The sequence below is a fragment of the Bufo gargarizans genome, chromosome 6 (assembly GCF_014858855.1).
Source record: "Bufo gargarizans isolate SCDJY-AF-19 chromosome 6, ASM1485885v1, whole genome shotgun sequence".
In the NCBI taxonomy this organism is placed as follows: domain Eukaryota; kingdom Metazoa; phylum Chordata; class Amphibia; order Anura; family Bufonidae; genus Bufo; species Bufo gargarizans.
This window is the reverse complement of record NC_058085.1, coordinates 366,789,209-366,861,297: the sequence shown is the minus strand read 5'-3', so window position 1 is coordinate 366,861,297 and position 72,089 is coordinate 366,789,209. Positions and strand designations below refer to the sequence as shown.

The window sequence follows — 72,089 nt, the reverse complement described above, 5'->3', positions numbered from 1 at the left end:
CAGGTCACCTTGTCACCCTCACTAAGAGGGTGGAGACCCTCAATGTGACTGTACAACATCTCCAGCTAGAAAACCAGGCACTACGGCAACTTGTCACTCAGGGGCCAGGACACCACCGTGATGGACCTGAACCCAAAGTAAGCCCACCTGAGTTATTCTCGGGTGACCGAAGACAGTTCAGGGATTTCCTGAACGCATGCAAATTAATGTTTGAGATGCAGCCCCGGACATACCCAACTGACAGATCAAAAGTACTTACCATGATCTCTTACCTCAGGGGGGAGCCCAGAGCATGGGCCAATACTTATTTAGAAAAAGAAGACCCAGTCCTGGAATCCTTTCCTCTGTTCCTTGAAAAAATGGCCCTTCTCTACGAGGACCATAGTAAACAGCTGACCGCTGAGACCGCTATACGCAGCCTTAAACAAGGGAAACGACCTGTAGAAGACTTTATTGCGGAATACACTCGCTGGGCCCGGGAGACTGAATGGAATGATATGACTCTCAGGAATCAATTCCGCCTAGGTCTTTCTGAGGCCCTGAAGGACGAATTAGCCCGAGGAGAATTACCACTTACACTTAATGCCTTGATGCAGAAGGCCACCACCATTGACAGACGGCTGAGGGAACGCAGAGCCGAGAGAGTCTCAGGCTTCACTCCCAACCCAAGACCGTTCTGCCAGGGTCCTGCTTTAGAGATGATGGAGATTGGGGCGATCCGAGGACCTCTGACCGAGAGAGAGAAAGCCCGGAGACGTAACCTCAAGCTCTGTCTATACTGTGCGTCTGCTGACCATACCGTTGACGGATGTCCCGCGATACGTAAGAAGTTCGAAGGTAAGAGCGGCACGTCTTGTACCATAGGCAGTACAAAAAATAGTACTGGTGGTTACATTTACACGTCTCTCACCTTTCAGTGGGACCAAAACCGGATTACCGTTGAAGCCATGGTGGACACTGGAGCTTCGGGGAATTTTATCGACACGCATCTGGTCGAGCGAAATAAAATTCCCCACATGAGAAAAAACGTTCCGATATCCGTGAGTTTCATTGACGGTACCACTTCTAGTTCTATCCACAGTCAGACTCAACCCCTCATGGTGACATGTGAAAATAACCACACAGAATTCTTATCCCTTGATATCATACACTCTCCATTGTTTCCCGTGATTCTTGGGTTGCCATGGTTGCAAATACACCAGCCAACCCTCCTATGGAAACAGGGGAGAGTTCAGTTCACGTCACCTTATTGTATGGAGACCTGTTTTCCCCTTAAATCTCTCATGCACGTGGGAGTGAACCAGGTCCCCAGCCAATACGCAGACTTTGCTGAGGTGTTCAGCGCAAAGAAGGCGGAATCTCTTCCGCCCCATAGATCTTACAATTGCCCCATAGACTTGCTGCCGGGTAGTGAGATACCCACGGGTAGAATTTATCCATTGGCACAACCAGAACTTGTTCACCTCAAACAGTACCTAGAAGAGAACTTACGAAAAGGTTAAATTGAAGACAGGTGCTAAGCAGGCTGTTCCACTAATGGAGTGCGCACCCTGCTAGCTCCATGGTATCTGAAGACTCTGTCCACATATCCAAACCTGGATGCCTAACTACATCGTGAAGGACTGTCTACCTTCTTGCCGCTGGCTTTCTAGCCAGGACCAACTAACCGCAAGTATATGCCTGTTACCTGCTCTGATTAATGTCCTGGAACTCAGTCTGAACCTACTGCATAGTATATACCAAACTGTGGACATGCTATACAAACTCTGAACCTACTGCATAGTATATACCAAACTGTGGACATGCTATACTAACTCTGAACCTACTGCATAGTATATACCAAACTGTGGACATGCTATACAAACTCTGAACCTACTGCATAGTATATATCAAACTGTGGACATGCTATACTAACTCTGAACCTACTGCATAGTATATATCAAATTGTGGACATGCTATACTAACTCTGAACCTACTGCATAGTAGATATCAAACTGTGGACATGCTATACTAACTCTGAACCTACTGCATAGTATATATCAAACTGTGGACATGCTATACAAACTCTGAACCTACTGCATAGTGTATACTAAACTATGGACATGCTATACTAACTCTGAACCTATGGCATACTATATACTAAACTGAGGACATGCTATATACTAACCTTGAACCTATGGCATACTATATACTAAACTGAGGACATGCTATATACTAACTCTGAAGCTATTGCATACTAGATGCTAACTCTGAACGTTGCACAAGCTTATACTAACTCGTGACTCCTGTAATTCTGAGAGTCCCTCCTTACCATCAGTAAAACTAATTAGATGGATAGCGGTAAATGATTTTGTTACCCCAAACTCTCCGCCTAAGACTGAGAGTGACGCCTGGGGTACATACTGAGTAACTGCGAATCCCACAGCCAAACACAAGGGGGGTGGGATAATAGTGGATGTCCATTGCTTCCGCAGTTGAGATCCTAACTGATCAACTAGGTGCGTTACAATAACGCGCAGGTAACGGGAAAGGCAGCCTAACATGAAGTCAGCCACGTGTGCCAGAGTACCAAAAGGCAAGACTTTGCTGTCGTCATCAGAAGGATGACTCTCAATCACCTCATCCTCTTCCTCCTCTTATGCCCACCCACGCAGAACAGATGGAATTAAACTTCCATGGGTAGTACCCTCTGTAGCGGAGGCAACCGTCTCTTGCTCCTACTCCTCCTCCTCTTCATCGTCCAATTCACGCTGAGAAGACGAACTGAGGGTGGTCTGGCTATCACCGTGTGTAATGTCTTCCCCTATTTCTACCTCTTCCACATGCAAAGCGTCGTCCTTAATTGTGAGTGTTTGAGTAGATACAGAAGTGGGATGGTTACGCTGATAATAGCGTTATCGACGCTCACCATCTATGTTGATTCCTCAAAGTTTCGTAAAACCTCACATAGGTCAGACATCCATACCCATTCCTCGCTTGTGAATAGCGGAAGCTGACTGGAAAGGCGACGACCATGTTGCAGCTGGTATTCCACTACTGCCCTCTGTTGCACACAAAGCCTGGCCAACATGTGGAATGTCGAGTTCCAGCGCGTGCTAACGTCTCACAACAGTCGGTGAGCTGGCAATTTCAAGCGCTGCTGCAGCGTTGACAGACCAGTTGAAGCTGTCGATGACTTGCTGAAATGGGCACACACGCAGTGCACCTTCACCAGTAGCTCAGGCAAATTGGGGTAGGTTTTGAAAAACCACTGAACAACTAAGTTTAAGATGTGGGCTAGGCATGGGATGTGTGTGAGCTTGCCGAGCTCCAAAGCCGCCACCAAGTTACGGCCATTATCAGACACAACCATGCCTGGCTCTCGGTTGAGTGGCGAGAGCCACAGCTCAGTCTGGTCTCTTATACCCTGCCACAGCACTGCGGCAGTGTGCTGTTTGTCCCCTAAGCATATCAGCTTCAGCATTGCCTGTTGCCACTTCCCCACTGCAGTGATACACTGCTTCCAGCTACTGACTGATGGCTGACTGGTGCTGCACGCGGATAATTCGGAGTCGGAAGTGGAGGAGGAGGAGAAGTGGGGGTTGGAGCCAGTAACATTGGTGCTGGCAGAAAAACTGATTGACGTAGGGCCCGCGTCGGTAGCACCTGTGCCATCCCAGGGTACGACTCGCTCCCGGCCTCCACATCGTTCACCCAGTGTGCCATCAGGGAAATGTAGCATCCCTGGCTAAATGCACTTGTCCATGTGTCCATGGTTAAGTGGACCTTCCCAGTAACTGCATTGGTCAGGGCACGTGTGATGTTATAGGACACATGCTGGTGTATGGCGGGGACAGCACATCTTGAAAAATAGTGGCGGCTGGGGACTGCGTATCGCGGGCTGCCGACATCAGGCTGCGGAAGGCCCCAGTGTCCACAAGCCTAAATGGCAACATTTCCAGTGCCAGTAATTTGGAAAGTTGCGCATTTAGTGCTATGGCCTGTGGCTGGGTATTTGCGCTTGCGTTAGGACATTTATATGCTGTGGGGTAAGGACATTTATATGCTGTGCTGGGACACGGAAGTGGATGTGGTCGCTGATGGTGCTTGCGAAGGTCCAGGTGCAGGGCGGGAGGCAGTCAGGGCCTATGCCTTCGACAGGGGATTGGCCAGCACGAAACACAGGGGAAGAGGAGGCAGCGGTGTGACCCAGGCATTCATCCCACTTATTATGGTGCTTGGATGCCATGTGGCGGATCATACTGGTGGTGGTGAGGTTGCTAGTGTTCACGCCCCAGCTCATTTTGGTACGGCACAGGTTGCAAAGTACTATTCTTTTGTCGTCTTCACTTTCCTCAAAAAAGCGCCAGACTGCGGAACACCTACCCCTTGGCAAGGGAGAGTTCCGGAAAGGGGTGCTCCGTGGAACAGTTGCGGGCCTGTTTGGTGTGGGCCGCCTTCTCCCTTCTGCCACCCCACTGCCTTTTTCAGTTTGTTGCGGTGCAGTAGACCCCCCCCCTCCGTACTGCTGTCCTCGCTCTGCTTTCCACCTTCCCAGGTTGGGTCAGTGACTTCATCGTCCACCACCTCCTCTTCTACTTCCTCACTCTGATTATCCTCCTGACTTGTTGACCTAACCACAACCTCAGTGATTGACAACTGTGTTCATCCTCTTCATCAATTTCTTGAGACAGTAATTGCCATTGACTTATTGGCAACTGTGTCTCATCATCATCCACCTCATTAAACAATAATTCCAGTTCCCCACCGTCATGTTCTTGTGACTGTGGATGCTCAAGAGTTTGGGAATCAAGGCACAAGATCTGTCCCCCTTCAAGCGTGCTTAGCGAGAGGACCAAATCAAAGAGTGGCGCTGAAAAGAGCTCCTTGGAATATCCGAGTGTGGGATTACTTTTTTGCCCAGACTCTCCATGGTGGTAGGAAGGAGTATCAGGGTGAGGATTGTGTTGAGCACACTCTTGGCTACTGAGACTGGACTTGGTGAAAGACAGGGTGGTGCTTAACCGATTGGAAGCATTATCTGCTGCAATCCAACTGACCACCTGGTCGCACTGGTCTGACATCGAGAGCGTTGTCCTGTACCGCCCTGCAAACTGGGACATGAATCTAGGTATTGTGGATGATTGTTTTTCTTGTGCTCTGGCAGCAGGCACACAACAATAGTCCTTGAAAGGACTTTTGGGTCTCTGAAAAATTATTCCTATATCACTCCCTACAATGCCTGTCCCTTTCTCAGCACAGCTCTTCCTGACTAACACGCGTCATCGGGTGCCATATAGCAGCCTTCCGGCCAGCCAATCACTGTAATGCCAGTAACTAACATGGCTACGGCATTAAAGTGAGGGCAGTACTCACCCGCACATTTATTGGCTGTGTAGCAGCCAAGAAACTTGCGGGGAGGAGACTCAGCCGAATACCGCCATGTGCTGAGAATCGAGTTACTCGAGCCAAACTGGTGTTCGGCCGAGCATCCTCGATCAACAATAGAGAAGACCATGTAGCAGCCCTGCACACTTGATCCAATCCCTTTTTTTTCTTCCTCTTTTCTCTGCCCAAACGACTAAGTGGATTGAGTTGAGTGTGCTGTAACTCCACCTGGTAACTTCTCTATAAACAGCTGGTCAGCCGACCTGAAGGACCCTGGTTCTCCAATGACCAGTAGATGAAGCTTGTCTTGTTCATCTGATTGGGGATTCTGATAGATTAAAGGGAACCTGTCATCAACTTTATGCTGACCTCACTGAGGGCAGCATAAAATAGTTACAGAAATGCTGATTTCAGCGGTGTGTCCCTCATGAGCTAAAATTAAGTGGTTGCCGAGAACCAGCATCATAAACATTGCAGCCCAGGCCTTGAAAAGAGTCAAATCTACCTGAGAAGAGTCCTGGTTATTCATAATCTACTGCTCTCCCGCCCATCTGCCGATGACTGGCAGTTCTCTCCTAGAGAGGAAAGGGAGAAAACTAGGTAGAAGACTGTCAATCATCAGCAGGTGGGCAGGAGAGCAGGAATTCATGAGTAACCAGGATTCTTCTCAGGTGTCCGGGACTCTTTTCCAGGCCCAGTCTGCAATGATTGTGATGTTGGTTCTCCGCAACCATTTACTTTTAAATGACAGACCTCTGAAATCAACTCACCTGTCTCTTCTTTATGCTGCCGTCAGTATGGGCAGCATAAAGTTGATGACAGGTTCACTTAAATTTCTTAACTAACAACTTGCAGGATAACAGGCCAAACTGGATAGACAAATGTCTTTTTTCTGCCTTATGTACTATGTTACTACTATGTTAGGGCATCAACCTTAAAAAGTCTTCTTGATGTACTTTCAGATATGGCCCTTTACATTAAAGAGCTTGCAAAGTATGACACCTTCTTGGCTGATGCCATTGCCAACAGAAATAAAACCTTCCAAGATACCAACCTTATTGGTGCTTCTGTAAGAGGCTGAGGAGAACAGCCTGATCCCAGGCTGGAATAGGAGGCTTAACCAATAAATTTAAATTGAAAAAAAAACGTAAAAAAATGCATGAATGCACGAAGGCTCCATCTATGCAAGCAGTGGCAGCCGTGAAATGCACTCTAAGCCTCATGCACACGAACAATGTTTTGGTCTGCATCCGAGCCGCAGTTGTTGCGGCTTGGATGCGGACCTATTCACTTCAATGGGGCCACAAAAGATGCGGACAGCACTCCGTATGCTGGCCGAATTCGTTCCTCCGTTCCGTGGTCCGCAAAAAAATAAAATAACCTTTGCTATTCTTGTCCGTTTTGCAGACAAAAATAGGCAGTTATATTAATGACTGTCCGTGCCGTTCCACAAATTGCAGAACGCACACGGACGCCATCCCTGTTTTGCGGATCCGTAATTTGCGGAGCGCAAAACACACAACGGTCGCGTGCATGTAGCCCTACAGTGTTAGATTTTAACCCAAACTGGAAACCTTCCTGTAAAAAAATTTAAGACTTCAGACCGATCAGGATTCTCCAAAGTTTCCACCACATCGTACAAGCCCTTCAGTCCTGAACCGTCAGATTCCAGGCTGTAAGATGAAACATCTCGAGCTTGGGTGTTGTAGGCCTGCTTGAACTAGAAGATTCGGCTGGACTGTATATCCCAAAATTTCCCTTGGAAATTTGTAGCCAGTGAGGGATCATGCCCCCCTTGCCAGATGAGCACTATGGCTATGGCTGAGACTCTCGTCTCATTTTCCTGAGCACTCAGGATATGAGGGGAAATGGAGGAAAATCTGGATGAAAAATTATTTCCCAACTGAAAGACAGGCCAACTATTCTTTCTGGTGGATCTGCTGGATTCAGGGAGCAGAACTTCTTGAGCTTTGTATTGAAGGCTGTCCCCATTGCATCTAAATAGGGGGACCCCATCTGCACACAATCTGTTGAAAATACAGTCGCTGAGACTTCAACTTCACTGGCTGTCTACAGTTTGACATTTCACTGCCCAAGTCATAATTTGACTGTATTGACTGTTCCATGGTTTAGATCGAGTCCTGTGCCAATTGTTGATATAGCACATGGTGGAGATATTATTTGTTTGCTCGACCACTGACTGGAGGCTGCACTAAACGAAGAGCTAGATATATTGCTCCCAGGTCTCTTATATTGGATATAGAAACATCTCTTGAGAAGACAATCTCCCTTGAAATCAAAGAATGTGGAAGTGTACTTCCTGACCAGAGTTATTGGAATGGCCAGAAAAATCTACCTTGTTCAGTATTTCTCGGATGAAGCCATCAATACAGGTCTTGCCAAGTTTCTGGCTTGATTACCACAAGACGAACCAGACTTGAAAAATATTGTTCTCTTCCTGAAACAATACTGGTTTGCAATGTACACTAATGCCCATGTTACGGCTTCAAAGAGGAAAGTGTATATTTGTAGACAGAGCGGCTGCCTAGCAATCTTGACTAGTGACAGGGGTGGCGGTTGCATGGTGGGGGAGGTGAAGGTACTTGCACAGAAGTTGGTGGGGGGGAGCCCTGTTCAAATATTTGCTGTGGGCCCCAGTTATGTCTAGTTACTAAACCGCGTCCTGACTGTCACTTGGTGATGGGACCTTAGATCTCACATCCACCTTGATTTCTGGATCTGCTCCTGTGAGAGCTTAAGCAACCAGTTTGTGGAGTCTAACTGGAAGCTAAGGGCTAGGTTAGTGCCACTAACTTAGTAAAAATACCAGGTGATAATGAGAAACCAAAGGCCAGTGAATTGACGATGAGAAACCCTGGTGAGTGATGGCCATAAAATTGTCCTGCTGGCGAATGTTGATAACAAAACAGAAATTCACACCATGAATTTCTTCCGGGAGATATTTGTTTAGACACGCAAGACCTAGCCTCCATCTTACCTGTGGCTTTGGTACTGCATCCACTCTTGAAAAGACCCCAGAAATTTCCTGGAAAAGAAGTCAAGATTTTCCTGTGAAGTTCTGAAACAACCACCATATGAGGCTTTGTGAAGGGTCGACTTATTTGCCCTGGGGGAAGGGGGGGGATTTCCTTAACCTGAGGGAGTAACCTGGATACCAGATTCTATCCAGGTGTCTGACGTAATCCTTGCACAATTTGAGAAAAGGTTTTGTAATCTTGCTCCCACTGGAAGCCTGGTGTCATAAATTTGATGTTTCCCTGTTGCAAATTTCTACTTCCTTGTGCTTGGAGAGCCTGGACACTTAGAACTTACTCTTCCCTTTCGTCCTAACCAGCAGCACAAGTGGGGTATTCGCCCCTGTGAAGCTGGTCAGGACAGGCGGAATTTTTGCTGAATAAAATTCTGCATCCTTAGTAATTAATTAGTTAATTAACTCCCCCCTCCTTATATAGGCCTCCCTCCATAGGGCTAGTTACTTTTTTTTTGTCCTGTGTGTTGGTCTGACAGGCATGACTCTACCCAGAGTCTCTCCCCCTGTAGTTTGGGGAGAAATTGCTAATTTCTGCATTGTTATATTTACTCTTATGTTTATAATCTTCTCTTACAGGTTCAGGCAGAGGACGGCTGTCTCCTGCCTGTCAGCGAGCGTAAGTATGAGAACATCCTGGCTGTAGGTAGCCGGTAAGTTAGACAGGGAAGTGCACAAAAAGCGGAGCTGTGGAGCTCCCTTCCCCTCTCCGCTCCTGTCCACCCGCCCCCCCCCTCACCTCCCTCTGTAGTCTTCGGTCTGGCCCTGAGATCGCGTCTCAGCTCTGGTGAGTCGGACGCGAAACCGGAAGTGCGTCACTGACACTTCCGGTCCGCAACTTAATTCAGGGCCGCGACAAAATACAGTTGATAATCTGTATTATTCTTGTGGGGGGAGGGGGAGGAGGGAAAAGATTTAAGTCTTAGTGGGAACTTTCTATATTTCATAAGTTAGTCCCACAGTGGGGAACCTGGGGATTGTTGGAAGAGGAGCTGTTGCTCCCTCCTCCCCCCTTCCTCCCCTTCCTGCTATATAAGGCCAGGCTGCTGGCTGGGTCAGTGTTGCACTCAGTTTCTGTGTGCAGCTGACCTTGACTGTTGGCTGATCCAGTGTTCGTCTCCTTACTCTGATCAGAAGGCTCAAGGTTGTGCTCAAAATTCTTAAAGTCATGATGTCACCTTCTCACGGTAAGATTGACGTCTGGGCTAGACCCTTTCTTTTTTTTGGGGCGTTGGAACCATTTAATAGTGCTTACTTCTTTTCTTAGGAAAAGCCGCCCACAAGCAGAAGCACCTGTCTTGTTCCAGTTGTGGCACCCCGTTACCTGATGCCTACGAGTTCCATCGCTGTCCAGGCTGTCGCCCTAGGCCGGCCAATCCTGAGCCTATGGTCGTAGAAATGTTCTCTTGGATGAAAGAGTTCTTGGACACCTCCGTCGCGGAGATCAAGGGTGCGGTCTCCAACAAGAGACCTAGGCAGGCCTCGCCTGGGCCTGTTCCAATGTCTGAAGACGTGATCTCGCTTGGCGAGAATTCTTCCTCTGAGGAAGAGGAGTCGGTCTTTTCCTTTCCAGCCGAGAAGACACAGAGATTACTGCGCTCCATCAGGTCAAGGGACCAGGATGTTGAGCATGGGGAAGCTCCACACTCCACCGCTAGGGGGCCAAGGGCCTTCAAAGTGGACAAGTCGCTTAAAAAATTAATGGTGACAGAATGGAAACATCCAGAGAAAGGAGCGGTCTTAACCAAGAGGTTCAAACTTATGTTCCCCCTACAGGACGGGGACTCCCTGGATTGGGTCCCACCACCTAAGGTGGATATGGCAATAGCCAAGCTTTCCAGAAGAACCTTGGTGCCTTCCGATGACGGGAGTAACCTGAAGGATCCCCTGGATAGACGCGCAGAATGTTCGCTTAGGCGTAATTATGCAGCGGCGTCCGCCTCTGCCTCTGTGGCCATAGCCGGTACCGAGGTGTCTGATTTCATTCTCACCCGCACGCTGAAGATCCAAGCAGACATAGATTCGGGAGTCGCCAGAGATGCCATCTTGGATCAATTTAAAACCCTCTTATTAGGCATAGATTTTATGGCGGATGCGTCTCAGCAGCAGCTAAAGCTTGCTGCCAAGTCAATGGCTTTGTCTGCTGCCAGCAGACGGCCTTTATGGCTGAAGCCCTGGGTAGCGGACAATATATCCAAATTGTTACTAGCCTGGCAGGTTGTTCGGCTCCGAGCTAGACCGCCTCATGGAAAACCTAGCAGACAAGAAGGGAAAATCTCTCCCTCAGCAATCCTTTTGAGGACGTGGGAGAGGCAGAGGTGGAAGATTCCAGGGAAGAGAGGGGAACCAGAGACGTTCCGAAGGTAACAGGAGAGGTAGAGGTCGTGGTCGCGGGAACCGCAGGGCTGATCAATGACTCTCGGCAGCCCACCACCTCCCCATCTTCACCCCCCACGCTTTCACACGAATCTCCCTGCCTGAATCCTCCAGTAGGAGGTCGTTTATTTTTGTTCAAAGATTTTTGGAAGCAAATAATTCCAGATCCTTGGGTGCTGCAGGTCATCAGCACCTGTTACAGGATCGATTTCAGTTCCCAACCTCAAGAGAGGTTCGTCCTTACAGGACGTCTAACACCCAGCAGACAACTGATCCTGGAGGACTCTGTACTCCAGTTCATTGTCAAAGGGGCCTTAGAGGAGGTTCCTCCTCGAGAGCTCGGTCAGGGAGTGTATTCTCCCATCTTTCTTGTTCCAAAGCCGTCAGGAGACTGGCGCATGATTATCGATCTGCGTTACCTAAATCGGTTCATCAGAAAGAAGCGTTTCCGGATGGAAACCATTCGCTCAGTCCTAAACATCCTGAACCCGGCAGACGTGATGGTGACGATAGATCTGAAGGATGCTTACCTTCATGTTCCTATCTGTCCGGCCCACAGGAAATATCTCAGAGTTGCTGTCTTGATAAAAGAGGTAGTGAAGCACTACCAGTTTGCTGTGTTGCCCTTTGGCATCTCCTCTGCGCCACACACCTTCACAAAGGTTGTGGCTCCTGTGGTCGCCCACTTAAGGCTCCTCGGCTTAGAAGTCGTCCCTTATTTAGACGACTGGCTTTTAAAAGCCGTATCCGCAGACATCTTACAAGTCCAGCTTCAACAAGCTCTCCACACTCTGCATAACCTGGGATGGCTCGTGAATTGGGACAAATCAGAGTTGGTCCCCTCTACCACAAGGCGGTTTCTGGGGTTTGTGATAGATTCACAACTAATGACCCTATATCTATCTCCACAGAAGAGAGACAAAGTAATAAAAGCTGCAGAGTTTCTCCTACCCCCCAGACGGGTGTCTATTCGGGTTCTCATGAGGATGTTAGGCCACATGTCAGCGTCTGCAGAGGCAGTACCTTGGGCCTTGTGGCATCTTCGGCCACTACAAGAGGAAGTCTTAGCGGTTTGGAATCGCAAACCCAGAGACCTAGATCGGAATCACTCCCTGTCTGTAGAAGTCTGTTCCTCCCTTAGGTGGTGGAAGAACCTAGTGGATGGAATGCCTCTATCCCAACCTACTTGGGTGATCCTGACCACGGACGCCTCCCTACTAGGCTGGGGAGCCCATCTGGGACACAATACAGTTCAGAATACCTGGAATCCTCAGGAGAGACTCCTATCATCCAATCTGAGGGAGCTGAGGGCGGTGAGATTAGCCCTCAATCACTTCTCACCTCTCATCCAAGGTCAAGCCGTGAGAGTACGGACCGACAACACGACTGTGGTTGCTTATCTAAACAGACAGGAAGGAACGAGATCCCGGACCCTCCTGAGGGAGGTGGGATTAATTTTATATTGGGCAGAGAGCAATCTATCTCATCTAGTGGCAGTCCACATCAGAGGGGATCTCAATATAGTAGCAGATCGTCTAAGTCGGGGCCTTCCGGTACCAGGAGAATGGTCCCTGAACGACAACATCTTCTCCAGGATAGTCCAACGCTGGGGGACTCCCAAGATCGATTTGATGGCAACTCGTCTGAACGCCAAAGTAAGCTAATTCTGCTCCTTGTACAAGGAGGACAATCCGGTAGCGAAAGATGCTCTGTCCATAACATGGAGGTTCAGGCTGGCCTATGTATTCCCTCCAATTTCCATGATACCAAGGGTATTGATGAAGATCAAGCAAGACCAGACCTCAGTGATAGCCATCATTCCATTCTGGCCGAAGAGGTCTTGGTTCACCCAGTTAATGCAGATGAGTCAGGGCAATTATTGGAGACTTCCCCTAATACAGAACCTAGTGTACCAGAACACAGGTCCCTGTCTAGATCTGAGGAGGCTCAGTCTGACAGCCTGGAGACTGACCGGTCCCTTCTAGAAGCTAGAGGGCTTTCGGTGGAGGTCCTGAGAACAATCTCTCACTCCAGAGCAGATTCTACGAATCAGAAATATTCCCGCATATTCAAAATATTTAAGCGATGGTGCACGGATAGAGAGGTAGTTTCCTCAGATCCTCCTCTCTCTGATATTCTTCAATTCCTGCAAGATGGTCTAGACAAGGGTCTAAGCCCATCTACATTGAGAGCTCATGTTGCTGCCTTGTCGGCATGCCTTGGTAAACCAATTTCTCAGGACCCCTAATCAAGAGGTTCCTTAAAGGTGCTCAGAGGCTTAGGCCCAGCATCCAGAGACCAGTCCCTGAGTGGGAGCTGCCAGTGATCCTAAGGGGGTTGTGCTCCCCCCCCCTTCGAGCCTTTGGAACAGGTAGACTTAAAATACCTTTCCCTCAAAGTTGCCTTTCTCTTGGCCATAACCTCAGCCAAGAGAGTTGGGGAACTCCAGGCTCTGGGGGCAGCGGAACCATATTTAAGGTTTCTGCAGGACAAGGTCCTGTTAAGATTTCTGCCTAACTTTCTACCAAAGGTTCCTTTGTTTGTGAATACCAACCAGACAATAACACTGCCGGTGTTTTCTCCTACTTCTAACACTCTTGAGGAGGAGAGATTACTTTCCTTGGACATCCCAAGGGTCCTCAGAATATACTTGAACAGAACTGAAGAGTTCAGGAGATCAGAAAATCTGCTGATCTCTTATTCAGGGAACAACAGAGGGCTCAAAGTTTCCAAGCCCACCTTGAGCAGATGGATTAAAGAGGCTATTAAGCTGGCGTTTACGTCCCAAGACTTACCACTGCCATCCTTCTTATCTGCCCAGTCTACAAGGGCAGTTTCTACATCATATGCGGAAAGGAAACTAATCCCTTTAGAGCAAATTTGTGCTGCTGCCTCGTGGAGTACGCAAAACACCTTTATTTCCCATTACCGCCTGGAGAATAGGCGTTCTGAGGGAACAGCCTTTGGACGGTCCGTGTTAGATGCTGCTCGTCCATAGGTCAGCTCTCTAACTCCTGTGGGATAATTCAACTACTTAGTAGTAGTCCTTTAGCCCTCCCAAGATTTGTGCTACTTCCTTGCTACTTCCCCACTTGTGCTGCTGGTTAGGACGAAAGGGAAGCGTCAATTTTGACGTAAATTTGTTTTCCCTTAGTCCTAACAGCAGCACAAGTGGGGTATTCGCCCCTGTGAAGCTGGTCAGGACAGGCGGAATTTTTGCTGAATACAATTCTGCATCCTTAGTAATTAATTAGTTAATTAACTCCCCCCTCCTTATATAGGCCGCCCTCCATAGGGCTAGTTGATTTTTTAACAAGTAATCATAACAGAATAGAGGGAGGGATATTTGTGTGCTGCTGTTAGGACTAAGGGAAAACAAATTTACGTCAAAATTGATGCTTCTCTATATGTCCCTTCTGAGCCCCTCTTCGGTGATCTTTGGAATGAAAATGACAAGAATGAAACAAGACCTAGAGGTATATTGTTGAAAGGAGACCCCTCTGTAACAACGACGGATTCTAAATAGAATTAATTTGATGAGGAAAATGGCACTAACAGAATGTCCCTCTGCACAGTGTCTATGGGGATCACATTCACGGCCCATTCACATAAAAGTATTTTTTATTTCCGACACTTTACGCAATTTGCAGATCTCATGCGGAACCATTACTACAACGGACTGAGCGACACGGACAGGACAGAGGGTGCCGTTCACATCCGCACATCCATTCTGCAGCCCCAAAAAGAGATAGAAAATGCCCCAACTTTGTCCGTATTGCGGACAAGAATGAGCATTACCATCATAGGGCAGGATGTTCTGAACTGCACCCAGCGGCATCCGTGTCCTATGTATCCTTAGTGACTAAGCGAGACTTTATGGGGAAGCAATCCCTATGTCACTAGGAAACTGAAGCCAAAGATGCTTTGCCCTCTGCCAGAGACCAGAAATGACTATGTTTCAGCAGGGAAACAATCTTTCTGACCATAGGGTCCCTACCAGAAAAAAAGTCTTCCTGGGACCACACTCCTGCCATACATCCCTTTAATATAGGATCATCAGGAAATACCCTACAGTTTGCAGAGATCTGTAACGTATTACTTCGCTCACATATACATACAAGCTACATACAGTATGACCCATTCCAGAACACAGGATCCTTAATTCTGCTGCTGCAGTAAGATCTCACACTGTGCAGAGTCACGACTCTGATAACACAAGGCACAGAGTTATCTGCTACCATCTTGTGACAAAACATTGAAATACATTAAGAGAGTTAGTTAACCTCTTGTGCCATTTTATACCTAACATGTTACCCATCAAGTTTAGCTCAGCTGCACCTGTATACTTCTACTCCAAAATGGCTCCCGAGATGGAGACACTGCCTGCAGGCCTGAAGGTAATAACAGCTGAAACACCACTTCTCATAGGGACCCGCCCTGAAACATACATGGATAGTCTGCAGGGAACACCCGCTGCATATGAGAAACTCACCAGGAACACTCCAGGATAAATCTCAGCTCGACCCTCCCATGGACCACCCAATGGGGAAAATAAACTCTGGAAACCACTTCCAGCCCAGAAATGTCATGCAGTTAATTCTGGAGAACACCTCCAGCTCTATAACATGCAGATAACTCTGGACACTTCCAGCACCTCATATGATACATAAGACTCTGGAAAGCACTTCCAGCTCTATAATATCAGGCTTAGCAGCCATACTGGGCATCACAGCAGCAGGAGCCTCTGTATGTGTGAGCTTCAGTGTCCTAGACAGAAGAAAGAAACATCTACCTAGTGGCTGTGCCCTCCTTTATAGGGGGGTTAATTAGTCTAATTTACTAATGATTTATCTTCTGTCCTAGACGGGAGGAGCAAGACATTAACCCTTTGTGTGTGCTGCCTGAATGACGATACGGAAAGATAGATAGATAGATATAGATGAGATAGATAGAAGCTAGATAGATATGAAAGATTGAAGAAATTGAACTGCCTGCATTAAACCAATGAAAACATAGTGAGAACTTTGTTTAGGAGGACTTTTCCATTACATAAATCTGCTCTAAGAAATCTAAGAAAGATTACGGGATGCAGAGGTCCCCAGCATGCCACTGCCACCACTGTGGTCATTTCCCAAAGTGCAGCACAATATACTCTGCTAGCAGAATCTAATACCAGCAGAATATAATGCTTTGCTAGGAGAGGAGGTCAAAGATGAAGTGCTTGCTTCCTGCACTTTCCTATATAGATCAGATAAGGCCACCACTTTTGGCTGACCCGTCAACCTACCTGTCATCGGTGACCTCCCAGTCAGATTCCCATGCAGGTTAAACAGCTGCAATGCATACAGATGTAATAAAATAAGGACGTTGGGAAGGGGGCCCATCAGAGAAGCAACTGACCAGATGAGGATACCCAATACAGAAGGGGTAAAAACAACAACTGGTTCCCAGAAACGGGGGATAAGTAGTATGCTGCCCCTGTCCCCTTGGTCAGCATTGAAATGAACATCCTGAGAAGAGATCCCTGCCTCACCACTGGTCGCCATAAGCGATGTCCTGCCGGATCCTGGCCAGAAGACTTCAGGCCTAGACTGCATTGCTATAAGACATTGCGGGAACAGGGGCTGCTCACTGCTATTTATTGGGCAGATATTTGGCAGTTAGGCTGCCAACAGAATACAGAGGGCAATATTTGAGACACAATTGTCAGTGGACACATGGCAGTAATATTTTTATGGGGGCATTTTTTTTAGGGTGCACAGTCTGTGGTGACTTTTTTGGGGGTACACAGGAGGAATCTGATTCTGCTCAATCTTCCTGTTGTCCTGCTGCCATGCGATAGAATAGAACAATGACTTGTGATATTGTGTCATGAGATGTCTATCCTATAGCTCTCTATGTGCAGCCACCCAGTGGTTGTCCTGTGATTTGAGTCCTGTAAAGGGTTTTGCTTGCATGTTGTGTCACTTCAGGAGCTGGTTCTTTAATGTAAGAGCTGTAAATCTAAGTAATAGTCACCTTAGGAGCTGGTTCTTTACTGTAAGAGCTGTACATTTGTGGAATATGCTGCCTCAGGAGCTGGATCTTTTCTGTGAGAACTGTGAATTTGTGGAATAGTCACCTCAGGAGCTGGTTCTTTAGGGTAAGAGCTGTGAATCCACGGAATAGTCACCTCAGGAGCTGGTTCTTTAGGGTAAGAGCTGTGAATACACGGAATAGTCACCTCAGGAGCTGGTTCTTTAGGGTAAGAGCTGTGAATCCACGGAATAGTCACCTCAGGAGCTGGTTCTTTAGGGTAAGAGCTGTGAATCCACGGAATAGTCACCTCAGGAGCTGGTTCTTTGCTGTAAATCTTTTATGTAGTCACCTCAAGAGCTGGTTCTTTGCTGTAAGAGCTGTGAATCTATAACATAGTCACCCCAGGAGCAGGCTCTTTGGTGTAGGAACTAAAGATTTGTGAAATAGTCAACTCAAGAGCTGGTTCTTTACAGTATGACTTTCGAATCTGTGAAATTAGCTACCTGATGAGCTGGTTTTGAATATTTATTCCATATGATTGCCTCTTCAGATCAGGAGGGGATTTATTTCCTTCTTAGGGCAGATTGGCTTCTGTCTTTTTATGTTCCTCCAGTCAATAGGGCGATACAAAATTATACATTTTACCTATGATCCTTCCCTTCATCCACATTTTCTCCTATCTCCTCATTGAACTTGATGATGAACATACAGATAAACATTAAAAGTGTTGTCCCACAAATGTTTTCTACATTCTTCAAACCAGCACCTGGGTCTGAATACTGATTGCATGTAATTACAATTTTATTATAGCTACTGAGTTATTAAATGAAATCTGTCTGTATAGCGCCACCTGCTGTTTTCTCTTTTTCTCATTTCTCTGTCCTGCTCATTGAGATGGAAGCACACGCTCAGTTCCATCCTTCAACGGCCTCCAGCTGCAGCAGAAAGTACATACTCCTGAGGAAGGGCACGTCCTCTAAGCTGACAGCTTGAAAGAAATATAGCCGAACAATTGGAGCAATGAATGTGGAGATCCCTGGATCCATGTGAGCTACAGGGCTGGTTCTAGCTTTGTTAGAAAGAGATTGTCATTTACTGTATCATGTCTGATTTTCCATTTTATACATTATTCACGGGATAACCCCTTGATCTTGACACTTAAAAAATTCAAGTTAAAGTTCACCCCACTGTCTATTGTATTTCTTACACCTGCATGTCCTCTTTTAACCGTCGTGTTAATGTTTGTCACATCTGTATGTCCTCTTTTAACTGTACTAACTATGCAACTGGGAGACATACTGTACCTTATTTACACATTTCTAACTATGGCATGCAGTAAATAGATCAGAGAGTAAGATCAAATAAGTAGATGAAAGTTCAGAGCGCATTGAGTTCTTTATGGCGCATAAAATAGATAAAAATGCAATATCAAAAACATATGGTCATGTCCAAAACTATTAAAATTTTTGTGGAAGAAATATTGAATAACTTGAATTTGATATTTAAGCCTAACTTTACTTTTTGATTAAGTTCTATATTTAGGGAGCTTACTGTATGGTGTACCTCCAAGATATGTCCTAACCATAAAAAAATATAATTTTTGGTTGCAAAATGTTACATTTTAAAGAAAGAATTACCAAAAATTGTTATATTAAAAATATATATATATCTTTATAAAAATGGAAAGATAGTGTTGCTTATATAATCTTTTTAATTGTGGCTATTCACCATGGATGGAATTGTACTGGTTATAGGGATAGTATAGGTGTGCTACCAGGCCATGTACTTTTGTCTCATTTCCTTTTAATCATTTCATGAACTCGACTTTTTTTATTTCTTAGATTTTTCCAACCTATTTACTATTGGCAGTAGGGTGGAAAAAAAAAAAGCAAACTAACATAGTAATATAGTTTATAAGGCTGAAAAAAGACATGTGTCCATCCAGTTCAGCCTGTTATCCTGCTAGTTGAGAAAATCCTGCAAGAATAGAGAAAATTTGAAATGTACTGGTAGTGTTGGCGGCTTCTAAGTTTTATGATTACTTAATTTTTCAGGATATTTTTTCCATTATTAAAAACTGAATAACATACCTATATTTGCTGCTGTTTTTTTTTATCTTTTTTTTCCCTGTACATTGTTATGGTGGTAGCTCTGTTGCCTGAACTGCTGTTGATAGCATTTAAAGATTTGCTTTACAGCAGCCACATGGACCATGGAAACCTATAGTCTGCTGATATTTATTGACATCTATGGAAAAGTTTTGTGGGCACATGCATTTCCTCCAGCTCTTAAAGGGGCAAAGCACACCCAATCTTCACCAGCCAATGGCTGGCAACTGTATAGTGGATTCTGATGCTCCTCTGCCTAACTTGACCTGTGTCTGACTTCCAGATTGACCATTCGCTTCCTGCCCTGACCTGGGACAGTTTACCGTACAGCTCGTACTCTGCCATTCCTGAGCTCAGCCTGTCCTTGACTATTAATTTGCCTGATCCCTCAGTATCTCTTAAAAGGCCAGCATTCAATCCCTAATTTAACCCCAGCCTATGGTTGGCTGTCCTTGGGTATTTAGGGTATTGTCTTCTGTGGGAGGGTGCCTGAGTAATAAGTGTAACATTAACTTGTCTGTCTGTGTATTGACTTCTGCCTGACTTCTGGATTGGATCCTTTACTTCCTGACCTGATGTCTGCATGGTCTCCATGCAGACCATGAGCTGCTTGCCGTGATCTTGGTTTGCTTATTAGATTGCATGTACTCTGCCTGCCCTGACCTCGGTCTGTCCTTGACTACAGCTTTGCCTGATCCCTTGGTGCTCTGCACTGGTGTCTCTTGTCCCCTGTGGGTCAACAGTCTACTGAACAGAGACTACTCCAAGAAGTAGTGGCCTGGTCTTTCCCCATGCACTGGAGTTAAGATTCCTGTACAGGGGTTAAAGGGTAAACACTAAAGGGGCCACTTAGATAAGTCTTTAAGGAGTAACTCCAAGACAAATCTGGTAAGTAGACATAGAGGATGCACATCTTCTCCGTAACAGTGATAATATACAATAAAGTGCTGCCACCACCAGACAGTGCTTGAAAAATACCAACAAGCAGTGATCAAATAACAGCTCTATAACTCATGTAATAGTCCTATACAATTTACAGACGTGGACAAAATTGTTGGTACCCTTTGGTCAATGAAAGAAAAAGTCACAATGGTCACAGAAATAACTTTAATCTGACAAAAGTAATAATAAATTAAAATTCTATAAATGTTAACCAATGAAAGTCAGACATTGTTTTTCAACCATGCTTCAACAGAATTATGTAAAAAAATAAACTCATGAAACAGGCATGGACAAAAATGATGGTACCCCTAACTTAATATTTTGTTGCGCAACCTTTTGAGGCAATCACTGCAATCAAACGCTTCCTGTAACTGTCAATGAGACATCTGCACCTCTCAGCAGGTATTTTGGCCCACTCCTCATGAGCAAACTGCTCCAGTTGTGTCCGGTTTGAAGGGTGCCTTTTCCAGACTGCATGTTTCAGCTCCTTCCAAAGATGCTCAATAGGATTGAGGTCAGGGCTCATAGAAGGCCACTTTAGAATAGTCCAATTTTTTCCTCTTAGCCATTCTTGGGTGTTTTTAGCGGTGTGTTTTGGGTCATTGTCCTGTTGCAAGACCCATGACCTGCGACTGAGACCAAGCTTTCTGACACTGGCTAGTACATTTCTCTCTAGAATTCCTTGATAGTCTTGAGATTTCATTGTACCCTGCACAGATTCAAGACACCCTGTGCCAGACGCAGCAAAGCAGCCCCAGAACATAACAGAGCCTCCTCCATGTTTCACAGTAGGGACAGTGTTCTTTTCTTGATATGCTTCATTTTTTCGTCTGTGAACATACAGCTGATGTGCCTTGGCAAAAACTTCGATTTTTGTCTCATCTGTCCACAGGACATTCTCCCAGAAGCTTTGTGGCTTGTCAACATGTAGTTTGGCATATTCCAGTCTTGCTTTTTTATGATTCGTTTTCAACAATGGTGTCCTCCTTGGTCGTCTCCCATGTAGTCCACTTTGGCTCAAACAACGACGGATGGTGCGATCTGACACTGATGTTCCTTGAGCATGAAGTTCACCTTGAATCTCTTTAGAAGTCTTTCTAGGCTCTTTTGTTACCATTCGGATTATCCGTCTCTTAGATTTGTCATCAATTTTCCTCCTGCGGCCACGTCCAGGGAGGTTGGCTACAGTCCCATGGATCTTAAACTTATGAATAATATGTGCAACTGTACTCACAGGAACATCTAGTTGCTTGGAGATGGTCTTATAGCCTTTACCTTTAACATGCTTGTCTATAATTTTCTTTCTGATCTCTTGAGACAGCTCTTTCCTTTGCTTCCTCTGGTCCATGTCGAGTGTGGTACACACCATATCACCAAACAACACAGTGATTACCTGGAGCCATATATATAGGCCCAATGGCTGATTACAAGGTTGTAGACACCTGTGATGCTAATTAGTGGACACACCTTGAATTAACATGTCCCTTTGGTCACATTATGTTCTGTGTTTTCTAGGGGTACCATCATTTTTGTCCATGCCTGTTTCATGAGTTTATTTTTTTACATAATTCTGTTGAAGCATGGTTGAAAAACAATGTCTGACTTTCATTGGTTAACATTTATAGAATTTTAATTTATTATTACTTTTGTCAGATTAAAGTTATTTCTGTGACCATTGTGACTTTTTCTTTCATTGACCAAAGGGTACCAACAATTTTGTCCACGTCTGTATATTCAAGGGAGTCTGTCAAGAAAGCATACTGCCATATAGGGTCGGTGCCCCGAAACATAATCATAACTTTATTGTGAAAATACGGTCCTCTAAGTCTGAGAAATTGTTATTTTGAACCCAATTATGGAGATGACAAACTCCCTTTACCCTTCATGATTGCACATCTCGAGTGCCAGGCTGTCTACGGCACCACCTTCTGCAGGAGTGTACAGCCTTGCTTATGGTTAGGTTGCTTTCACACTGCCGGCAGGCTGTTCCAGCAAAGAATGCCAGGAAATTGATGGATAAAAACCACTGCATGCGGTGGTATTTGTCCGGCCGATTCTCTGCATATTTGCTAGATCGCGCCTGGATCACTGCGGGGCCCCATTATAGTTAATAATACCGGATGGCATTCCGGTAGCGTCTAGCCATGCCGGATCCGGCAGGCTGCTCCTGACTCGAACAGCCTGCTGGATCGGCACATGCAAATGTGAAACAAGCCTTAGAAAACAATCAACTAATTTCTTAGCCATAACTACAACTCCTTGTCGATGGCTGAATGCAGGGAAGCAAATGGTGGTTGGAAGATTTCTGGTAATTGATTGCAATTTATGGGTTAAGTTGTTGCACAGAATACAAGTTTTTGTGTTAAATACAGCAGAGTTTACACCTCTGACAGCCCTCCAGCAATAAGCAGCCACAGAAAATTCTTCAGCCGACCAGACCGGCGGAGAGGGTCAGTCAGGACATTGGGGTAGATTTATCTGAACTTGTGTAAAGCAAAATTATCTTAGTTAACAATAGCAACCAATCAGATTCCACCTTTCATTTTTGCAAAGCTCCTTTGGAAAATGAAAGGTGTAATCTGATTAGTTGTTATGGGCGACTAAACCAGTTTTCTTTGACACCAGTTTGATAACTCTCTCCCATTGTCTCTGGCTTGTGGTTAGTCCGGTCTGACAGTCAGCTATCCCTCTATCTTCATCGAACTGCGGAGAAAAAGTTGTCAGGTGGCTTCATTCCAGGATAGTTATTTAACCTGCTACCAACCAGGCTGCGGAAAGTAAATACCCTAATGTATAGCAGGCTAAAGGTCGTTGTTTTTTTATGATTTTGAGATAGTTACACAAAGTATTTGGCCCATATCATGAAGGTGCAAATATCATACCTATGAAAACTATGTGCATGCAAGTATCAGTTCAGTTCAAGACATGGAGTGTAAAATGCTGACGAGCTTACAATGACTACTGTGTTTTACAGCGTGACACAATCATTTGTGATCGAAATCATTCATTTCAATGCTTTAGTCGTCCCATTTTAGCCACTACATAGGTATCGTTTTAAGAGGCAAACCTCTTAAAAAATTTGGCATTTCAGTGGCCGTCCTGCTCCCCACAAAGTGAAATCTATGGCGGCTTTAATTCACACCAATTTTTGTTGTAAATTGTAGTTAATGATTCGAGCTGGGGACACCCATACCCCTTCCCACCATGTTGGAACAACTTTTCAGTAAATTAGCAAGAGGGTGGTGAAAAAGGATAAAAAGCTACATACTTTTGCTAAATCTTCAACTTTTTTAAGTCGGACAGGCCGTTCCTAAATTACCTCCATACACTTTTCAACTGTAGTGTAGGGGATATTTTCAAATGGTTTGTTACTTAAAGGAGCACTCCCACAACATTTTTTATCCTATGACCTGTTAGAAAGGTGCATGATGTAATCTGTAGTGAAGGCAATCTTCTCATCAGTGACTGTATTAGTTAGTTATAACCTCGTTTCTGATCCTCAGCTGTGTCCGGTGACCAGCACTCTGATCTCCAACTGATACAGGACAGGAAGTCAGTTACATCTCTATTCATTCCTATGAGACTGAGAGTGAGGCTCCCATAGAGATACATATGGATACTTCCTGTCCTGTTGTTGGTCACATGACACAGCTGAGCATCAGAAGGGAGGGGATAGCTCATGAATACAGACACAGGTAAGAAGATTACATTAATCACAGATTACATCATGTACCCTTCTAGCAGGTCAGAGAATAAACATTTTTGCGGGCGTTATTCTGTAAATGTTATCTAATTCATTGCTATATCATATCGTGTATTGAACCTAGTATAGTGTATATGGATGGCAAACCCATGGGTAACAAACCCTGGCTCAGCCCCTGTAGAAGGATAGATGTGGGCTGACCTCATCCCTAACCTTTAGGTGAGTCTAGTCTGGAGTTTCAGAGAGGAAGGAAGAAAAATCCATGTGCTCCTTCTTCTCGGACCCAAGAAAACTTCAGAGACTAACTGATCTCTGTATGTATTACTGCAAGAACTACAGAAAGAAAGAGATAGAATTGGAGAACTGAAATGTGCATGGTCAAGCATAGGAGTCAGTAAGGTAATCTAAGACTACAGAACTTTCTGCAAATGAGGGACACTGTTAAGACTTCACACTTGGCCATATCCTGGCTTGACGTGCCACCTAGACCCTGTTTCCCACAGTGGACCCTACAAAACAATTTCTAGAGTACTATTGTTTGCCATAGATTCTACTGAGAGACTTTATTAAGATAAAGAGGAAAGAGGGCCATAATTCCCATTCTTGCCTAAATCCATACACTGCTATATGGCAGAGAATTGTTCTGTGTACAGTTGGAGCTGTGTTATGCTATAGTTGGATGTACAGTACTACTACTTCTATGTTGCACTACAGTAAAAAGAGACATTTATTCTTCTAACTCTGGCCTGGTTTCCTGACTCCTACACCATACGCTGGCCATTAAACTTTACATGCCTTGCATTGCACCCATTCAAACACCTATTATCAAGGGCACCCCAACTACCTTCAAATAGGAGCCAGCCCCAGAATAAGGGTATTCCCTGAGGAAAGAAAGGGTGCCCCCTTCACCTCCTCTGCATGGCCCTATGGAGCAACAGTGTATAGACAGCCATCGTAATTGACTAGAAAAGCTAGAGCAGTTACCATTCTCAACCCCTGCTTTGGATCCTCACTGGTCGCTGCACAAGCAGGAATAATATAAAAAAAGCACTGTGTTTACCTTGGATATATGATGACATACATTTCTCAACATTGAAATTGCAACACCTGGAAGGAATAGTCGTGGAATTACAGAAATATTTTCCAATGATAAAAATTTATTAAGATATTCGAAACATCTCAATTTATGAAGTATTGAGTATGAGAGCCATGAGCAGTGAGGTTATTAATGGTTGTCAGAGGAATTTTCTGCCATGCTGAACACACTTGGGCACAAAAATCATCAAGATCCACTGCTCGCAGCTACCTTTGCATTTGTCTACCAATGATGTGTCAGATATCCTCGATGGGAGACAAGTCCAAAGACGCTGCAGGTCATGGTGACATGTTTAGGCCATGAAGATATCTCATAGTACCAAGAGCAACATGCGACCCGGCATTGTCCTGTTGAAAAACGGCTTTTGGGACGCTTTGGAGAAATGGCTATGCCACTAGTTCCACAACCAAATCAATGTAATGCCGAGCTATTTGTTTACATGAAATGAAGACAAGAGGGGTCCAGCTACAGTACATTAGGCCACCCCACACTATAATTCTGGGAATAGAAGCGGTATGACATTCCTTTGTAAAAGCTTCTTCATGGCTTTGCCCATGTTATCTCCAGACTAATCTCTAGCTATCATTGTGTCTGAGAAACAAAAGCAGGAATCATTCTTGAAAAGGATAAACCTCCATTCCAGCCTTCATCGCCGTCTTGATGTGCGCCATGATAGCTTTTGATAACAGTGGTGTGAGGTCAATGGAACATCTAATGTTGTGCCAACACCATCTATTGGTTTGTGTAGACACTGTTTGCTGCCTTAGGCTTCGTACGTGACTTCCAGTTTCATTTGCAGTACAGAATGGATCACTACGTGCCATTCTCCTAAACAGTTTGTCATTATTCTTTCAACCCCTGGGACACTCAAGCTAGCTGACATATTAATAAACCAAGGTCTCTAAAGGATGTATTACACTGGCAGATAGTCTGCCAGATCATCGCTTACAAGCGTTCTTAGTAACGCTTCTTAGCGATGATCTGACAGTGTAATACTGCTGCCAATTGCCCGATGAACGAGCACATTCATTGAGCAATCCAGATCTGGTTTAAAAATCATTGTTTGCCGGCAACAGATTGTGCTGTCTAATTACCATCTGCTGCCGGCAAACAACTAGTCAGTATGGGGATGAGCGATGGCACTAGTGATAGTTACTCCCCGTACTATGGAGGAGATCAATGCATGTAAATACTGCAGTATCCAACGCTGCCAACGATTGTCAAGAAGGAACGCCTCCCACCCGACAATCGCCTACATGATCACACAGTCTAATACAGCCTTAAAAGGGTTCTCCGGGAATTAAAAAAAATGAAAATACTTACATATTACTTTATTATAAATATAATACCAAATACATTACATTAGTTATGATGGCTCATTTTGTTTGGGGAGCAATTATCAGGGGCAATAAAATGGCCACCGTCCTATTAGTACAGACAAAACCTGTCCTAATCACACAGGAGGACAAGTTACTTCACAACACTGAGGTAAAGAACTCCCTCATCCTCCTTTCTGCTTGTCAGGGATTATGATCCTGAATACAGCTGATAAGATCTTCAGCTGAATCTCCGTAGGAATGAAGTTCATGAGGGGACATGAAGTACAGAGAGGATGGACAGGATAGACTGGGGTAATGGAGACTGCATACAAGTGCTGCTGCTCATTACACCCACCCTCCTCTCTGTACTTCATCTCTCCTCTGATGAACTCCATTCCTACAGAGATTCAGCTGAAGATCTTATTAAGGCCGAATGCACACGGCCGTGTTCCACGGCCAAGAGCGGTCCGTGGTATGCCGGGCTGGATTCCTGTTCAGAGCAGGAGCGCACGGCGTCATAGCAACCAATGGTCCTATTTAGCCCCTGTGCTACCGGTTCATCCACCTAAGTTATCAAGAGGCACCGGCCTCTCCATAATTTAGGAGCATCCAGCCGCAGTTCTAAATGTAAGATAGCTTCCGAACTGTCTTGCATTTATACAATTTTCTATGCCTAAAACAGGAGTAGAAAATGACAAATGAGACGGACCTGCGGGCCCGACCCCTTCCCCGCCACACCCACAATTTTAGAACTGGCTTGAGCAAGGCGAAGGTCACAGATAGCAGCACAACTAACCGCTGATCCGCCATCTGTGCCTGAAATATGTCTAATTTAGGCGTATTCCAGAATAGTAAATGATCCCCATAGTGCTCACTATCTACTTAAGACCCTCATTGGTCCCGATAATAAATTGGCAACACTACTTATCAACACTGCAGTCTCAGATCTATTCCCTGCGCAGTTAGTGCTCTGTTATGCCGAGTATGTACTATAGGAAACGACAGCACTGACCCATTCGCTGTGGCTGATTCCCAGGATCAGCGGAGGCACTGACAGTCAGACCCCCACCAATCATGAAGACATATTTTGGCAATATGCCATCACTTCAACAAGAACTTTCAAAGTCCTCAGCCCCCAGACTCTCTACCCTTTCTTGATATTGTCCATACACATTAAAGGAAGTCAGCCAATCTCTTCGATTTTGGCAGATCGGGCCACTGTCTTATGAAGGTTTCCCAAATGGATCTCTATTCTCTACATGTAATTCCCTCTCCACATTGAAAACACATGAAAGTTAGCGTGCATGTGTGTGGGTGGAGTGGGCCGGTGGAGAATGGGAGAAGTAGGTGTCGGCTGGCAGCTATGCGGGGTGTTTTGGGAGCTTTACATGTCATTCTGTAAATGTCAACAAAGTGACCTGCGCTGGAGCAAATCTGAAGAACATAATGCAGTAGCAATTTGCAGGTGCTAAGATATATGCAGACCTTGAAAATATGAATACTTTTATCTAGTATATTAAGCTAAGTGTATCAGCTCTCTAGCCAGTACCGTTCCTGAGATATTCCCAAAAAATGCATTACCCAATAGAAGCTTGCAGGCCCTTAGTCTCCACATACACATAGTTTTACACCAGGTTTCTATAACAACCGAGCCATTTTTCTTCACTGCTGTAGGTCAGCTTTAAAGGGGCAGGGCGCTGTGGATGACAATGTTAAAGGGGTTATCCCATCATAATGATCACTGTTAAATCTGTTAATGATTTGACAGTGATCATTTTTGTAAATATACTTTATTAACAAATCCCCACCGTTTAGGATAAAATTCATACCCACTTACCTGATTGTTGTGACTCGGTCTCCCCTGGTTACGACCATTGTTCTTCTCCAAAAGCCGGAAGGTCGCGCTTGCCCAGAAGACGACTCCTTTTCACCCGGCCGGTCCGCTCGCTGTTCTGAACGCGCACGCTGCCGCGCATGCGCGACAGTGACTTCTTCCCAACCAGAATAGTACAGAGCTGCGAACGCGCACGCCAGCTCTGTAGGAATAAGTCACCATTGCGCATGCGCGGCGGCGTGCGCATTCAGTCCAGCGCGCGGCACGGCCGGGAGAAGACTTCAATCAAGATGAAGCCCGTCCCCAGCCAGAATCCAGGAAGTGAACGCGCGGTGGCAGCAGGTAAGTATGAAAACGCTTAGTGGGATAACCCCTTTAAGGAGGTGGAGTGCTGTGGAGGTCACAGTTCAGGGGCAGGTAGTGTGGCCCTCAAAAGACTGACTTAAAAACTCTGTCCCCACTCCCGCTAAACCACACCACTGACCCGGTTAGGCCACTCCGCAACTGGCAGGGATTGAAAAAAAGAAGGTAAAAATCAACTTCTGTCAGCTGCAGGGGCGGAAGGGAGGGTGACATTCTCCCTGAAGCTCACGCTCAGACAGCACAGTGCTGCTGTCTGAGAGTGAGCTGGTCAAAAGGACATCCCCGTGTCCATCTAGGCCCTGCGCCGGAAGGAGGAAAGGGAGTCTGAAAGCTGGACTGTTCTGCCCAGCAGAGTTGAGAGTCATTACAGATCACATCTGCCTCAGTTTTGGTATTTCTGTAGTGATTAGTGTAGTTATAGCACCATCTAACGGTGTTAAGTTGTATTACACTTTGTTTTTCCTATTACAAAGACTGCTGCATTGTGGGTGGTGCAAAGCATCCTGGGAAAGAGAAATCTCCAGTCACTAGGACACATCAGCAGAGCTGTCCTTCTGCATATCTCCTTCTTAAACTCCACCATCCTTGTAAAAGCATATCTGTTTTAACGCACACTTGTACAATCTCTCACTCACGTGCATCGCGCAAAGAGTACAACCTGTTGACCAATAAACAAGTTAGACTACAAAGAACAGTCCTCTTATTTGGAAGACAGGAATGGTTTATGTTGAATGTCAGACTGCACACTGTGTGAACATGTAAGAAGACAGAACACGGACTGTCTGCCCTAAAACCGGACCTCTGGCCACCCTAGGGTGCTCTGGAGGTCACAGTTTAGGGGACGGACCACTATGGAGGTCAGTGTTAAGGGGCAGTTTGCTGTAGAGGCCACTGTTAAGGGGCGGGGTGTTGTGGAAATCACTGTTAAGGAGACGGGGTACTGTGAAGGCCACTAATAAAGGGACGGCTGCTGTGGAGATCACTTATAAAGGGGCAGGCTGCGGTGGAGGTCACTGTTAAGGGAATGGTCCGCTATGGAAGTCAGTGTTAAGGGGCGGGGTGCTGTAGAGGTCACTGTTAAGGGGATGGTCCGCTATGGATGTCAGTGTTAAGGGGCGGGGTGCTGTAGAGGTCACTGTTAAAGGGGTGGGGTGTTGTGGAGGTCACATTTTAAGGGAACGAAGCTCTGTGGAGGTCACTGTTAAGGGGGCAGGTTATTGTGGAAATCACTGTTAAGGAGACGGGGTGCTGTGGAGGTCACTAATAAAGGGGTGTCCGCTGTGGAGGTCACTCTTAAGGGAGGAGGGGACTGTGGATGCCACTATTAAAGGGGCAGCGGGGTACAGTGAGGTCAATGTTAAGGGAGCGGGGTACAGTGGGGGTCACTGTTAAAGGGGAAGTCGTTGTGGAGGTCTCTGTTAAGGGGACTATAACCTATGGTCAGTGTTAAGGAGCGGGTGTTGTAGAGGTCACTGTTAAGGGGGCAGGCCCCTGTGGAGGTCACTGTCAAGGGGGTGGGGTGCTGTGGAACTCACTGTTAAAGGAGCATGCTGCCGTGAAGGTCAAAGTTAATGGGGTGGGCTGCTGTGGAGGTCCCATTTTAAGGCGACGGGTCACTGTGGGGGGGGGGGGTGGTCAGTGTTAAGGGGTGGGGGCTGTGGAGGTCACTGTTAAGGGGGCGGAGTACTGTAGATGTCACTGTTATAGTGGATACTGTCGATATCTTTTAACAACACACAAACATTAAATGAAATAGATGAAATATACCCGTGCAAAGCCGAGTCCTTCAGCTAGTATTATAATATAATTGCTGCCATTAATGGCATTTTAAAGAGCATCTGTCAGTGGGATCAACCCTATTAAAACAGCACTTCTAGGAGAGGGGAACAGAGGATAGAAGGAGTGGTAGTTGTTATGTTGGTGGCAGTAGTACCCACAGTTCACAGTAGCAATCCTCAAACTGGATCTCCCTGGGGCTGTGCAGCGACTGGAAGGCTCACCCTTTCTTTTCTTGAGACACACCCTGGTATTGGAGCTCCTGCCTGATGGTAGTTGAGGTGCCCTTGATGTTAGGTGTTTGGCAGGATGCAAAGCATGAGTGTGGATGCAGCAGCTCATGTAAAGTGGAGTCAGTGGCCAGGTCAGTTGGTATCAATAAATGAGTCTCTCTTTACTAAAGTGCAGAATAAGGGTAGTAGTCAATCCGGCAATAACAAGGCTCAGTTCCAAGGCATATAACAGTGAAATACATCCCTAAGGCGTCATGCACATGACCGTTGTTCTGGTCCGCATCCGAGCCACAGTTTTTGCGGCTCTGGTGCAGACCCATTCACTTCAATGGGGGAGCAAAAGATGCAGACAGCACTCCGTGTGCTGTCCGCATCCGTTGCTCCGTTCCGTGGCCCCGCAAAACAAATATATCATGTCCTATTTAGGTCCGTTTTGCGGACAAGAATAGGCATTTCTACAATGGGCCGCCTGCTCCGTTCCGCAGGCGGCTTTTGTGTTTTGCGGATCTGCAATTTACAGACCGCAAAAAACGGAACGGTTGTGTGCATGAGGCCTAATAGGAATGTAAAGACAACAGCAATGATGTGACAACAGCAATGATGGGGCAGTACTGCTTCTTCTCTCTGTCTCTCTAAAGTCTTTCTGCAAAACCTAAGGCTTGCAATGAGCATCTTGTTAAATGCTTCTACTAATTCCCATGCTGAGGGATGCAGATTTAAGATACAGCTGACCAAACCATCTCAAAGCATGGAAAGGTGCGCTGGCAACGTTCCTTCTCACAACAGTAAGGTTTCTCTGCCATAAACTTGCACAATACAGGCTAACATGAGAAATGAGCAATTGAGCTATTACTATGCTTCTGTATAGAACATGGTAATATTGAGGGGAAAAAAAAAATAATGAGCCTCAAACATTGGCTACAAAAACATTTAAAAAAGTAAGAAAAAAATATAAAGAATACAAAAATTAAAATCAACCCCTTTCCATATAATAAAATAATAAATACATAAATAACAAAAAATATAAACATCATGTGCATCACTGCATCCAAAAATGCCCGTACTATTAAAATATAAAAATATTTTTCCAATATTGCAAATGGTGCAGTGGAAAAAAGTATAAAAATTGACGATTTGCAATTTTTTCATCGTTTCTCTTAACCAAACAATTTAAGAAAATGTTATAAAAAAGTTACAAACACTCCAAAATGGTATCAATAAAAACTACTGATCATCCCGCAAAAAATTTGCCCCCACACAGCTCAGTAGACAAAACTATAAAAAATTATGAGGGTCAGAATATGGTGATGTAAAAATGTCACCGCCAGTTCTGTGAGAAGGTCTGACAGACTTTCTTCTCTACCTCTTGTATGACGTTCTTTGTTTTGGTTTCACTTTGTCATCTCCTTTCCTTCTGCCAGGTGTCACTTATTTAGACTAATTGTCTTCCTTTATATTCCCTCCCATACTGCCTTACTTTGCAATTTATACTAGTTCCTGGATGAAGTGTTCACTGCTGGAGTCTGCTGCTGCTGTTTGCTCAGATAAGTCTTTTCCTTTATTGTGTTTCCTTGCTGGCTTGATTCAAGGTGACCCTGACTCCGTCCGTATTAAGTGCAGGGAGCCGGTGGTCGTGTCCCCTCACTAATATAGGGTTTTCAGGTGTCACACAGTCTTAGGTACGTGGGCATGCAATCGTCTACCATTGAGACCCTTGTATGTGCATAGCAGTCAGGGAGAGCTCTTAGGGTTTTAAAGGGCTCACCTATATGCTCCTTAGTTTGGGATCAAGCGAGTCAGTCGTTTATTTATAAGTTCCAGCTATCTGCAACTTCACCCGTGACCCCAATTTTTTTTTTCAATTATTCATTTTTACACTATTTTGACATACAAAAACTATACATATATGATATTGTTGCAATCATACTGACCCAGAGAATAAAGGGCACAGGTCAGTTTTGCTGCAAAGGGACAATAGTAATTGCATTAATTTTTTCAATTCCACCCCATTTGGATTTTTTTTCTCTTCTTCCCACTACATTGTATGCCATATTAAATGATGGCATTCAAAAGTACAACTTGTCCCACAAAAAACATGCCCTCATATGGATATATGAACGGAAAAATAAAAAAGTTATGGCTCCAGGAATATAGGGTAGATAAATGAAAACGCAAAAAAATGAAAAAACCTGCGGTATCCAAGAGGTTGACAGTATAATGTTATATTAGTTAACCCTTAGCAGTGAAATTTTGGGGTACTGCATCAACCAGGCATAATGCCCAATATTGTTGTTCCTGATGAATAAATCCATACCTCAGCTACTGAATGTATATCTGTTGCGCTGTTCCTGAGTAAATTCACTTTTTATTAATATGTAACTTATGTTGGTGTTGGCAGGCCTAAGCCCCTTGGTTCAACAACGCTCCCCCTTGCCTTGATTGCCTGAGCTACAACTTATACTATCTGTGCAAGCGCTTTAAATCAGCTTCTGCTTCCCAGCAGTGCAGATGACTACTGTGAATGCACTGATGCTGTCATCCTCCAACTGAACAAAGCAGTGAGTTTCCTCTTCCTGGTGGTAGATGACCTCATTGGTGCATGTGCAGTCATCATCTGCACTTCTGGGGAAGCAGAGGCAGATGAATATTGTTTGGTCTCCCTAATAATTAAGAGCATCACAAAGAGTACTCCAGGACAAAGGCCAGTTAGCTAAGCAAGGCAATTTTCTCTTGGGACATTTTGGTTCTTTTGTCTGTCTGGAAGGAGAGCCAGCCTGCATGTCTCATTGAGAGAAGTGTAATCCTGGGTGGGATATTCTAATTGTTTTCTATAGAAATTACGTTAAATGTCTGACTTTTAGTTAAATATTTAGCAATTATTTTCAGACAAATAGACATTTGCACATGAGAAATATGTGTAATTCAGCTTTCTTTCCAAGAGGATTTAAAAAAGGTGAATGTTTAACAACTACATCATACACTTCCAGTTATTGCTCAACCTTTTAAACATAGCAAAAGTAGAAAAATGGCTAAGCCAGCCTCACTTCTACAACTAGCCATTTTAGGACAAAAGCCCTTTATCAGACCAAATCAGATAGACTCATCTTTTCTAGTTTAAAGGCTCTGGGAGGACCTGTGGGTGGGCACTATTTTTTATAGACCATTTAATATACGTGAGGACTATTGTAGGCTAGGCAACGTTCCTCTGGGTTTCTGGGAAAAATATATGTTGCAAAAAAAAAATAAAAATAATAATAATAATAATAATAATAATAATAACAACTATTTCACTATTATTTAACACAATTTTATTACACTTCTTTCAGTCTACTGAAACCTCATAGTTTTAGTTGTGTTTTATTGGTCATAACCTAGATCTGCAGATGACAGGGAGAACGGACAAGCCATCATGCCTCTCTGAGAAAAAAATTTGGAGGGAAGCACTAGTTCTCATAAAACTTCCTCCGCAAGATCTCACTTTCTTTCCGACAGTAGAAGAGAGGCAGCTGCCTGCACCTAATATCTGTTGGTAGGTGCTTCTGTGGCTGTTGTAAGCCATACAGATTATGGGAGCTGAAAACGAATGACAAACTGAAACGCCGTTACATTTTCATTGAATTGCAGGGTTGTTTGGAATAGGAAGAATTTGCTAACAGGCTGGTGTTCAATGATGAGGCTACCTTTCACCCCAGTGGGAAGGTCAATTGCCGCAACGGGTTTTAGAAAACCCATGTGCTCTTATCGAGCACATAAAGAACTCACCCATAGTAAACGTGTTCTGTGCAATCAGCAGGCACAAAGTTAATGGACGTTTCTTTTTTTACGGAAGACACTGTCATTGGCCGTTCCGACCTGGAATTGTTAAGGAAATGGCTTATGCCACAGATAGAAGAAGATCTGTCAAACAGAGTCCATCAGCAGGATTGTGCTCCTCCTCATTTCCAGTTGGACGTTCACAGATACCTGAATGAAACCCTACTGGGACATTGGATCGGCCGTGCTGGAATTAACAAATTACCAATACTGCGCAGGTCTTCACCATCACCAAATTTAACACCCTGTGATTTATTTATGTTGGGCTACATCAAGAACTCAGTTTATTTGCCCTCCTTCACTCCCTAGCCACTGGTCTGAATGACCTGAGACGACTAATCGCTGAAAAAGTGGAGTCCATATCTGAGAACATGCTGGCACTCATCTGGACAGAACTGGACTACTGCCTAGACATCTATGGTGTCACTAACAGATCTCTCATCAAACATTTGTAGTTTATAGATGAAACTTGGATAGGTCTTTTCATGTTGATAAGTTTGTATTATTATGAATGCTGAGGCTATCATTTTGCACCATTGTATTTGAATCACCCTGTCGATTAATTCAAAACTCTTAAAGCTCATATATCTGCTTGCCAAACGGCATTGTCATTTTGATCAACGTTTGCTCTGTCTTCAGTTCCATCAACAGTAACTGTTCTGATCGCCTCTTGGGGATCTAGGCCTGGATTCCTCTCCTGTGACTTCTGAGATGGCATGTCTTCATCTGATTCATCATCACTTGATGACCCACTGACTTCATATAGGTGGTATGAGTGCCACTTCCGCTCTTCCACGCTAGAGAAATAGTAAATAAATAATTAAGAACATATTTTGCAGGCCTGAATATGATTTATCTTTATTTCCTATATAGGACCAAGATATTCGGCAGAGATGTACTCAACTCTTAATCACACCACACAGCTGTGGCCAGTTGGGATCACCTAGTTTTCTTATGTATATCCACACAGGAGCCGACTGTCATAGGAAGACAGTTCACCTTTGTGGATATTATATTTTGATAGTGTGGGTATACACCTTCACAATCACACGAAGGAGATGGATTGTCCCTAGATGGGTTCAAACCCTAGATTTGGGTGCTAACTAATAACCCACTATATCAACTTGATATAATTAAACTATATTGATATGTGACTGAAAATTTAGGAGGACTACAATTTGAAGTGTGCTTTTACTTTAATAGATCCTGAGGAGGTGGTGATAGTGAGTTCACTAAAAGAGTACAAGAGGGGCCTGGATGTATTTCTGGAGCGTAATAATATTACAGGCTATAGCTACTAGAGAGGGGTCGTTGATCCAGGGAGTTATTCTGATGCCTGATTGGAGTCGGGAAGGAATTTGTTCCCCTAAAGTGAGGAAAATTGGCTTCTACCTCAAAGTTGTTGTTTTTTGCCTTCCTCTGGATCAACAGGATAACAGGCTGAACTGGATGGATAGATGTCTTTTTTCAGCCTTATAAACTATGTTACTATCTCTGCCTATACTTTGGCACTCTACTCTAACACTTTAATAAGGACACCGGGCATCAAACTAATGTATCAGATCTTATTCATTTTTTATTGCATTAGTCAAAAATAAAGATAAATAGATTTTGATGTTTCAGTTTTTACAGTGGCCACTCATAACAAGCTGACATCTCCTGTTTTCTGCAGCTCTGTTGTCAGCTTTACTGTATAGACTGGGACAATCTCAGCAGAGTCATCTCATGATCATTGAAGAGCAAGCTGTTGGAGGTTTAGATAAAATAGGCATTATACACACACTGATAAGGCTCTATATACAGCTCTTATGTTGCTCCCTGGTCTCTAGAGGAGGGGCCGTATGCCATCATATCCCGAAGACTATAAAATCACTTACATTTTTTCTATCATAGCAAAATCCTATTCATGGAGCAAAAAGTGCCTACATCTTGCTGCACAGACTAGGCAGGCAATACAAGAAAGAGTATAAATGAAATCTGGATCAGTAAATAAAATATGAATAACTACAATATTTATACAAAAAGAATAAATACATTATTTTTTCTTCTAGAGCTGACATCTATTTTCTGAACTACAGCTCCACACATGATCTTTTCCCTTTAATTTCCACTTATTCAAAATAAGCCACTTTTCTTTTAACTGACAATCATTTAACTTTCCCTAGAAGTGATGGTGCCAAATAAGCTTCAAACAGTCCTTAGGGAGCCATTACTGTGGGCATCGGAGAAGCCACTGGGACTCTGATGGGTCAATCAGCACTTGAACTGGATGCATTTGGTTTCTATTGGTTCTCTTTTCACCTGTATTATAGCTTGAATACAATAGACACTGATGGCATCAATGACTAGATGTGAACAGAATAGAAATGGGCTTCAATGTAGACCTCTGGTGGTTGACTTTAAAATAATTGTCTCTGGTTGTCACATACCAAATATATTGCCTTTCTTCCAAGTCTTGCTCATCGGATTTTGACCCAAAACGAAGACATTTTGGAAATATTTGCTCCATCTTTACTGTGGCACCACTGATCTACAAGAGAAAAAAAATACATTACTTCTATTTATGAAGCAATTGTTCAGTCTTCCAATTCTACTTGATGTTAAGTAGGCTGAACCTCAAAAACATGCAGTCTGTGATATATTGCTGTGTCAGGTGCTGTTAGACTCCTAGCTGGGAGTGCATACACAGGGCTGGATAATTGGGGGTGGAGGGTGCCTGGGGCATGTGCCTTGGGGTCTCTATCATTGATCATCCTTGACGGCCACTTGGTGATCCCATCCAGTTGAATTGGCCAAGCATATGACTGGAGTACCCGGCTTTGGTGTCTCTATGACTTACACTGACTTCAGTGAAGAAGACTACTGTACATGTGAAGGGGCCTTCCACGATATGTGGCTATGATAGCATTTAGGTAAGTCCCATTCTGAGTTGTCGACCCCTAAGAACCATAATCTGACTCTGCACATTCATCTAGTATTTTTATAGTGAAGGAGTGCCGTAGACATAAAAGCTGGACTGAGCTTCCCTATGCTGATGAGCAGAGATCCCTCTTCTGACTGCATGTCCGCTGAACAGAGGCTATAGTACTGGATTAAACCCTGGATTTTAATGCTTTTATGTTTATTCAGACTTTATTGGGTGGTTAGATATCCAGCCGTAGAGAGTTGTGTGCCTGCCTCTAATCAGTACGGAGCATTGCCAATAAGTCTCCTTATCATGCAGTACTTCCAGTAGGTCTCTGTACATGACTGGTCTCTTTAAGGAGATTCAGCACTCTACCTAAGCTGCTCCTAAGGCATCACAGTGAGCCAGCCAGAATAGTACTCCATACTGATGAGGGGCAAGTACCCCAAGACAGCTGTCTACAGACGGATATCTAGCTTGGCTTGGTGATATTCCCTTGTCAAATCCCAAGGATAGTTGGAAAGTTGGATCTTGATTCATAGGGAGCCACTTCCAATCATTGATGATGGCGAGATGGTTCTCTTTTGTTTGGGAGATAACTATTTGCATATTCATTTCTCATATAGCACCCTGCCTAAGGCTACTTTCACATCTGCGGCATGTATTCAGACAGGCTGTTCGAGCAGAGAACAGCCTGACGGAATTCTCTGCATCAGGCACTGTTGGATGTAACTAGAATGTCTGCCAGCCCCATTAAGTATAATACGGTCCAGCGGAGATCCGGCTGCATTCCGCCAAAAATGCTGAGAATTTTCCGGTACTGGCAGCCGTATCACAGTGCCACAGATGTGAAAGTGGCCTAAGCCATATCCCTAAAGAATATTTTTTGCTAATTTGATAATGAAAGGTTGACACTACTTTATTCTACTAATACCTTACCTCTGCTTTCCATAACTCTTCTTTCTTCTTTGTCATTGCTCCTTGTGTGTCTCCCATCATTGCGATGAGCAGATTGAACATGAGGAGGAAGGCAAGGGTATAAAAAGAGCCATAAATGGGGCTGTACATCACTGGGGAATCGACGGTATAGTTGGCTGGTCCATTAAGAATATTACAGAATAGCCAGTAGGTGCTAATCAGGGACATTATATAGGGGGAAAACGCACCAAAGGCTTGTTGATCTACTGTCTGGAAAGAGACATAGAAGGCTGGAAAAGTGAAGGAAAAAGAAGAAAAATAATTAAGACTATATTTTCCGCTATCTTCCACCATATACACATCATCTGCACTCTTCTAATGTTCAGCAGAACCATTTCATAAAAACTGCTAACACTCAATCTCTTTAAAGGAGTTGCCCCATCTCGGTTTTTCATAGGCATGATGGGAGTCACCCACACCAGGCCGGGTAGGCAAAGTTGCAAAATCGGCCAGGCAGCCAGAACACCGCTGTTTCCAAAACTTCCATAGCAGAGAATAGGATCTACGTGAATAGTGTACAACAGCAAGCTATGCTGTTTCAGCAACTCTCGAGTTACGGAAGCAGCATAGCTTGTGTTTCTACACTGTTTACGTAGTTACCATTCACTATTATGGAAGTCATGGAGGCAGCAGAATGCTGTCCGTTTCCATAATTTCGACCACTCCCATCCATTGCTTACTGTGGGTTATTTCATGGTCGAGATATAACAAGTGCTACAAGTGCTTCACAGCTCATTTCCTCTGCTTTGAATGACATTTGTAGGCTTCTCCTGGTTGGATAATACACCTGTCAGTCAGAGCAGAGGGGAAGGGCTGTGATTCAGCTCAGTCAAGAGCAGAAATCGCTCCACAGTGAAGCTCTGTGTGCAGGAGCAGAATCAGGCAGAATAAAAGTTCATATTTTCACTACTCCTATGAGAAAAGCTCAATAACAGGTATGCTTGTACTGCTCTCCGCAGTCCCTATGTCTTACTGCCAGTAATTTAGCTTGGTCAAAACTGCTGACAGATTCCTTTATATCAGATCAGCTAGGGACACACTCCCGGGACCACCAGCTGACTAAAAGAGGAGTGGCATTTCAAAAAGTGCTGTGTCCCCTACATTGCTTACCAGTCACATATCTGTCCTTTTGGTAGTGGATGTGCCTGGTACTGCAGCTCAATCCTATTCACTGTAAAAAGGTGGAACTACAGGGAGCTGCAATACTGGGCACAACCACTACAAAAAGTTGGAGCTGTGCTTAGTAAATAATAAAAGGATCAGCAGGCCTAAGTAAGACCCTCCAGTGATCTGATATTGATGGCATATCCTAAGGCTGGGTCATCAATGTTGTCGTCCCACAAAAAACTAACTTCATGGGTGTTGTCTCTGGTTTCTCTAGCCCTGTATCATCAAAACAGGGAAATGTACCATTACATAGATGGGCCGAAAAGGAGCCATTGTGTTGTATAGGGAGTCTCGAGCAGGTGACCTTCCTCTATGACATCCACATTTCCCAATAAGTATATTGACCGGGACCATCTTTGAAATACATATGCTTTCTACATTTTTTTTTTCCTAAAAAGTTCCATTTTCAGATTTTTTGAAATATTACTGATAAAAACTCTTTGTGACCCCTTTTTGCTAAGTCCGAAGGATCACTTGCTGTTCTCTGTGCAATGTTGGGGCGACCCTCCGCACAGCTGAAGAAAATGCTCCACAATAGAAAGATCCAGGACACCAGAGATTCCTGTAGCATTCCAAAGTTTAAGTGGGTCATCTTTAAGAAGGTAACGTTTCGTGTGCTCAGGGCCCATGATTACTGATTGTCTCGTTCTTTCGAATGTCTTGTTGGCTAACCAAAGTTGTTTCGGGAATCATCATTCCCCTTAGGGGCCCATAGCTCAAACAACATCTATTGCTGTAGAGACATCTGTAATAATTCTTATTAAATGTTTTAGGTTGAATAAGTCAATGAAAAGTCAAATATAAGTGTTTCTTACCTAAACTGTAACCACAAACCACCACAGCCATGAGCCAGCAGAACTTCAGGAGGTCACTAGCAGCCATCTGTGTCACACAAGAAAGTAGACTGTAAGATACTATCTACTGTATTATATTTAATAGGCTCTCAGTATCATCAGTGCAGAGTCATTAGTGGTTTGGTTCCCTGTTTGCAATCATTGGGCCTTGCCTAACCTTTCCTAAAGGACATAATTTTTGACCAAGAAATTTAATTGAGGTGGGCTTCTGCTTATGCACAGCAGCTAAGTTGAACAGGCAGAGCTTCCCTTTGATTTGAGAGATGTCCACTTTTTTGTTTTCGCAGATTTAAAGCGGAGCCACATTTTTAACATTTTATAATCACTGACTTAACTAGATTGTAAATGATTTGGTAAATTTTTGGTATCTGTCCTCTGAATGGTACTTTTTAGCTTGTCATAGATTTAGAGCTTTCATATATTAACCCAACATCTTGACTGCGCACATTTTGCCCAAATGTGAAAGATTGAAAGAATGCAGTTTTTTTCTTTTCTTTTTTCCTTGTCACTGCTATAATTTTTGAATTTTTCCATAATTAGTTTTTGTTGGTCTCGTACTTTTTAATGGCATCATTTTAGCTTATACATAATGCATTGAAGAAAAAACTTTTGGTAATGTGGGATTTAAAAACAGCAATTCCTCCATAGCATTCGCCATGACACAAATGATTTTATTCTGCAGGGCTGTTGAAATGCAATGCTACCAAACTTCTATGGTTAATGTAGTAGTTTTACTACTTTTGCACTTTTTAAAAACAATTTGGGGGACATTTATCAAATCAGATACGTCAGTTTTTCTGGCTTTAAAAAGTTGCTGATTGAGAATTTTTTTTTTCGACATTTGGTCAAGTGATCCTCACAACTTTTTAAAGTGGTCTGTGCTTAAGAGCTAAAACTGGATTATGGGTCACTTACTATGCGCGACTTTTGTAAAAGTCTCAAAAAAGTCACAACCTACGCCAAGCGACCCTCTGGTGTCCTTTAACACATATACCTTCAAACCACATTGTGCTCACACCTAATATATTATTAAGGATAAATTTGGAGCCGACACGAAAGCAAAGTAAGACAAAAATGACACAAAAAGAATGTCTCCCTTTGTTATTGTGTGGCCAAGGTTTTGGACCTACAGCTTTATTTTATTTTATTTTTCGTGGCCGGGCACCATGAGGGATTTAAAAATATATATTTTTTTTTTTGCAAGGAAAGCTATATTTTTAATTTTTTATCATATTGATTAACCTTTTTTTTTGTTAGGGAAGGAACAAAATAACACAATTCTGATTTTTTTTTTTTACTGTGTATGATAGGGATTTTATAGCATGGATAGTGAAGGCTTTAGCAATTTTAATTATGTGCAACTTTTTTCAATAAATAATCTTCTAAAGGTGAAAAAAAAAATTTTTTACTTTGGATTTTTTTCTGGCCATTTAAATATATATATATATATATATATATATATATATTTATTTTTTATATATATATATATATACAGACGTGGACAAAATTGTTGGTACCCTTTGGTCAATGAAAGAAAAAGTCACAATGGTCACAGAAATAACTTTAATCTGACAAAAGTAATAATAAATTAAAATTCTATAAATGTTAACCAATGAAAGTCAGACATTGTTTTTCAACCATGCTTCAACAGAATTATGTAAAAAAATAAACTCATGAAACAGGCATGGACAAAAATGATGGTACCCCTAACTTAATATTTTGTTGCGCAACCTTTTGAGGCAATCACTGCAATCAAACGCTTCCTGTAACTGTCAATGAGACATCTGCACCTCTCAGCAGGTATTTTGGCCCACTCCTCATGAGCAAACTGCTCCAGTTGTGTCCGGTTTGAAGGGTGCCTTTTCCAGACTGCATGTTTCAGCTCCTTCCAAAGATGCTCAATAGGATTGAGGTCAGGGCTCATAGAAGGCCACTTTAGAATAGTCCAATTTTTTCCTCTTAGCCATTCTTGGGTGTTTTTAGCGGTGTGTTTTGGGTCATTGTCCTGTTGCAAGACCCATGACCTGCGACTGAGACCAAGCTTTCTGACACTGGCTAGTACATTTCTCTCTAGAATTCCTTGATAGTCTTGAGATTTCATTGTACCCTGCACAGATTCAAGACACCCTGTGCCAGACGCAGCAAAGCAGCCCCAGAACATAACAGAGCCTCCTCCATGTTTCACAGTAGGGACAGTGTTCTTTTCTTGATATGCTTCATTTTTTCGTCTGTGAACATACAGCTGATGTGCCTTGGCAAAAACTTCGATTTTTGTCTCATCTGTCCACAGGACATTCTCCCAGAAGCTTTGTGGCTTGTCAACATGTAGTTTGGCATATTCCAGTCTTGCTTTTTTATGATTCGTTTTCAACAATGGTGTCCTCCTTGGTCGTCTCCCATGTAGTCCACTTTGGCTCAAACAACGACGGATGGTGCGATCTGACACTGATGTTCCTTGAGCATGAAGTTCACCTTGAATCTCTTTAGAAGTCTTTCTAGGCTCTTTTGTTACCATTCGGATTATCCGTCTCTTAGATTTGTCATCAATTTTCCTCCTGCGGCCACGTCCAGGGAGGTTGGCTACAGTCCCATGGATCTTAAACTTATGAATAATATGTGCAACTGTACTCACAGGAACATCTAGTTGCTTGGAGATGGTCTTATAGCCTTTACCTTTAACATGCTTGTCTATAATTTTCTTTCTGATCTCTTGAGACAGCTCTTTCCTTTGCTTCCTCTGGTCCATGTCGAGTGTGGTACACACCATATCACCAAACAACACAGTGATTACCTGGAGCCATATATATAGGCCCAATGGCTGATTACAAGGTTGTAGACACCTGTGATGCTAATTAGTGGACACACCTTGAATTAACATGTCCCTTTGGTCACATTATGTTCTGTGTTTTCTAGGGGTACCATCATTTTTGTCCATGCCTGTTTCATGAGTTTATTTTTTTACATAATTCTGTTGAAGCATGGTTGAAAAACAATGTCTGACTTTCATTGGTTAACATTTATAGAATTTTAATTTATTATTACTTTTGTCAGATTAAAGTTATTTCTGTGACCATTGTGACTTTTTCTTTCATTGACCAAAGGGTACCAACAATTTTGTCCACGTCTGTATATATATACACACACATATATATATATATATATATATATATATATATAATATAGTTTTTATTTTTTTTAAGGAACTTCACCATACAAGCAAAGACCTCAGGGGGCATCAACTGCCACAACTGTATTATAAGGCAGCTGATGGGGTGACAACGAGGTTCCCTAATCCTCTGTCCAGCCATTTAGACACCGACGAGAGGTAGAATGACCTGGATTGGAGTTATCTGCAACGGAAGACGTTGCGGCAGAATATCACCTGTACCAGTAGTTAAATAGTTACTCTCATTTAGGACATTTAAGGCATATCACTAGGATACAGTCCTCATCCATTGAACATTTATGGCAAATCCAGTTGGGATGCCAGGAATGTCCCAGATGGGACAACCCCTGTATGTCCATTAATCGTGTCCAGAAACATAAGGAACTTTTTTTTGCACAAGCCAAGATTTACAGTAAATTTACAATGTCGTGTGTTTTATAAATGTTCTTACCTTTCGAATAATGATGGTAAATGGTCCCAGCATTTGGAAGCCGTGGGCAAAGTACATGGTATAACACCAGCCCAGTACTAAGGCCACAGCCATGGGGTAAATTTCTTCTGAATCAGTCAAACGCAGAACAAGGATGACCAAGATCAGACAAGAGTAGGAAATTCTGTAAATACAGGAATCATTTGGTAGAATAGGTCATTGGTTGGGATTTGAGATGAGCAAATTTCATATTTTGAAATTCGTTCACACTTCGTTCGTAGGTAAAAGGTGAATTGCGTTATGGATTCCATTACCACGGACCATAACGCAATTCTATGACGGAATGCATAACGGAATTTAGAGGCATTCCGTTATTCATTCCGTCATAGTAGAAGTCTATGGGCTGCAAAATGGATCCTTCCCTTTTCCATTATGCAGGGGAGTCCTCTCCTGCCTCTAAAGGCATTCCGTTATGCATTCGTCATAGAAATTGCGTTATTGTCCGTGGTAACGGAATCCATAACGCAATTCACCTTTTACCAACAAACGAAGTGTGAACGAATTTTATAAGCAGAAATTCGCTCATCTCTATTTGGGATTAGCTGTATTTGCCTGTTAGATTTTCAGATTATAATTTTCAGACCCAACAGCGATAAGTTTGTCATTTTCAGCTGGCAAGATGTACTGAGATATCAGGTTATTGGTACATTTCCAAAAAATGCTGATAATTGTAGTTATTTTACTAATCATGGTAAAAAAAAAAGAAATTGTTTAAATGTCAAATTCAGCCCTGCTGCATCCTATATTTATAAGGGCCTCAATCCAACTGAGTGGGCATAGATAGGGTCGCGAACAGGGCGTGATGGTTGGGGTCGGCGATAACAGATTTCAAAGGCTTCAAGTCCAAAACAGCATAATGGTAGCCAAACTTATGTGGTCACTTTGGAACAAGTTAGAGCCTACAATAACCCAAAAACAGTACCTCACTCCCCAACCTACTGCAACTTGTACAAAAAAAAGAGCAAGGATTTTTTCAAGGTAAAAAATCTCATTTTATTCAATATAAATCACATGATCATTACAGGTATTGCTCAATAGGGACAGGACATGGAGACTGAGCCACAAGGGGCTATACAATGTGGAGAATCACAATGGGGGATAATGTGACCATACCCAGCAGAGAACAACAATATACCAGAGGCCGTGAGCAAAAGTGTAGTTGCGGGTGCAAATGCTGACCCCTAGTATAAAACAACTACTGACTATTGCTCACAACCTCTGTCCGGGGATGCTGTGAGGTGTCAATGGACGGTGCAGTACTACTAATAAAGATGGCATATAACAATGAACTGCAAACCTCTCGTCCCACCCTGATCCAGCTACCAAGTTACCTACCCATGTTGCTGCTGTAGAATGGTAACACGACTCCCCCACTGTTTCAACCTCTGGTTGAAACAGTGGGGGAGTCGTGTTACCATTCTACAGCAGCAACATGGGTAGGTAACTTGGTAGCTGGATCAGGGTGGGACGAGAGGTTTGCAGTTCATTGTTATATGCCATCTTTATTAGTAGTACTGCACCGTCCATTGACACCTCACAGCATCCCCGGACAGAGGTTGTGAGCAATAGTCAGTAGTTGTTTTATACTAGGGGTCAGCATTTGCACCCGCAACTACACTTTTGCTCACGGCCTCTGGTATATTGTTGTTCTCTGCTGGGTATGGTCACATTATCCCCCATTGTGATTCTCCACATTGTATAGCCCCTTGTGGCTCAGTCTCCATGTCCTGTCCCTATTGAGCAATACCTGTAATGATCATGTGATTTATATTGAATAAAATGAGATTTTTTACCTTGATAAAATCCTTGCTCTTTTTTTTGTACACTTTGGAACAAGTTCACAGCAACATAAACACCAAACAAAACACCTGCCCATCCGGGTGCTAACTATGCAGAAGTTCACCTCACCTAAGTACTTCAATACAAACAGAGGGAAGAGGCTTTTCACAGCCCACAGGTCAGGCAGCTTCCAGACATTGGCACTGAATAACCATTTCAGCCCTGTATTCATTCCCCCAGTAATGAGCCCAGAAGCTACATCTGGATGGTGCACTAGAGTGGGGGAGGGAATGGCAAGTCCCACTACCTATACCTACCTGCCATTCTAGAAAAATCCAGCTCATAAGACTACACTTTACTGAAACAACCCACTTTCTGGATTTTTTTTTACCCATCTGAGCATATAAGATATACACCACCTCAAGTACTCTACCTGCCACCATCTTATACTAGAAACGACAGGATTTTAAAGGTAATGGGTCATCAGAAAATGATCAATTGTTTAAATGATGTTGTAATGACAACTTTATTTTTAAGAATTCTTATTTATTTATTTTTATTCTCCAAGTCATTATCTGTATACTTCAACATAGTCCTTAAATCTTGCAGTTTTTACTTTCTCATAAAAGGCTGACACTTCCTGTTCTGCAGTGATCTCTTCTCAGTATTCATCTCTTTATCATCACAGGCAAGATACCAGTGCCAGGTAAAAGCTCTATATATACAGTAGGTAACACAGGATACACCATTCACAATAGGAGATTTTAAAGCTTGCATCCTTCCTACACAGTGACCTCTGTACAGCGAATGCCCACAATATTCTGCCTTAGAAATCAATGAGTCATCTCCAGACTACAGGCTCCTATGGTCCTTGTAAAGCATATTTATAACAGAAGCTAAGGAAAGATAGTCACCCCATAATCATTGTTATACTTGCACTGTGTCTGCCACCATCCTGATTTTCTGGGTGGGCATGAGTCCTGGCTTTCTTACCTTCCTGCTGCCTCTACTGGCAGCCAGATCCTGCTGGCCCTCCTCTGCCCTTCAGTAGTCTGTCCGGCCTCCGGAGTCCTTTGTCCCCTGTTGAGGCCACAGCCTGTACTGGTCTTCCTGCTCTCCTAATTTCTCCCATAGATCATGGGCACATGCACTTCCTGGCTCTTAAAGGACCAGCTTGCGCATGCTAAACTGCACCTGTGGGTACTCAAGGAGAGTTTCCTGAGTAACAGGTTTACTAGCATGCTAGATCCTGCAGAGGTGCTGTAATCTGCTTGTCTGCCCATGTACCGACTTCTGCCTGATTACCAGATTCAGACCCTCTGCCACCTGACCTGACCTGAGTCTTATCACCATATGTACTCTGTGCCTGCTCAGACCTTTGGACTGTTTCTCAAATTTGCCTTGAGCCCAGCCTGTTACTGAGTACATGTTTTGCCTGATCCCTAGGCACCCGTTTCTCTGACCCCCACAGATCAGTTGTCAAACACATCAGTGCTCCAGATCCCTGCATAGGGGTTAGAGGGTGAATACCAGGGTACTGCAAAGATAACACCCTTAGTTTTAGCTCTTTTTAGTCCAACAGGTTGGTTAACACAGTGGTTCCACACCACTGCCCTTAACAATCATGTACAGAAAATAAAAATATATATTATATATCTAATACAAAAATAGGTGTCAGTATCTAGTCTAAATTGGTACAATAAATATAGGTAATATATTTCCTATATGAAATAGGGGCTTCCTTCCTGACACAACCCCTTTACCATGGTATCTCACTTGATTATGCTGAATTGATTTCTCCAGAATGTGTGACTGATGAAGTACTTCAAACCATTTCTAGAGATGTCTGAAAGCTGGAAGAAAAATACAATTTTGTAAGAATTTTGCACTAATTAAAAAAATTATTATCAATGGTCTGATGGGCCTAACAGTGTTCATATGTGTTCTATATGAATCATGGTGACCTTACACATTAGATTAATGTTGGTCGAAACCACCGATATTGGCAGGAGTGTTCTAACTTGCAAAAGGTTGGTGGGAAACCAAAAGGTACCAATCTTACCTCGCTCAACAAAAGTATTAAAGCTCCGATGACTGAAATCACCTCTCCCACAAGTCTTAGATGATCAGAATATGTTAAATAAGATTCCTAGGGATGGAAGAGAGAAACCAAGTAAGCTAAGGTTAACCCCTTAATGTCAGCTCCATGACTAAGAGATTCTGAGGCTTTTTTTTTTCGTGACACATTGTGCTTTGATTTTTTACATTTTGGTCAATATATTTTGCTTTCATTTTTTTAATCTTTTTTTTTTAATCACAAATTTTACAAAAATGAAAAACAAAATGCAATTTACAAGTCAGCTAGTCATACCTCACTAAATAGTTAACTTTTACCATATATCCTCTTTAATGCATGTTGGCATCATTTAAAAGGCACTTTTACATTTTTAGGACGTTAGCAAACATAAGTTTAGCAGCAATTACTTTAATTTTCAAGGATTTTTGTTGTAAAACTAAATATATATAAAAAATATATATTTTTTTACGATATAAAGTTCTGGATAAAGGAAAATTATGCTTTTAATTGAATGTTGCCTTTTCAAAAACATACTGTATTTTTCACCCTATATTCAACAATTCGATCACTGGTAAAATACATAACAATACTTCAGGGTCTAATTGCTATTCCTACATATTAATGCTAGAGCCCATTTTTGGGCCTCAGTTTGCCATAGTAACCATCAGGATCCTGCAGTCCTAGTTAGATGCCCTAGTTATTATTGAACATGGCATCTAAGGGTCGGGTTTGGAGCAAGCGGTTCCCACTGTAGATTGCATGGGCTCAGCACTGTATATGTACAGCATTTTGCAAGAAGGGGGTTAAGGAAATGCAACTACAGTAAGTAGCATATTTTTAGGTTAACCATAAGATAGGTCATGGTGATTCAATTGAATGGTCAAGTGAAATTTGAGAATACAAGACTTTGGCGTACTAGGCATAATCACTAATGATCAAGTTAGGGTCATCAAGGTTTCTTGGAGTCAAAATGCATCCCACGATTCTTGATCCCTGAAGTTGCAATAAAGATCTTGGATGGACAAATCAACACCTGCAAAACTCAATTTAGGGTCAGTTGTTCACCATACCATACATCTGTTGTAGGGTTTTCTTCCGTCTCCTTCCGCCACCTTTCTCTATATAGTGTGTCACCTATCACTCACCTTCTTCAACCAGTTGATTAATTGGGTAAAGTAAGTCTGTCTTCTCCAGTGCACTAAAAATATGTACCCATCATACCCCATACATGGGCTACCTAGACCGCCACATACAGGACCTACACCTCGTCTCTGACCCAAACATTATTCTTCTCTTCTACAGTTCTACATCAACATATTTAAACCAGTGTACGGAAACCATAACAATAACTGATCAAGTGACTTAAGGTCACAGTATGACTCAACTTTTTGGATCCAGTTACCAGGGTTGCCATAGGGTAAGTACATTTTTAAAGTTCCAAAGTTATTGATTTTTCTTTTAATTTTAGAAAGTACATGGGTTATAACTACCATCTGTTTAATACTGTAGGTCGCTGATAATTGTTTTTTGTTGCAAACAGGACTTGACCAAGACTAGCGATATCACTAGTTCCATGGTCGATGTTGAACAAGCTGATGGGTATAATTAAAGAATAATGTAAGATTGTCTACCAACTACTTCAAATGGATTCCCATGGAAGATGGTGTTGGTGGGACTACCTGGGATACGTACTAAACATTGTGGCTATGGATAACATCACCTGTTTTACTTTCTGTAAGACATTCCCTGCACAGATTATTTTTAATGTATATAATTATCTATGTGGCCCACCTTCAGGGGTTTCTTAACATACAGAGTAATATCTCTGAGGTCTGTGATGTTTTCTTCTCGTGGCATCAGAGGGCGGTTGGCGCAACATAGGGAGAAGCAGATCATATACAAAACATACACTAAGGCCAGGAACCAGGTGTATGGCCTCCCTATAGAGTTCCATTTATTTTCAAGGAGCTCCTTAACTGGAGAAATATTCAGTATTTTATGAGCCTAAGAGATAAAAGACATCAAGATTGTTAGATAGGCACAATACTATAATACTTACACAATATACTATCATTATGTTCTTGTACCTAGGAACAGTATTGTTATTATTATTATTTATATAATATACATAAAATAGATTATACAATATAAAAAACACAAATAGGATGGACATGAAACTATTAACAAACTGAAACAGAGGGAGAGAGGACCCTGCCTGTAAAACCTTATATTCTACAAGGGAAGGGGAAGAACATAGTAGGTGAGGTTAAATGCTGCTCATCTGGCTGTGGCTGCATGCTCATAGCAAGTGGTAGGTTTTCCTGAAGAGGTGGGTTTTGAGGTTGCTTATGAAGGGTTGGAGTAGAGTTTTGATGTTGGAGTAGAGTCTGATGTGCTAAGGTTTGGCGTTCCAGAGCATGGAGGGTGCACATGAGAAAACATGTAAACGATTGTCTGAAAAACAGACAAAAGTAGAACAAAGAAAGAGGTCCTGTGAGGATCGGAGATTATGAGTGGGGATTTATCTAGAAAGCAGGTCAGATGCTATTATCTGTAGGGGGTGGAGTTGAATTTAACTTTCTCCATGTTGAGTTTTAATAAGTGAGAGCAGAAGAATGAAGATATAGCTGATAGACAGGCTGGGTGTCCGGATAGCACTGAAGTGACATCTGGACCAAAGAGGTAGATTTGAGTGTCATAAGCATAGCGGTAGAATTGGAAGCCATGGGACTCTTTGAGCCGTCCTAGGCCGAATGTATAAATGGAGAAAAATAGGGGAGCCAGGACAGAGACCAACAGAGAGATGGAGTGATGAGGAGATGGTATGTAAGTTGGAAACAATAAAGGTTCTGTTGGTGAGGTACAAGGAGATCCAGGAGAAGGACAGGTCTCTGATATCAAAGGATGAGAGAGTTTGCAACAGAAGAGAGTGGTTGAGAGGTCAAGAAGGAGGAGCACAGAGTAATGATGCTTAGTAGTGTTGGGCGAGCATGCTCGATAGAACACCAGTTAGGCTCAAGCATCGCTATGCTTGGCCAAACACTGAGTGCGCTCGAGCGCAATGCTCGAGTCAGTGTATTTAAATGTAATTTAGCATCTATTTCTGAAAAGTTTCTGCCAGGATTTGAACTCCCAACCCCTTGTACATTAAAGGCAAGGACCTTATCCACTGAGCTATAAAGCTGAATGCTAAACTGTGTCACAAAAACCTCATAGTAGTTTCTGATGCAGTGAGTATTCCTATTCAGCAGAAGACTTATTTTATATTTCTGTGCAGGTTAAAACGTAGCTCTATAATGTAATGGTTAACGTCCTTGCCTCTAATGTGCAAGGTTGGGAGTTCAAATCCTGGCAGAAACATGTGTGTATATATATATATATATATATATATATATATATATATACACACACACACAAGTTTTTAGCCATAATATATTTATATATATGATATATATATATATGTAAATATATTATGGATAAAAACCATCAGTAGTAGTTTTCCACATATTATGCATTCATATACTGTATATCAGTACAGACCTCTTGCAGTGACTGCTTGAGAAAGGTCCCAGCAAGTGGACCGAAACGTCGCTGTCTGGTGAATAAAGCTTCTACTTGGATTTTGTGCCTTTGAATTTTTTTCTTTATTTGGATATTTTTGTGGGTGGATCGTCCTCACAGCCGCTGGCACTCTATACATACAAGCTGAATTACGGTGATGCCCAGTCTTTGTTTTTTGCAAAGACACATTTATTTAGTGCCATATATTTTTTACAATTACTAAAAAAAATATCAAATATATAAATTTAACCTCTATTATTGTTTTTGCCAGGATTCGAATTCCCAACCTTGTACATTAGAGGCAAGGATTTTAACCACTACACTATAGAGCTACATGTTAACCTGCACAGAAATATAAAATATTGCTGAATAGGAATACTCACTACACCAGAAACTACTACGAGATTTTTCTGACATAGTTTAGAACTCAGCTTTATAGCTGAGTGGATAAGGTCCTTGCCTCTAATGTACAATTTTGGGAGTTCAAATCCTGGCAGAAACATTTCAGAAACAGAGATTAAATTTATATATATATATTTTTTGTAATTGTAAAAAATGTATAGCACAAAATAAATGTATAATTACAATTTTTTTTATAATATATATATATATATATATATATATATATATATAATTATACTTCTAATATATATGAATGCATAATATGTGGGTAACTACTAATATAATATGGCTAAACACATACATATGTATGTATAAAGGTTTCCAAAGTGTTTTTGTCAGGATTCAAACTCCCAACATTGTACATTAGAGGCGAGCACATTAACCACTACACTATAAAGCTACACATAAACCTGCACAGAAATATAAAATAAGTCTTCTGCTGAATAGGAATACTCACTACATCAGAACCTACTATGAGGTTTTTCTGTCACAGTTTAGCGTTCAGATTTATAGAGTGGATAAGGTCCTTGACTCTAATGTACAAGGAGTTAGGAGTTCAAATCCTAGAAGAAACTTTTCAGAAATTAGATATAAATACAATGGGGTGTCCCCAAGCACTGACTCCATATATGGCTATAGCTATATATGAAGTCAGAGCAGGGACTTTGAACTAGAGTCCTGACACCCTCCCCTCTTCAGAGCAGGGGGTGTCAGGGGTACTCCTATTGACTCTCATTGTGCTCGGGTGCTCAGTAGAACACCCGAGCATCGTAAAATGTTCTACCCTAGCAATTCGGTGCTTGCCCAACACTAATGCTTAGCTCTGGCAGGTAGCAGATCATTGACGACTTTGGTTAGGGCAGTTTCAGTGGAATGATTGGGTCTGAAGCCGAATTGTAGTGGATCAAAAAGTCAGTTGGATGAGAGGTGAGAAGACCATTCCAGATGAACATGTTGTTTTAGGAGTTTGGATGCGAATAGGAGTAATGAGATAGGGTGTTAGCTGGAAAAAGAAGATGGGTCCAGGGAAGGCTTCTTGAGTACGGGCATGATGGGAAGGGAAAATGGCAGTGGTTAGCAATAGGTTTAAGAGGTGGGTTATGGCAGGGATAACTATGGTGGTGAGGTTACATTAGGGCAGTATTATAGTAGTTATATACTTGTACATAGGAGGCAGTATTATAGTAACAAATGTAAATGATTTCCAGCCACCGGTATTGGTAAAATCCATTCAGTTTTATTTCTTCTCCATTAAAAAGCAGTAACAGAATGGTGGGTACAAACCAGGCCTTACATCTCTCTGACGCGTTTCAGGTGCATGTTTTTAGCCCCCTGAATCATAGATTCACTAGATGACTACATCAGTCAGGTTATATAGTGGAAAAGGTAGGAGGGAACACACCCAATAGGTGTGTTTGGCATTAGAGACTACAGACCACTGCCAAATTAACTCCTTAACCACCATAGGAAATCGGACTGTGTGTGAACAGGACCCTAAAGCAACAAAGCAAAATGAACACAAAAATATACAAAACCTAACATTTAAAATCATTGTACACTGTCACAACAATATACATGACAATTCTCAAACAGAAATGATTTAATAATGTAAAATGAAATCCTGTTTTCTGTATAATCCTTGGGGGATACATTATTTGAGCTTGAACATCCAAAAAGCCTCACGATTAAAAAGTTTCCTCTGGAGATCTCTGCCCTTCTCAGGTAATCTTACTATTTCAATGCTGTGTACCATAATGCGACTCACATCCCCTCCATTGCTGTGCGAGTGCAGTCCTCCACTATCCGTGCCCGCCCTTCTCTGCCTGCTACAGGACATTTAGGAAGTAGTACAGATGGGGCTGGGGATTGGAACTTCAATGAAAGCTATTATTATAAAATGTTTAGGCAATAAAGCAGTGAGTGAGCGGTGGGGCCGGAGTAAAGTGACCGCACCGGCGCCATTTGCATGCCACTGGCCCCTCCCACAGCTATATTAGGGCATATGTGGATGGCACTATTATGGGGTGGGGGATATATGGATGGCACTGTTATGGGGGCGGTGATCTGTGGATGGCACTGTTATGGCGTGGGGGATATGTGGATGGCACTGTTATGGGGTGGAGGATCTGTGGGTGACACATATATAGCAGTGCCTTCCACAGATTACCCCTCCCCCATAACAGTGCCATCCACAGATCACCCCCCATAACAGTGCCATCCACAGATCACCCCCATAACAGTGCCATCCACAGATCCACCCATAACAGTGCCATCCACAGATCCACCTATAACAGTGCCATCCACAGATCCCCCATAGTAGTGTCATGCACAGACCACCATTAGTTCAAAACCCACCAAAAGCACATCTTTTGGTTAAAAATATTTTTTTTCTTATTTTCCTCCTCAAAAACCTAGTCTTATTTGCGTGTGTATCTTATAGGGCGAAAAATATGGTATATACTTATATATACTACTACTTACATAGGAGTAGTATTATTATAGTTATATTCTTATACATAGGAGGCAGTATTATAGTAGTTATATTCTTGTACATAGGAGGCAGTATTATAGTAGTTATATTCTTGTACATAGGAGGCAGTATTATAGTAGTTATATTCTTGTACATAGGAGCAGTATTATAGTAATTATATTCCTGTACATAGGAGCAGTATTATAGTAGTTATATTCTTGTACATAGAAGGCAGTATTATAGTAGTTATATTCTTGTACAGAGGAGCAGTATTATAGTAGTTATAGTCTTGTACATAGGAGCAGTATTATAGTAGTTATATTCTTGTACATAGGAGCAGTATTATAGTAGTTATATTCTTGTACATAGGATGCAGTATTATAGTAGTTATATTCTTGCACATAGGAGAAGTATTATAGTAGTTATAGTCTTGTACATAGGAGCAGTATTATAGTAGTTATATTCTTGTACATAGGAGCAGTATTATAGTAGTTATATTCTTGTACAGAGGAGCAGTATTATAGTAGTTATAGTCTTGTACATAGGAGGCAGTATTATAGTAGTTATATTCTTGTACATAGGAGCAGTATTATAGTAGTTATATTCTTGTACATAGGAGCAGTATTATAGTAGTTATATTCTTGTATATAGGAGCAGTATTATAGTAGTTATATTCTTGTACAGAGGAGCAGTATTATAGTAGTTATATTGTATTAAATAGCTGTGGGAACTGTACTCTATGGTAACAAATAATAGACACTGAATCTTTATTGCTATGATTATTTTTATTTCTTACTTGACTCTTGTTGGATGATGCAATTATCTCAAGCACTGATGGCTGATCTTCCCAAGAATCAATTTCTGACATGTCATACATCATGGTGGTGACAGGAGGACCATATGTACTTTGTATTTTTCTTTTCTTCTGAATTAAGTGCTGGAACATCTGTCATGAGTTGAGAGAGGAAATGATGAGATGTCTCAATGGCGTGATAAAAATCAAGAATATTGTGTACACTCACAACCACATTTCCTTCAAAAGCAGCCAACTGCAGTGGTGTAAGTCCCCGTCTATTCTGACTGTGAATTAGAGTTTTTCCACCATCCTGTGATAAGAGGTAGTCAAACATCTGGCACGATAGACTTTTGTTGGGTTGAAGAACAAGGATGTGTAGAACGGAGTTACCTGTGAAGAACATAAAAATAATAGAAGTACCATTGTGTCGTGTGTAGACCAACAGTGCCCAGAAATAGCTGGAACTAAGGAAGAGTCCCATCAGTAAGGACATTTTGTGAGGGTTGGGAATTTACCACCTCATAATGCTGAAACCAAGACTTGATATTTTAAAATACATCAGCATATAACATTAATTGGGTTTTAGCACAATGTCGGAGCCTGCAATCTGATAGTAGCATGGAGTGGGTGGTGTTGAGATTTTAATTGTGCTATGTCATGAGCATTGCATTGGCAAGACATTTTTGCTAAGAAAAAATATTCTACTGAAATGAACACTAAATGCAGAAAGTACAAAAACATAATAAAAAAGGCATACAAATTCTTTTTTCTGTCTCATATTATCCTGCAGCTCCTTCCTCATTACAAACCTCATATACAATCTATCTCTGGCTTTAACGTATCTGGCAGGAGGTCCCACAATGCTTGGTCTGACATAAGGGACTTTTCTAATCTTCATTGTGAAGACTGAAGAGCTTAATAGAGGTGAAGACATTGTGGAGAAAAACTATGGACCCAAGTAGATAAAACCAAATAATTGTGTATAAATAATTCCCGTCATTCTGCTTATTATCAAAAAGTCCAAAACATCCTTACCCCAAAAGTCTGTGGCATGAAGATCAGCTCCATGATCTAGAAGTATCTTCACAATCTCAATGTCCATTACACATGCCGCAAAGGTCAGTATATGCTCACCTAGAAGATACATGAGACAATTTGAAATCCATGTGCAAAGGCAGGCCATGTAAAATCTAGATATAATGATTTATTTAGTTGCCTTTAAACCATTCCTTCATCATGATGTACATCTGCGGCATGGGTGAAAAATGCAATTCCCATGGCGGGAATGGAATGGGCACAAGTGGAACATACAGCCAAGGTCCTCCTGGCCAGGATCAGAAATTAATCTCAACTAGAGTTGAGCGAATCAATTCTAAACAAATTGGATTTGACCTAAATTATGTTAAAATCTGAGGTAGATCCAAAGCCAAATTTAGGGTGATTCAATTTCCGACAAATTTTGTAGAGAGAGGGAGAAAAAATTAAAAATAAAAGATGTAATTTAAAAAATGAGAAACAAGAAGAAAAAAATTTGCATTTCTGGGTTAAATTATTGTAAACCGTATGATTTACTGTCTCAGAAGGTGTTAAAAGTTCCTTGCATTAAATCGCTGTTCATTGCATCTGATCTACAGTATAAAGAATCATAATAGGTATATCACAAAAAGTCTTCTTGCCTTGTTGATCCAGAAAATGTAAAATTAATCCAATATAATAAGCAATACCATTCTGGATGGTACATAAATATTTTATTCATGTTTCCTCACTCACCAAAGTAAAAGAGATTCTTTTTACTAAGTGCAAAGAACTTCCCTGTAGCTCGAGGTGAAGAGACATCGGCACCTCTACGTATCAGCTCTACAACGAGGTTGCCGTTCTGATTGACCGTAGCAATATGTAATGCCGTCTGACCTGGAAAGTAAGACAGAAATCAATCAGGAGCAGTGTCACACAGTCAATGGATGCAGACCAAACAATTGCCTGGCTAGGACTCAGTAAGGAGTCCCTGTTCTTCTAGAGAGTCACAGTTCCGCCCCATCACAGTTCAGCTTCCTTGCTCTTTACTGGAGTCCTGGCATATTATGGTTGTTTACCAGATTGTCCCTGCAGGGTCTTAAACCCATGATCTTTTGTATAGGAGGCAGAACCTTACAAGTTAACCCTCAGGAAGGATTTTTTTCTCTGACTGAAAGCCTCAATAGTATTCTTCCCATTCATAATATACTGGTATCTACAGGTGCACCTTTTCTATATATTCCAATAAATGGTATATTTTTAAATAAAAAAAGTAGTAGTATGTATTTAGTTATTGCAAAAACTTTAGAATTTATATACACGTACATACAGATACATACAAACATACACAAATGTGTTTTTATTGCAATTTATTTTGTGCCATTAAAGGGGTTGGCCAATCTGGGACATTGATGGCATATCCCCCCTATCTCTAGAAAGCCAACCCCCCCGACCCTAAGCAAACAGAGAGCAGCTGCCCATGCACAGCCACCCTCCATTCACCAATATGGGAGTTCCAAAAATAGCTGAGCGCAAGCTGGACTATTTCCGGCAGTCCGGAAATCCCATATCAATGAAAGGAGGGTTAGCAGTCCTTGTGTGAGATTGTGGAACAGCTCTTCCTGTATCATGCTGGTGCATAATTCAACTTTAGGATTGTAATTTTACATTTCGGCCACAGTAGGCCGCTGGTTCTCTGTAGAGAGGATGACTCATGCTGCTGCTGCTGGAAGAAGAACCAGGAAGTGAGAGAGAGCTGACATTGTGGAAGGACTGGTTGTGCGAGACTGAATCTGGTTCCATCCTGGTGTCCAAGTGTCCTGAAGTAATTGGGGATGCAGTGGAGTGGGACTAGTCGTTGTCCCTTACATAGATCCTGTTCTTAGGAACAAGGATTGTTCCAGGAGGACTGTTTACAATGTTTGAACAGAAGTTTAACTACCAAGTATGGCCGCATGAGTACTAAGGGCCTGGTAATCAGCTCGGTTAAAAGACATCCTCTGACACAGAACGGACACAGGTCAGTAAATCCGTTTACTCATCGCATTATATTAGTGGCGCCTGAACCATCAGAGAATAAGTCTAGACCTGCAATTAGTTATGTATTTAGATAGGACTTGCATGTTGGCAAGCTTTACAGAGTTGTATTGTGGCACAGTATTGACTTGCAGACTCTGCTATGTGCGCCATTGGCTAGGTTTGTCCTCTCTATTGCGGCACAGTATTGACTTGCAGGCTCTGCTGTGTGCGCCACCGTGATAGGTCTGTTCAACTGGACAGGGACAGTGACTGTGGGCCCAGAGTATAAGATATTCGGTGCACCTTCATATTGTTGTGTTCAAATTACTGTTTTAGTAAATTTTCTGTTTTTGCACAAAGCTGTGTGTTGTCGCATTCCTCGTCTGTGACTTTGCTGTATCCTGGGGGTCCCTCCCCAGTATACAGTCTTACACTTGCACCAGTGCTCTCTCCATTCTCTGCAGTAGAAATTCAAAAAATGGCCGAGCATGCTTGTTTGGCTATCTTCATAACTCCCATAGCGATGAATAGAGATCACAAGGCACATGCTGGTAGGCACTCCTTCAATTCGGGGGCTCCGTTCTGGAGATAAGATTGCCGTTTGGACTGTATATGCAGTAATATAGTAGTCATATACTGACATATAGCAGTTAGTGGTACGTAATGATAGCTATTCCTTCTGACTCCTCTTCGATAGAGTGTGCATGGTTCTGTCAATGGGGAGAGGGAAGATAACCGCAGCCAGACCAATCTGGCATCTTTTCTTCTTCTGCTGGAACAAAGGATCGGGCATGGTGATGCACAATATTCATGACCTTTTTTCTCTAACTTTCCATTGAGAAGATTCTAGTGGCCTTCATACACATTTGATGGTGGACGGTTAGTGAATGCCATCATAATTACCAGTTTTGGATGACATTTTCCTAATCTATATGACCACCTTAGGTTGAATACACAGCATAGGCTGGCAACTGGCATAGGAGAAGGCTACTCCCAGGGCAAAGAGAACATGAAATCTTAGCTACAATATGTGGAGTGGTCAAACACCACAAAATTGTATTTGAGTATTCTCTTTTGTATCCTTACCATATCATTTAGGCATAATAGCTGTACTAATTATGTTGAACATGTAGAAATGATTCCCATATTGCACCAATTGGATCAATATACTATAATGTTACCACATCTACTGCTGAGAGAAGTCTCATCTTTATATGATAAGATGTACATTATCCCTTTAGTCACCGGATATGTCCGTTGAGCGGTTGAATAACCTTTGAGTAGTAAACTATAAGCAATGAGACCAAAAACAAAAGATCCATGATATATCTACCTTTATAGACATCAGAGGTCATGGGCTGGTTAATTAGCTCAGGAGCTTCATCCAGTAGAATTTCTGCGGCCTCCAAGTTTTCATACTGGACCGCCACATGCAATGCTGTCTCTCCCACCGCTCCTGTGTATGTATACATAGGGAATAAAGTTTAATACAGTTATGTCTAATGTAGTGTGGTAATGTGAATAGTGCTGGAAGGTGTGTTGTCCCACTTCAGGTACCTCAGATGGGTGAGACAGATAAAACCCAGAGAGTGGCAGTAGTCTCAGCAAAGCATAGTTTGCTGAGACATTTCTTTATACATTTTCTGGGCTGAATTTTACTTGGACTGGTGGCTGGGCTTGGTGGAGGGAGTTCCCAGTCCACACCCTTCCAGTACGGGTTTTCCTTTCTACCTGAGGTGATCACAGGTGAGGCCTGCTGTAATCAGGCTGGCATAAAGCGCCTCAGAGTAGGTCAGTCTGAGGAGGGAGAGCAAGACTGTTTTGTGAAGCAGAGGCTCTGTGTGTGGTCTCAGTCAGGAGGACTGAGGGGCCACAAGGCTTTGAATAGCCTGAGGTTTGGAGGACCTAGCGACACCTAGAGAACGAGGGGTGCACGCCCAGCGTCTGGAGGACGGAAAGCTGCATATGTTTTCCATATGTGAACGGAGCTCTATGAGTGAGGTAGGGACGTATTGTGTTTAGGTAGCGCCTAGACGGGCAGGAGTTTGCTTGTGTTTTAAGTGTTGGTGGTGCGGGAACCTCACCCCACCCAGTGATGTATAACTGGACTATCCTTTATAAGAAGACAAAATAAATGCACAGTTTAGACATGAAAATCCGTTGTCTGGTGAGATATCTGTGAGTGCGACCCCCTGAAAAGAGACGATCCCTTACAGTATGTATACCATATATATATAAAATGCAACCACTGCACTGTGACTCATGATATTACTATATAGGTTTTGGTTCCTAAAAAATATTTGTGTGCAGCCAAAGTTTTTCTGACTGGTGGATAGGGGAACAAATCATTGTCTATGTCTGCACCTTTTTATGGCATGTTTAGCCAATATGAGAGTCGGTGTGAGAATTATTTTTTTAGACTGACTCCCTTATTGGCCATTTTAGGCTGGGACTACAATACAGTCATAAGAGATTCACCAGGGTTGGATTTCTCGCGAGTCCCAGTAATTCATGAGTCGCAACGCCATTCCATTCACTACACTGCGAAGTAGGTGTCGAGGCCAAGATCTCTGTGTAACCCCATCCTAAGTTTCTTGCTGGAGGAATTGTTCATACAAATGATTCCATGCAGGGGCGTAACTACCATAGCGGCAGACCATGCGACTGCTATGGGGCCCAGGGCAGGAGGGGATCGAGTCTTAGTTGGGATTATCTCCTCTTCTTCTGGAGGTGAAAACTTGGTCAGGACTCTACCCTCTAAAGGAACAACTTCTAGTAAATGAGGCAGTGGAAAAAATGGCCCAAGGGTAATTGAAAAGGGTTTAGGCTGAAACCCTTCTGTCCTGTGTGGGGGGCCTAGTTTGATCCTTGCTATGGGGCCCTTACTTCTCTATGTACGCCACTGATTCCATGGATGACTGATCGGCTGCATTGTGGCTGATCAAAATCCTATGTACAGTATATGGGTTGCTTAAAGTGGCACTGTACTTTCAGTAAACTTTTGATATGTCATAGTAATTGCTAACCTCCGGCACTCCAGCTGTGGTTAAACTACGACTCCCAGCAGGCTTCATTCCCTTCTATGGAGTTCTGAGAACAGCCAAGCAAGTGTACATCTTGGGAGTTATAGTTTTACCACAGCTGGAGGGCCGGAGGTTAGCCATCACAGTCATAGGATCATGTCAAACGTTTAGATCGATGGGGGTCTGAGCGCTGAGACCCCCACAATCTCTAGAATGATGAGAGAGAAGCGCTAACTTAGCCCATTCTCTCTCATCGTTGCAGTACAGGAAGCAAGGCAGACTCAGTACCTGTGGTGACGTCACTCCGGTCATCACATGATCCATCACATGATCTTTTACCATGGTGATGGATCAAGTGATGGACCATGTGATGACCGGAGTGACATCACCACAGGTCCTGTTACTGCACACAGCTAAGATAAAGACAGATCGGCTGCGCGATCAAGTGGATTAAGGTGAGTTAAATTATTTTTTATTATTTTTTAACCCCTCCAGCGCTATTTTACTATGCATTCTGTATTCAGAATGCTATTATTTTCCCTTATAACCCTGTTATAAGGGAAAATAATAATGATCGGGTCTCCATCCCGATCGTCTCCTAGCAACCGTGCGTAAAAATCGCACCGCATCCGCACTTGCTTGTGGATGCTTGCGATTTTCACGCAAACCCATTCATTTCTATGGGGCCTGCGTTACGTGAAAAACACAGAATATAGAGCATGCTGCGATTTTCACGCAACGCACAAGTGATGCGTGAAAATCACCGCTCATGTGAACAGCCCCATAGAAATGAATGGGTCGGGATTCAGTGCGGTTGCAATGCGTTCAACTCGCGCATCGCATCCGCACGGAAAACTCGCTCGTGTGAAAGGGGCCTAAAAGGAAAGGCAACCAAGAATAGTGGAGCACTGCAAGATTAGTTTAAAACGCACATACGATTTATTGTACTCAAACATCAGGTTAAGGCCTCATGCACACGACCGTTGTGTGCATCCGTGGCCGTTGTGCCGTTTTCTGTTTTTTTTTCGCGGACCCATTGACTTTCAATGGGTCCGTGGAAAAATCGGAAAATGCACCGTTTTGCAGCCGAGGCCGTGATCCGTGTATCCTGTCCGTCAAAAAAATATGACCTGTCCTATTTTTTTGACGGACAACGGTTCATGGACCCATTCAAGTCAATGGGTCCGTGAAAGAACACGGATGCACACAAGATTGGCATCCGTGTCCGTGATCCGTGGCCGTAGGTTGCTTTCATACAGACGGATCCGAAGATCCGTCTGCATAAAAGCTTTTTCTGATCTAAGTTTTCACTTCGTGAAAACTCATTTCCGACAGTATATTCTAACACAGAAGCGTTCCCATGGTGATGGGGACGCTTCTAGTTAGAATACACTGCAAACTTTGTACAAGACTGCCCCCTGCTGCCTGGCAGCACCCGATCTCTTACAGGGGGATATGATAGCACAATTAACCCCTTCAGGTGCGGCACCTAAAGGGGTTAATTGTACTATCATATTCCCCTGTAAGAGATCAGGGCTGCCAGGCAGCAGGGGGCAGCCCCCCCCCTCCCCAGTTTGAATATCGTTGGTGGCACAGTGTGCCTCCACCATCGCCCCCCCTCCCTCCCTCTATTGTATTAAATCGTTGGTGGCACAGTGTGCCAACCACCATCGGCCCCCCTCCCTCCCTCTATTGTATTAAATCGTTGGTGGCACAGTGTGCCAACCACCATCGGCCCCCCTCCCTCCCTCTATTGTATTAAATCGTTGGTGGCACAGTGTGCCAACCACCATCGTCCCCCCCCCCTCTATAGCAGTAACATTGGTGGCAGTGTGGGGTCTCAACAGTAGAGGATTCATACTTACCTGCTTGCTGCTGCGATGTCTGTGAACGGCCGGGAGCTCCTCCTACTGGTAAGTGACAGTTCTTTAGCAATGCGCCGCACAGACCTTTCACTTACCAGTAGGAGGAGCTCCCGGCCGGACACAGACATCGCAGCAGCAAGCAGGTAAGTATGAATCTTCTACTGTTGAGACCGCACACTGCCACCAATGTTACTGCTATAGAGGGAGGGGGGGGGGCGATGGTGGTTGGCACACTGTGCCACCAACGATTTAATACAATAGAGGGAGGGAGGGGGGGGCGATGGTGGGGGCACACTGTGCCACCAACGATATTCAAACTGGGGAGGGGGGGGCTGCCCCCTGCTGCCTGGCAGCCCTGATCTCTTACAGGGGAATATGATAGTACAATTAACCCCTTTAGGTGCCGCACCTAAAGGGGTTAATTGTGCTATCATATCCCCCAGTAAGAGATCGGGTGCTGCCAGGCAGCAGGGGGCAGTCTTGTACAAAGTTTGTAGTGTATTCTAACCTGAAGCATCCCCATCACCATGGGAACGCCTCTGTGTTAGAATATACTGTCGGATCTGAGGTTCACGAAGTAGCTCATATCCGACAGTATATTCTAACATAGAGGTGTTCCCATGGTGATGGGGACGCTTCAAGTTAAAATATACCATCGGATTGGAGAAAACTCCAATCCGATGGTATAAAAGAACTCCAGACTTTACATTGAAAGTCAATGGGGACGGATCCGTTTGAAATGGCACCATATTGTGTCAACATCAAACGGATCCGTCCCCATTGACTTGCATTGTAATTCAGGACGGATCCGTTTGGCTCCGCACGGCCAGGCGGACGCCAAAACGACTTTTTTTTCATGTCCGTGGATCCTCCAAAAATCAAGGAAGACCCACGGACGAAAAAACGGTCACGGATCACGGACCCACGGACCCCGTTTTTGCGGGCCGTGAAAAAAAACTGTCGTGTGCATGAGGCCTTAAACAAGATAAAGATCAAAAAGATAAAAAACACACTGACGGCGGTTACGTCAACGGTGCCTCACTATTCTATTTTTTTTTATTTTTTTTGGATGAGCAAGCCTGGATCAGGACGAAATCTATGAAAACGGCTGCAGTCCAAATGGATTGGTGAATAACGATATAATTGTGTGAATTGCGTCCTTGAGCAGATTTTTGCCAGTGAGACGTGTCGTATAATTCCTGTCACTATCCGATATCACTGGAGCCGCACGGATCGTTTATTGTGACACCTGTTCTGTTGCTTCTCTGTACCCCATCAGTCTCTCCAGATGCAGGAAATGACCATGTACTGGCGGCAGCAGTGACCCACCTTGGTCAATTATTGGCTGACTTTTCATTTCCTATGTATCAAGAGGCACCAGGAAGTAGAGGCCAGCAGGGGACCAGGGAAAGGGTGGGGTGGGGTAAGTAGGATCGGTAAAGAGAGTATAACTCACATCGCCCAGATTTATTATTGACTCTGTGACTTGATTTTGTCTAATATTTAGTGCAATTTGGAGCAAAAAGTTTTTTTTTGCCAGACTTGTCTAAGAGGGATGGGGCCTGACCTTGTGTGGTGAGGAGTGGGGCCTAAAATGCACCAACATTTCTGTCTTAAAAATCCGCAAGTAGGACAAACTAAAACTGTTGATCTATGGGTAGCGTAGCTGTGAGTGCCAAACACCCAACGCGTTTCGGATTGATCGCTATTCTTCGTCAGGGGTGAAGGATGTCACTTGGTGCTCCTGTGGAGCGCAAGCTTTCTAGATACAGGAACGGAGCTGAGCCGCTGGCCAAGGCACACTTCAAGGAATAGATACTGCCCTAAAAAACCTTGGATTTAATCGCCCCAATCAGCAAGAGAGGAACGCGTTGTTTGAGGCTTTGCCGCGAGGTAGAGCAGGTGCGGTGGATGTGCGGCATCCACTAGATTATTTGTATAACAGTCTATAGGTTTACCATATTTATCATACAACTTGAGATATTGCGGGCACATTTAAAGACTCACCGTCTCCATGTCTAGTCTGTCTAAGGGCTCCTGCACACAAACGTATTTTTGTCTGTCTGTTCCGGGTTTTTTTGCAGCCACAAAAACCCCCTGAAATTACGTGTGCATTCCCTATCCACATGTCCGCAAGTCCGTTTCACAAAAAAATAGAACATGTCCTATTTTTGTCCGTTTTGCGCAAATAAAACTGATGTAACATGAACAACGTTACACGGATTTTCTCTGTATTTTTTGCGAATCCATTGATCAACTACAGCATTGAATATGAGAACTAGAAATGAGTGAAATGTATGAAGATTGAGTTCATGGGCATCTTACCAATTGGCGAGGCTCCCATTACGGAGCCATAGTTGTCATATAGAAGACGATGGAAATATTTGTGAATGGAAGAAAGGGAAGAAAGTGAATGGAAGCATCTCTTGCTCTAAAGATAAGGAGTTTACAATCTAAAACATCCAGGGTTATAAACACGAATACAAAATTTATTGGCTTCATATAAAATGCGGCAAACAAACCCGATGACCTGAAGTTGTTATCACGCATAAGTTATAGTTTCTGCCACTGAGGGTGCAGGCTCAAGCTGGGGCAGATTGGAAACCTGAAGTGACCCTGGAAAAAATACCTAAAAGTGGCCCCATATTGTAGAAGGGTCTAAATGGACAGGAGGTGGGGCACAGAAAGAAGAGGGGGGGGGGAAGGGGGGCAGCAGCACCATGGTTCAAAATACCACATACCAAAGTGTCACACAATATCTTGCCCTAAAAGTTTTCCCTATGAGTTGGCCATCAATAGAGGCCACTTTCTCTCCTCCTCTTCCAGTTGTCTCTGATTAAGATATGGAGCAGGGGCTTAGGAGGTGAGATATTGGGATATAGTTGAATTTGGGAGGACATGTGCAGTCCCTGGCCTGGTACATGATTAATTACCACCGATTGATTATTATGTACCCAGCCAGCGGCAGAGATGGGGGCTTGGGCGCCCCCCTAGGCATCAACCCATCGGGAAATTTCCCTGTAAGGTCTGTGGCCAATCTGCCCCTGGGCACAAGTGGTGCAAGCGCTGTGGATGCGCAGCAGAACTGCATACAGAAAATCAGCAACGTTCATAGTCTTAGCGATGTGGATGTCAATCCACGCACAGAGGAGTGTCCACACCGGAATCCGCGCATAACTTAACATGCGTTGTGAATTTTAAAATAATTCATATTTTGGCTGCGGGTGATTTCACCCCTTACAATGATGAGGGTGTAATCTATGAGAATTTGGCTGCATATCTACCAAAAATTTCACAACAAACTCTGCCCAATTTGGTGCACATTTTGAAACTGCGAATACCGTCAGATCTACCCTGGATTTATGCAGCATACTCGCTATGTGTGGCCGTACCCCAGGTATCAGCAAGTAAATAAAGGAAAATAGATCCAGGTCATGGACATCGTCTGCAGTGTTAACATGTGTCTTAGGCCTCATGCACTGGGCCATTGTCCGGCTGTTTCGTTTATTGGGGACCGCAATTTGGGTCCCAAATACACGGGCAACGTCCGTGCGTTGGTCGAGACAGATCGAGACCCATTCAACTTGAAAGGGTCCGTGATCCATCCACACCATAAGAAAATAGAACAAGTTAGTGCTTCCGTGGGGTTCCGATATGCGCTTCCGTTCCGCATCTCCGTGATTGAAGACCCATTCAAGTGAATACGGCCACGGGCACACAATGGCCATGTGCAAGAGGCCTAAGTTTGCACAACCTGGCCAGAGTCAGATTGTTGTGTGGGCAGGGGTGTAGCTAAAGGCTCATGGGCCCTGGTGCAATAGTTCAGCTTGGGCCCCCCTTCCCTGTGCTTTGTGTCCAGGGGCCGGGAAGCACATAGCATTCATGCTGCCTGAGGCAAAAATTAAAGTAACAGCTCACCGCCAAAATGGTCCAGGGGGCTACCAGACTTGTATCTAAAAGAACAGTTCAAAGACAGTACAATACTGCATAAGGTGCTCCAAAGGAGACAAATGGTCACTACACTTGTGTTAACCAAGTTGCATCGGTAGAAAAGGCTTCGATCTTTGCATCAGTATCGGAATTGGATGTGGGCGGCAGGTGGTGGAAAGGGCTTGGATGTGTGGTTGAAAGGAGAGGGCAGAATCCAAGTTCACTCCAAGGCAGCGGACTTGGTTGATCGGGAAGAGTGTGCAGCCATTGATCGTTATAGATAGGTCTGTTGGGGGGTTGAGCAAGATGGGGGAAAGATAATGAATTCTGTTTATCCATGTTAAGTTTTAGAAAGCGAGAGGAGAAGAAGGAGGATATGAAAGATAGGCATTGTGGGATTTTGGATAGTAAGGTGGTGATGTCTGGACCAGAGAGGTAGATGTGTGTGTCGTCAGCATAAAAGTGATACTGAAAGCCATGGGACTCTATGAGCTATCCCAGGCCAAAAGTGTAGATAGAGAAGAGCAGGGGTCCTAGGACAGAGCCTTGCGGGACACCAACAGAGTGTGAATGAGACGAGGAGGTGGTGTGAGAGTGGGAGACGCTAAATGTCCGCTCTGTGAGGTATGATGTGATCCAGGAGAGGGCCAGGTCACTGATGCCAAGAGATGAGAGAGTTTGTAACAGAAGGGAGTGGTCGACAGTGTCAAAGGCAGAGGACAGGTCAAGGAGAAGGAGGACAGAGTAATGTTTTTTGGTTTTGGCTGTTAGTAGGTCATTGGTGACTTTGGTGAGGGCAGTCTCAGTTGAGTGATGGGGTCGTAAGCCAGATTGTAAAGAGACCTTTAGTTCCACTGAAGCGAATAGAGCTATGTTGCAGCTCCCCACACAACCTGTGGAGGGTGTGGTCCTGTTTTTGAAATAAAGCAATCATGTTTTTATAATCTTGGACAACCTCACTCCCTAGGATCTACTCAGTGTTGAAAGCCACAAAAAGGCAGTATTCCTCCTTCCCCAAAAAATACAGCAGGGGGCAGTGAATTTTGCTATATTCACTGTTTTTTAAATGTTGATTTATGATGTCCCTTTAAGATGCCAACATTTAAGATGGCACAGTGTTTAAACTCTGCAAACCATTGGTAGAACTATTGATCTTCCATGTCAGGGTAGTGATGAAATCCAACAAATATTGCATATTCCATAGGTCATATCCATGTTGCAATGTATAATTTAATTGGTTACTGCAGATTTTAACTTCTGGTTCACTTACCTCTCTGGAATGGATCACAGGTCTCATCTTCTAGAAGTTTCTTTAGTCGTTGAATATCATTTTCCTTTGCAGCTCGTAGGAGTGGAAGCTCTTGGATCCTTAGATAAAAAGCTGGATCAGTAATATTTCACCACTGAACTGTGTGACTCTGAATGGACTAAAAATACTAAATGATTTGACCGACCAGTGTGGAACTGGGGTTCCTTCTGTCCCCAGGAGAAATGATTCTGTGGTCCACCCAATCTTTGTCACCATTGTACACACAGGACTTAGCATCAATCTAATAGGCTATTACTGAACCATCCCATAAGATTTAGACCCTAGTGATAAGTGATTGGCTCCAAAGTCACCTCCACATAAGACTGTTTTCTGTTGGACCTTGTAGGCCATTATTGTATCACAGTCTGGACCTACTGGAGGAGCCTCTGCCACTCAGGTGGGCCATTCTAGCTAGAGATGAACGAATCAAATCCAACAAAGTGGAATTCGATCAGAATTTCAGGATAAATTTGATTCACAGCGAAGCCGAATTTCCTCGAGCTTCGTGGTGGCGAATCAATTTAACCTGAAATAGTGTAAAAAAAACAAAAATAAATAAATCATACTTATCTCCTCCATTCGCTCACGATGGGCCGGCCGCTGCCATCTTGATTGAAGATCCTGGCCAAAATCCGGCTGACGAGATGATGTCATCTTGGGCTGCGTGAGGTTTCGCACGAGATCTTCAAGCAAGATGGCAGTGACCTGCCCATCGTGAGCAAATGGAGGCGGTAAGTATGATTATATATATATTTTTTCCGTGTGTATTACTCTCAGATGCCGCGATCATGTATGAACGCTGAATCTGAGGGGTACAATGATGGGGCGTTCTCTAACTTCTCTAATTCCGGCCATGCAACTGATCGCATCATATTTTTTCCATTTTCTATAAGGCCCCACACTCTTCATCAACTAAAATAAGATGCAAATTTTGTAAAGTGATAGGGGTTTCCTATCTTCAGGATGGGTCATCAATATCCTGCCACCCACAAGAGTCAGCTGTCTCAACAGGCCGCAGCTCTCGGGTAAACGGTGCAGCCTCCTCTTGTGTCCTTACATCTATTGGTCACATGGCCCTTCTGCAGCTTGGTTCCATTCAAGTCAATGAGATTAAGCTGCAATACCAAGCACCACCACTGTACATTGTATTGCGCTGTGCCACGCTCATCCGAGGGCTGCGGCCCTTCAAACTGGTAATCGGCAGGGTCCTGGAAGTAGGACCAGTCCTGATCTCATCCTATTGATGCCAATAGATATGGAAGTTGCAACAATGTTGGATTTTTGCAGAAGCAGCAAATTACAAAATCCCCCCCCCCCCCCAGGTTTGTATTTAAGTTGTTTGCTGCATAAAGCAATTGCAATTTATGTCATTTTGCATTGTGATCACAAAATACGGGACGTTGCGTGCAGCAAGTCCCCACAGCCTTACTGAGGTTCATTCCCTTCAGTATATGTATTCCAGATACCTGACAACTGAAATCAGCTCTACATACAGTGGCTTCCGACAACTCGTGGTGGGGGCTTGTGCCTATCCACAGCAGTCAATCGGAATAGGCAAAGCTGTGGCACAAAGCATAAGGAGGGGACAAAGATGCAGATCCTGGTGTGGCTGCTTTTAGAGTACCGGAGTGCGCCATTACACAGGGACCAGTACTGAGCGACAGTATTCAACTCTATCGGCAAGATGCAAAGGGAAAGGGGTAGGAACAATCATTATTACGATCGTTCATCCAATATTCACTTTGCATATTGTCTTGCTCAGAAGGAGGGCATGATAAGAAAATGCTATAAGTGTGTATAGTTCCTCTTAAAGGGGTTGTCCACCTATCAAGGCATTAGGCCTCATGCACGCTGCCGTATTGTGGCCCGCAAACAGCGGGTCCGCAATATGCGGGCACCGGCCGTGTGCTCCCCATATCACGGATGCAGAGACATTCACTTGAATAGGTCCGCAATCTGGAGCTGCGGTATGGAACGGAGGCATGGAAGCCCACAGAAGCACTATGGAGTGCTTCCGTGGTGTTTTTCTCCGTACCTCCGCAAAAATAAAACATGTTCTATTTTTTTACGGTGCGGACGGATTACGGACCCACTCAAGGTCTCGATCCGTCCCAGCCACGACGTTGCCGTGCATTGGGGACCGCAAATTGAAGCCTAAGGCCTCCTGCACACGGCCGTTGTGGGTCCATTCCGTGCATTGGGGACCTCAATTTCCAGTCCCCAATGCACGGACAACGTCCGTTTGGTGGCCGGGACGGATCGAGACCCGTTCAACTTGAATGGGTCCGTGATCCGTCCAGACCGCAAAAAAATAGAACAAGTTTTATTTTTTTGCTGTGCGGAGGTACAGACAGAAACACCACGGAAGCACTCCGTAGTGCTTCTGTGGGGTTCTGATTCGTGCTTCTGTTCCGCAATTGAATGGGTCTGCATCTGTGATGCGGAGTGCACACGGGCCGGTGCCTGTGTTTTGCGGGCCGCAATACGGCCACCGGCACACAACAGACGTGTGCAAGCAGTTAAGACCTATCCAGATGAGACAGAGTTCTCTGGGACTAAGCACAGGACTTCAGTGATTGATTGGGGTGCTATCACCAGGATCTCCACAGTGAGGTCACAGTTGGTACCCATCCTCTTCACTGGGCTGGTCCAGACGAGCGGCCCAACTCTGCTGCTCACCCCATTCTAGTAACTAAAAACCTAAAACCCCATAGTACTATATAAAAAAACGCACTATACACAACATGTACCGTTTCCTCTGGAGCAGCTCCGCTTTCTCCTCCTTGGGTGACTGATGTTTTGCAGCCCAACTGCTTATCCTTTCCTTGAGTGGATTCAACATGACGTTGCCGTAGTCAATGGTCGATGGGTCAGGAGATCACATCATTGCTGCTGTCCCTTTAAATGCTGAAATTGTGAATAGTCACTGATCATAGTTAGTAAGGTCTGCAGGTAGAGTCTCTTGAGGAGTCATCAGGAGTCTAGTGTCTCACCGAGACTCCTTCACTCCTAACCCCCAACCTCACCAGACCTGTTCCTCTTCAGTGTTAACTCAGTCAGTGCTGGATCAATGTGTCAGAGGTCGTATATAGGGTCTGGGAGTGCACGAGAGTCTCACAGATTATAACATAAAGACATAGTACATATTAGAAAAGATGCCTCCCCTGTCTGTGATATCTCTACCTGGGAAAGCTGGATGACAACCTCACAATATCTCTATATATTTTTTTCTCCTGACAGATCAAGAGAATGGAAAGCTAAACGGTGATATGAACTCAGCCTTACTAAAGTGTTTGCACCTGTTTTTAGTCTAAAAAGTTCTGTTTTAGACAGTCTTATTTTTTTTTGTCGCATTTAGGTCTCATGCACACTGGCCATTATTGGCTGGTGTCCATATTGTGTCCCGCAAACAGCGGGTCCGCCGCAATATACAGGCACCGGCCATTTGTGCATCCGCATCACGGATGTGGACCCTTTCACTTGAATGGGTCCGCAATCTGGAAGGTGCGGCGCAGGATGGAGGAGCGGAACCCCACGAATGCACTACGAAGTGCTTCCGTGATTTTTGTGTCCATGCCTTCGCACCGCAAAAAAGTAGTGCATGTGCAACGAGCGCCTCCCCCCAGGGCTCTTTAAGAGGAAAAAGTCCTTGTTATTTCGTGACGCCAGTTGCAGTGAAGCAACAAGGGCACAGGGCCCCTTTTAGTGATGTAGTAGATAGTACCCAGGTGTTGGAATGCCCGAGTGTTGTAGGGTGGCCTAAATGTCCCTTAAGGTTGGTGCACGTGTCACAGTGCTCCTACCTGGATAAGCTGGACCTAGGCGTTGGCTCCGAAGCAATGAAAAGGGGGTAGTTGAATGGTGGGATGAAGAATAAATTGAGTACAGACCTTGTGATGAAGTTGATAACAGCTTTACTTTGCATAAACGTTTCCCCAAACAGTTGCAGGCTTCGTCTTGGTTCCAGCAGGCTTTTGCATTAACTGTGGCAGGCAAACTCCTCTCTGCTACATCTGTTACTCTCTGGCTCTGCTGTGCTGACAAGCTGACTGAAAAACTTGGCTTTTGCTGTATGCTGCAACTTCCTTCTGTAGTCTGTCTCTAAACTGGTCCAGGGAACTTTACTCCTGGCTTCAGAGGCTTCCAGATCCAGCAGAGCTGAAGGTGCTCTAGCTGGCCTAGACAAGGCATGTCCAGCAGGGACGTGCACCTGCTGCACACAATCCCTTGGAAGGGGGTAAACTACAACTAACTCTAACTAAACTCCTCCCTCCCTCCCTCTTTCTA

The 72,089-nt window shown here is 43.5% G+C and overlaps 1 protein-coding gene across 1 annotated transcript; it reads right to left on the bottom strand.

Moving 5' to 3' along the window:
* Positions 1–34,525: 34,525 nt before the first annotated feature.
* LOC122940666 (transient receptor potential cation channel subfamily V member 6-like) lies at positions 34,526–70,670 on the bottom strand. The gene is made up of 15 exons (XM_044297356.1): positions 70,553–70,670; positions 67,764–67,861; positions 59,009–59,131; positions 56,413–56,553; positions 55,678–55,776; positions 54,869–55,032; positions 54,643–54,792; positions 49,205–49,417; positions 47,399–47,485; positions 47,113–47,189; positions 43,519–43,681; positions 39,863–39,929; positions 37,842–38,110; positions 36,427–36,527; positions 34,526–34,794 (listed from the first exon to the last, which is right to left on the bottom strand). Exons 1-15 carry the CDS (start codon positions 70,642–70,644, stop codon positions 34,578–34,580), a joined length of 2,061 nt encoding a protein of 686 aa, XP_044153291.1. The 5' UTR covers positions 70,645–70,670; the 3' UTR covers positions 34,526–34,577.
* Positions 70,671–72,089: the final 1,419 nt, after the last annotated feature.

What these genes read in the sequence shown, in the direction of transcription:
- LOC122940666 (XM_044297356.1), bottom strand. Translation starts at nt 70,644, where the DNA reads ATGTTGAATCCACTCAAGGAAAGGATAAGCAGTTGGGCTGCAAAACAT. An exon ending in ATGTTAAGAAACCCCTGAAG is followed by an intron (nt 47,486 to 49,204) that starts GTGGGCCACATA and finishes TTCCATCCCTAG; the next exon opens with GAATCTTATTTAACATATTC. An exon ending in TAATACTTTTGTTGAGCGAG is followed by an intron (nt 47,190 to 47,398) that starts GTAAGATTGGTA and finishes TTTTTCTTCCAG; the next exon opens with CTTTCAGACATCTCTAGAAA.